Raw genomic sequence first — 51,977 nt, 5'->3', positions numbered from 1 at the left:
CATGCCGGGAGTTGAAGTTCTGGGAGTGGGAAAGGCCTCCCGTTTTGTGTCACGTGGGGGCACTTTTCCCGCTTTGCATGCTGGGAGTTGAAGTTCTGGGAGTGGGAAAGGACTCTCGTTTAGTGTCACGTGGGGCGCTTTTCCCGCTTTGCATGCTGGGAGTTGAAGTTCTGAGAGTGGGAAAGGACTCCCGTTTAGTGTCACGTGGGGGCGCTTTTCCCGCTTTGCATGCTGGGAGTTGGAGTTCTGAGAGTGGGAAAGGACTCTAGTTTAGTGTCACGTGGGGGCGCTTTTCCCGCTTTGCATGCTGGGAGTTGAAGTTCTGAGAGTGGGAAAGGACTCTCGTTTAGTGTCACGTGGGGCCGCTTTGCATGCTGGGAGCTGGAGTTCTGAGAGTGGGAAAGGACTCCCCTTTAGTGTCACGTGGGGCGCTTTTCCCGCTTTGCATGCTGGGAGTTGGAGTTCTGTGAGTGGGAAAGGACTCCCGTTTAGTGTCACGTGGGGCGCTTTTCCCGCTTTGCATGCTGGGAGTTGAAGTTCTGAGAGTGGACTCTCGTTTCGTGTCACGTGGGGGCGCTTTTCCCGCTTTGCATGCTGGGAGTTGGAGTTCTCGGAGTGGGAAAGGACTCCTGTTTAGTGTCACGTGGGGCGCTTTTCCCACTTTGCATGCTGGGAGTTGAAGTTCTGAGAGTGGGAAAGGACTCTCGTTTAGTGTCACGTGGGGCCGCTTTGCATGGTGGGAGTTGAAGTTCTGAGAGTGGGAAAGGACTCTCGTTTAGTGTCACGTGGGGCGCTTTTCCCGCTTTGCATGCTGGGAGTTGAAGTTCTGAGAGTGGACTCTCGTTTCGTGTCACGTGGGGGCGCTTTTCCCGCTTTGCATGCTGGGAGTTGGAGTTCTCGGAGTGGGAAAGGACTCCTGTTTAGTGTCACGTGGGGCGCTTTTCCCGCTTTGCATGCTGGGAGTTGAAGTTCTGAGAGTGGGAAAGGACTCTCGTTTAGTGTCACGTGGGGCCGCTTTGCATGGTGGGAGTTGAAGTTCTGAGAGTGGGAAAGGACTCTCGTTTAGTGTCACGTGGGGCGCTTTTCCCGCTTTGCATGCTGGGAGTTGAAGTTCTGAGAGTGGGAAAGGACTCCCGTTTAGTGTCACGTGGGGGCGCTTTTCCTGCTTTGCATGCTGGGAGTTGGAGTTCTGAGAGTGGGAAAGGACTCTAGTTTAGTGTCACGTGGGGGCGCTTTTCCCGCTTTGCATGCTGGGAGTTGAAGTTCTGAGAGTGGGAAAGGACTCTCGTTTAGTGTCACGTGGGGGCGCTTTGCATGCTGGGAGTTGAAGTTCTGAGAGTGGGAAAGGACTCTCGTTTAGTGTCACGTGGGGCGCTTTTCCCGCTTTGCATGCTGGGAGTTGAAGTTCTGAGAGTGGGAAAGGACTCTCGTTTAGTGTCACGTGGGGCCGCTTTGCATGCTGGGAGTTGAAGTTCTGAGAGTGGGAAAGGACTCTCGTTTAATGTCACGTGGGGGCACTTTTCCCGCTTTGCATGCTGGGAGTTGAAGTTCTGAGAGTGGGAAAGGACTCTCGTTTAGTGTCACGTGGGGGCGCTTTTCCCGCTTTGCATGCTGGGAGTTGAAGTTCTGAGAGTGGGAAAGGACTCTCATTTAGTGTCACGTGGGGCGCTTTTCCCGCTTTGCATGCTGGGAGTTGGAGTTCTCGGAATGGGAAAGGACTCCTGTTTAGTGTCACGTGGGGCGCTTTTCCCGCTTTGCATGCTGGGAGTTGAAGTTCTGAGAGTGGGAAAGGACTCTAGTTTCGTGTCACGTGGGGCCGCTTTGCATGCTGGGAGTTGAAGTTCTGAGAGTGGGAAAGGACTCTCGTTTAGTGTCACGTGGTGGCGCTTTTCCCGCTTTGCATGCTGGGAGTTGAAGTTCTGAGAGTGGGAAAGGACTCTCGTTTAGTGTCACGTGGGGCCGCTTTGCATGCTGGGAGTTGAAGTTCCGAGAGTGGGAAAGGACTCCCGTTTAGTGTCACGTGGGGGCGCTTTTCCCGCTTTGCATGCTGGGAGTTGGAGTTCTGAGATTGGGAAAGGACTCTCGTTTAGTGTCACGTGGGGGCGCTTTTCCCGCTTTGCATGCTGGGAGTTGAAGTTCTGAGAGTGGGAAAGGACTCTTGTTTAGTGTCACGTGGGGCCGCTTTGCATGCTGGGAGTTGGAGTTCTGAGAGTGGGAAAGGACTCTCGTTTAGTGTCACGTGGGGCGCTTTTCCCGCTTTGCATGCTGGGAGTTGGAGTTCTGGGAGTGGGAAAGGATTCCCGTTTAGTGTCACGTGGGCGCTTTTCCCGCTTTGCATGCTGGCAGTTGAAGTCTGGGAGTGGGAAAGGACTCCCATTTAGTGTCACGTGGGGGCGCTTATCGCGCGTTGCGTGCTGGGAGCTGGAGTTCTGGGAGAGGGACAGGACTCCCGTTTAGTGTAACGTGGGGGCGCTTTTCCCGCTTTGCATGCTGGGAGTTGAAGTTCTGAGAGTGGGAAAGGACTCTCGTTTAGTGTCACGTGGGGGCGCTTTTCCCGCTTTGCATGCTGGGAGTTGGAGTTCTCGGAGTGGGAAAGGACTCCTGTTTAGTGTCACGTGGGGCGCTTTTCCCGCTTTGCATGCTGGGAGTTGAAGTTCTGAGAGTGGGAAAGGACTCCCGTTTAGTGTAACGTGGGGGCGCTTTTCCCGCTTTGCATGCTGGGAGTTGGAGTTCTGAGAGTGGGAAAGGACTCTCGTTTAGTGTCACGTGGGGCGCTTTTCCCGCTTTGCATGCTGGGAGTTGAAGTTCTGAGAGTGGGAAAGGACTCTCGTTTAGTGTCACGTGGGGTCGCTTTGCATGCTGGGAGTTGAAGTTCTGAGAGTGGGAAAGGACTCCCGTTTAGTGTCACGTGGGGGCGCTTTTGGCGCTTTTCCCGCTTTGCATGCTGGGAGTTGGAGTTCTCGGAGTGGGAAAGGACTCCTGTTTAGTGTCACGTGGGGCGCTTTTCCCGCTTTGCATGCTGGGAGTTGAAGTTCTGAGAGTGGGAAAGGACTCTCGTTTAGTGTCACGTGGGGGCGCTTTTCCCGCTTTGCATGCTGGGAGTTGGAGTTCTCGGAGTGGGAAAGGACTCCTGTTTAGTGTCACGTGGGGCGCTTTTCCCGCTTTGCATGCTGGGAGTTGAAGTTCTGAGAGTGGGAAAGGACTCCCGTTTAGTGTAACGTGGGGGCGCTTTTCCCGCTTTGCATGCTGGGAGTTGGAGTTCTGAGAGTGGGAAAGGACTCTCGTTTAGTGTCACGTGGGGCGCTTTTCCCGCTTTGCATGCTGGGAGTTGAAGTTCTGAGAGTGGGAAAGGACTCCCGTTTAGTGTCACGTGGGGGCGCTTTTCCCGCTTTGCATGCTGGGAGTTGAAGTTCTGAGAGTGGGAAAGGACTCCCGTTTCGTGTCACGTGGGGGCGCTTTTCCCGCTTTGCATGCTGGGAGTTGGAGTTCTCGGAATGGGAAAGGACTCCTGTTTAGTGTCACGTGGGGCTCTTTTCCCGCTTTGCATGCTGGGAGTTGAAGTTCTGAGAGTGGGAAAGGACTCTAGTTTCGTGTCACGTGGGGCCGCTTTGCATGCTGGGAGTTGAAGTTCTGAGAGTGGGAAAGGACTCTCGTTTAGTGTCACGTGGGGGCGCTTTTCCCGCTTTGCATGCTGGGAGTTGAAGTTCTGAGAGTGGGAAAGGACTCTCGTTTAGTGTCACGTGGGGCCGCTTTGCATGCTGGGAGTTGAAGTTCCGAGAGTGGGAAAGGACTCCCGTTTAGTGTCACGTGGCGGCGCTTTTCCCGCTTTGCATGCTGGGAGTTGGAGTTCTGAGAGTGGGAAAGGACTCTCGTTTAGTGTCACGTGGGGGCGCTTTTCCCGCTTTGCATGCTGGGAGTTGAAGTTCTGAGAGTGGGAAAGGACTCTCGTTTAGTGTCACGTGGGGCCGCTTTGCATGCTGGGAGTTGGAGTTCTGAGAGTGGGAAAGGACTCTCGTTTAGTGTCACGTGGGGCGCTTTTCCCGCTTTGCATGCTGGGAGTTGAAGTTCTGAGAGTGGGAAAGGACTCCCGTTTAGTGTCACGTGGTGGCGCTTTTCCCGCTTTGCATGCTGGGAGTTGGAGTTCTGAGAGTGGGAAAGGACTCCCGTTTAGTGTCACGTGGTGGCGCTTTTCCCGCTTTGCATGCTGGGAGTTGGAGTTCTGAGAGTGGGAAAGGACTCCCGTTTAGTGTCACGTGGGGCGCTTTTCCCGCTTTGCATGCTGGGAGTTGGAGTTCTGAGAGTGGGAAAGGACTCCCGTTTAGTGTCACGTGGTGGCGCTTTTCCCGCTTTGCATGCTGGGAGTTGAAGTTCTGAGAGTGGGAAAGGACTCCCGTTTAGTGTCACGTGGGGCGCTTTTCCCGCTTTGCATGCTGGGAGTTGGAGTTCTGGGAGTGGGAAAGGACTCCTGTTTCGTGTCACGTGGGGGAGCTTTTCCCGCTTTGCATGCTGGGAGTTGGAGTTCTCGGAGTGGGAAAGGACTCTAGTTTCGTGTCACGTGGGGCCGCTTTGCATGCTGTGAGTTGAAGTTCTGAGAGTGGGAAAGGACTCTCGTTCAGTGTCACGTGGTGGCGCTTTTCCCGCTTTGCATGCTGGGAGTTGGAGTTCTGAGAGTGGGAAAGGACTCCCGTTTAGTGTCACGTGGGGGCGTTTTTCCCGCTTTGCATGCTGGGAGTTGGAGTTCTGAGAGTGGGAAAGGACTCCCGTTTCGTGTCACGTGGGGGCGCTTTTCCCGCTTTGCATGCTGGGAGTTGAAGTTCTGAGAGTGGGAAAAGACTCTCGTTTAGTGACACGTGGGGCGCTTTTCCCGCTTTGCATGCTGGGAGTTGAAGTTCTGGGAGTGGGAAAGAACTCCCGTTTAGTGTCACGTGGGGCGCTTTTCTCGCTTTGCATGCTGGGAGTTGAAGTTCTGGGAGTGGGAAAGGACTCTTGTTTCGTGTCACGTGTGGGCGCTTTTCCCGCTTTGCTACTGGGAGTTGGAGTTCTGGGAGAGGAAAAGGACTCCCCTTTAGTGTCACGTGGGGGCGCTTTTCCCGCTTTGCATGCTGGGAGTTGAAGTTCTGGGAGTGGGAAAGGACTCCCGTTTAGTGTCACGTGGGGGCGCTTTTCCCGCTTTGCATGCTGGGAGTTGAAGTTCTGGGAGTGGGAAAAGACTCCCGTTTAGTATCACCTGGGGGCGCTTTTCCCGCTTTGCATGCTGGGAGTTGACGTTCTGGGAGTGGGAAGGGACTCTCGTTTCGTGTCACGTGGGGGCGCTTTTCCCGCTTTGCATGCTGGGAGTTGAAGTTCCGGGAGTGGGAAGGGACTCTCGTTTCGTGTCACGTGGGAGCGCTTTTCCCGCTTTGCATGCTGGGAGTTGAAGTTCCGGCAGTGGGAAGGGACTCTCGTTTCGTGTCACGTGGGGGCGCTTTTCCCGCTTTGCATGCTGGGAGTTGACGTTCTGGGAGTGGGAAAAGACTCCTGTTTAGTATCACCTGGGGGCGCTTTTCCCGGTTTGCATGCTGGGAGTTGAAGTTCTGGGAGTGGGAAAGGACTCCCGTTTAGTGTCACGTGGGGCGCTTTTCTCGCTTTGCATGCTGGGAGTTGAAGTTCTGAGAGTGGGAAAGGACTCCCGTTTCGTGTCACGTGGGGGCGCTTTTCCCGCTTTGCATGCTGGGAGTTGAAGTTCTGGGAGTGGGAAAGGACTCTCGTTTCGTGTCACGTGGGGGCGCTTTTCCCGCTTTGCATGCTGGGAGTTGACGTTCTGGGAGTGGGAAAAGACTCCCGTTTAGTATCACCTGGGGGCGCTTTTCCCGGTTTGCATGCTGGGAATTGAAGTTCTGGGAGTGGGAAAGGACTCCCGTTTAGTGTCATGTGGGGCGCTTTTCTCGCTTTGCATGCTGGGAGTTGAAGTTCTGAGAGTGGGAAAGGACTCCCGTTTCGTGTCACGTGGGGGCGCTTTTCCCGCTTTGCATGCTGGGAGTTGAAGTTCTGGGAGTGGGAAAGGACTCCCGTTTAGTGTCACGTGGGGGCGCTTTTCCTGCTTTGCATGCTGGGAGTTGAAGTTCTGGGAGTGGGAAAAGACTCCCGTTTAGTATCACCTGGGGGCGCTTTTCCCGCTTTGCATGCTGGGAGTTGAAGTTCCGGGAGTGGGAAGGGACTCTCGTTTCGTGTCACGTGGGGGCGCTTTTCCCGCTTTGCATGCTGGGAGTTGAAGTTCTGGGAGTGGGAAAGCACTCCCGTTTAGTGTCACGTGGGGGCGCTTTTCCCGCTTTGCATGCTGGGAGTTGACGTTCTGGGAGTGGGAAAAGACTCCCGTTTAGTATCACCTGGGGGCGCTTTTCCCGGTTTGCATGCTGGGAGTTGAAGTTCTGAGAGTGGGAAAGGCCTCTCGTTTAGTGTCACGTGGGGGCGCTTTTCCCGCTTTGCATGCTGGGAGTTGAAGTTCTGGGAGTGGGAAAAGACTCCCATTTAGTGTCACGTGGGGCGCTTTTCCCGCTTTGCGTCCTAGGAGTTGAAGTTCTGGGAGTGGGAAAGGACTCTCGTTTCGTGTCACGTGGGAGCGCTTTTCCGGCTTTGCATGCTGGGAGTTGAAGTTCCGGGAGTGGGAAGGGACTCTCGTTTCGTGTCACTTGGGGGCACTTTTCCCGCTTTGCATGCTGGGAGTTGAAGTTCTGGGAGTGGGAAAGGACTCCCATTTAGTGTCACGTGGGGCGCTTTTCCCGCTTTGCATGCTTGGAGTTGAAGTTCTGGGAGTGGGAAAGGACTCCCGTTTCGTGTCACGTGGGGGCGCTTTTCCCGCTTTGCGTCCTGGGAGTTGAAGTTCTGGGAGTGGGAAAAGACTCCCATTTAGTGTCACGTGGGGCGCTTTTCCCGCTTTGCATGCTGGGAGTTGAAGTTCTGGGAGTGGGAAAGGACTCCCGTTTAGTGTCACGTGGGGCCTTTTCCCGCTTTCCATGCTGGGAGTTGAAGTTCTGGGAGTGGGAAAGGACTCTAGTTTCGTGTCACGTGGGGTCGCTTTTCCCGCTTTGCATGCTGGGAGTTGAAGTTCTGGGAGTGGCTAAGGACCCCCCCTTTAGTGTCACGTGGGCCTCTTTTCTCGGTTTGCATGCTGGGAGTTGAAGTTCTGGGAGTGGGAAAGGACTGCCGTTTAGTGTCACGTGAGGCCTTTTCCCACTTTGCATGCTGGGAGTTGGAGTTCTGGGAGTGGGAAAGGACTCCCGTTTCGTGTCACGTGGGGGCGCTTTTCCCACTTTGCATGCTGGGAGTTGAAGTTCTGAGAGTGGGAAAGGACTCTCGTTTAGTGTCACCTGGGGGCGCTTTTCTCGGTTTGCATGCTGGGAGTTGAAGTTCTGGGAGTGGGAAAAGACTCCCATTTAGTGACACGTGGGGCGCTTTTCCCGCTTTGCATGCTGGGAGTTGAAGTTCTGGGAGTGGGAAAGGACTCCCGTTTAGTGTCACGTGGGGCGCTTTTCTCGCTTTGCATGCTGGGAGTTGAAGTTCTGGGAGTGGGAAAGGACTCTTGTTTCGTGTCACGTGTGGGCGCTTTTCCCGCTTTGCATGCTGGGAGTTGGAGTTCTGGGAGAGGAAAAGGACTCCCCTTTAGTGTCACGTGGGGCGCTTTTCTCGGTTTGCATGCTGGGAGTTGAAGTTCTGGGAGTGGGAAAAGACTCCCGTTTAGTGTCACGTGGGGCGCTTTTCCCGCTTTGCGTCCTGGGAGTTGAAGTTCCGGGAATGGGAAGGGACTCTCGTTTCGTGTCACGTGGGAGCGCTTTTCCGGCTTTGCATCTGGGAGTTGAAGTTCCGGGAGTGGGAAGGGACTCTCGTTTCGTGTCACGTGGGGGACACCAGTGCGGGAACACCTTTGAGTTTGGCACTTGGTCTCTAAAAGGCTTGCCATCACTGGCCTAAGGATAAATGATTGTTGAGAATTGAGAGATGAAGCATCCATTTCTCAAGTTGTTTCTGAAACAAATTAACAAAAAAGACCAGCTTCTAATCAGACCACATTCAGGCGATAAATCTGCACATAACTCTGCTAAGTTTGATGATTTTAAAACCCTTCATTTTTTTTAGATGGATGAAACAGGACTCTTTCAGGTTATAAGCATCCATCAGGGGAGAGGTTATGTCCTGGCCTTACAAAGACTTCTGGCGTGCATACTTTGCTATGGTAAGAGTGCACAAAGGAAGCATGTTTCTCAGTTCTAACTTTTCTTTAGTTGTATAGCATTGTTAAAATGACTGTATATTCATTTGTAGACAAATGCAACAAAGACTAATCTTGCTTCCACGAGGCAATCTCCTCATCACAGGCTTACATGGGTGCTGCTTTCATACTGGAAAATTCAAGGAAAATAAGCTCTTTTGAGATTGTAAGCACTTTTCCCATTCTTTTTCTTTCTTTTTAGTTGAATCAGATCTTCTGCATATGTTCTTGTTTCTTCCTCCTAAAGTTGGCATTTGGTTGAATAAAGAAACCTCTCATAAAGGCCTTGCTCACATCCCAGTACTACATTCAACTTAGCTCCTTTATTTAAATTATTTTTTTAAAAAAAATCTCTTTCAAGTGTTCCTTGGCTTTCAATACCACTGATTCATTATGTAACAATGATTCATTCAGTCTCCAATTGAACAATCTCTTTTTATTTAACAATGTCAATGAAACTGGATTATAATCAGAAAGAAACTTTGACAAAACATCCACCTTTCTTACCTTATCTCAACATTTTTGAAATTAAAAACATTAACATTTTTTTAAAAAGTATCAATTCTTGAAAATGATTTATGTCTGGGGGGGGGGGAGTATAGTCTCTAGTGTTTCCATATTTAAAACATCTGTTTGAGAACTTAAAGGAACTGCTGCCAGTTGGAATAGATTGTACTAGGCCAAATAAACCGTGAGACACACTTCCTTAAGCTTAAAGGATCAGGAGGTGGCACACACCCAAGTATATGAGTGAAAGAACTACAAGTCATAGAATCATAGTTAAGGAGTTGGAAGGAGCCACAAGGACCAGTTATTTTAATCACCTGCCTTGCAGGTATCCACTGGTTAAAGCACTGCTAGGTAGGATCCATCTCATCTCAATATAAAAACCTCCAAGGAAGAAGACTATACCTGAAATAAACTATCCCGTTGAACAGCTCATGCTGTCAGGACATTCTTCCTAATGTTAACTGGAATCTCTTTTCTTCCCATTTGAATCCATCCCTTTGGGCCCTACACTCTGGAGTATCAGAAAACAAACTTGATCCATCATCTACATGTGTTTCCCAAACTTTAGTCCTGCAGATGTTTTGAACTTCAGCTCCCAGAATTCCTGACTGTTGGCCAAGCTGGCTGGGGCTTCTGAGAACTGAAGTCCAAAACAGTTGGACCAAAGTTTGGGAATCACTGATCTACATGATAACCCTTCTCATATTTAAAGAAATTATGACTTGTTTTTTGAAAAAACCCATGCTACTTCATAGTTATCACAGCATTCTTTTCTGAGTGCTCACAGACTTATTACTGTATCTGCTTTCAATATAGTTCTGTATAGCATCTTCTGTCTTGATAGATGAAATCTAAAGCTGTTCATCAGCAGAGCATAAAAGAAAACGTGCGCACATTTCCACAAAGGCCAGTGTATGTTCCATAGTTTCAAGGGCCCAGGTGAATTCTTTTCCAAACATTTCCAAATGACTGATGCTATGACCTGCTATAAGTGACATGAATATGAAGACAACTGTAGTTTCCTAGTGAAAACTCTGTAAATTGTTTCCCCCCCCCAATTTCCCACCTCTTGAAATGGGAACCATTACATGGCTCATCTCACAGACTTAGGACTAGTGAGTGATAGCGTAATATTTATAAAAAGAAATGCATATTCACAAGAAAAATATGAATGGGGCTGGTTCAAAATATTTTGCTAGCTGAAGTCCAGAAGCAAATACTTCCCTCTATCTCCTGGCAAGGTGCATAGTGCTTATAGAACATAAGGCAAAAATCCCCCTCTCCTTATTGTAGCTCCATTGCTTATCATGAACAACTCCCTCTCCTGTAAGAACTAACATCCAAGAAGGAGCTGTTAAGATTGAATACCTGAACCCACCAAATCATTTTTTTCAATAAATGTTACAGCCTGTTTGTCTTAGTAATGTACTTTGCTGTCTGATATCAAACTAGCGGGAGAAAGCCATCTGAAAATGCAAGTGTGATATTGAGTGGTAATTATGTAGTAAGACTGTCTGCAGCCCTAAACAGACTTACCTGACAATTAAGATCCACTGAACTCAAGAAGACTCACACCTGAGCAGACATTTATAGGAAAGCAGTATGATATTTAAAATTAAGAAGTGCCCCAATAATTTAATTTGGTATTTTAAGTTCTGCAGAGTTTGGTTAGATTGTAAGCCTGAGGGCAGAGAACTGTCTAATTAAAAATAAGAATTGTAAGCCGTTCTGATAGCCTTTAGGGATGAAGGGTGGGGTATAAATACCATAAAATAAATAAATACATAAAAAGAGCAAGGGTAGGGGTATAGGAAGCATCCTGTCTTAATACCAATTTCTCCAAAGTTCACCAAACAGCTACAGAATTAAAGGGTGCCCTGTACCATAGATTATTTTTTTCTTAGAGGAAAGACCCTCTCATCACTAAGACAGTAGAGGAGAACCTTGGGCCATGATCCTAGTTCATGCCATCTCATTGCAGAGCTTCTTCTACTTTTTCTTTCTAAACAGTGATGGAAATGAACTATTTAAAGCCTGGGACATTTTTGCAGTGAAATGTGCTATGTTTTACATGGGGTTTTTACATACTCTTGGAGGTTTTGCATGGGGCAAGAGTTGCACTAGGGCAAATTGCTAAGGCTTACATCTGGACCCCCTCCATGCTCTTATTCCTAGCCACTGCTGGAAGGCAGCAACCTTGCTCTACAATAAGGTGTCATGCATTAAAAAGTCTCAATACATGCTAGAAGTGAGATTCTCACACATCCTGACATTGCAAGTTGGATATACAGCATTGCAAACAGTTGAACACGGAGAAGTGGTTCAAACTCTTTATTTTCTGTATTTGTACAGGAGTTTGTTGCGCTTTTGTTCATGCATATTTAATTTTGCGTTATCATTCTCTCTCAAATCTGTAAAAAAAGTCCATTTGCATAAATATTACCTGTGTAGAATATAACAGTTTTCTTCATGTTTAACACATTTTAATGTGTTCCAAAGAATACCAGGGTTAGAGATTAAATACAATTTCTTCACTCGAACTGCTTTTGCTTGGTAGTTCCTGAAAATGTTACATAAATCATTATATTTTAGCACAGTGGCAGGGCCACTAATATTAGCAATTAATATTGCTAAGAGACTTACTGGTTGCCTTCATAAACTTTATAGTCCATTGTATTTACGTTCTGGAAGCAATTCTTCAAAGAAATTCAGTCCCATAATATTTATCTTTATTACAACTATTTACAATGGATATAAATCAGTGCAACTTTTATTTCCACACCTTGACAATACCATCACGTGATGCAGTAACTATAAATCCTTGAGTTGTCTGGAAAGTAGCTATGTCTGTGATAATGTCATGGTGTCCAACTGGTAAAGATTCTGGGCCTCTTCGAGGGGTTTCGTCTGAAGGACCCACCTTCTGCTTGTTTTGAATTTCCTGTTCAAGAGGGAAAAACATGAAGTATGCACTGCCAAGAATCAGTTTCCAGATGGTTTTGATTTCTGAATCCAATAGATGTACATAGTTTAAATGTGTTTACAGTTGCTCATCAGTCATATCATTACTAATGGTGATACAATTAACATTTGAGCTGACTATTTCATCTTATGACCTTAAAATACACATTTTAGGAAACGAAACCTTAAATGCTTTAGCAAAATGCTGCAACACAAAACTATTTATAACATTGCTGGAAGCCACTTTTTGTCCCATGTTGGAAGAAAGGTGGCATCAAATATATAAAATACAGCCTTCCCTTCCTCCCAGCAGTTTACAGCAGTGTACACATCTCTCATATCATTGTCTCATCACAAGTCTATGAAATAGGTTAAGGTAGAGAGAGTATCTTGTTCAAAGTCACACCACATGGCCAATTAATTCAGTCTCTATGATTCTATGGTCAAGTATAGAGGTACCCTGGTGTTGTAGTAAAAACATACAAGAATCAGCAGTGGAAACTTTTACCTCGTGGATGGTGCAATTTATCACTGAACCAAAACATGAATTAGCATGAATATTTTGCATGATATTTTGATCAACACTGAGGGGCAGGCAAACAAGAATTTTGTGGGCACACTGTAAATGTCAGGCCCCAATTCTTTATGGTCCAGAATAGAACTATAGTTCCACATGTGGAACTATGCTACATCTGGCCATTCACCAATCCCTGGATCTACTGTAGAGTCACTGTGCCCCCACCCTAGCCATTCCATGTGTGGTAAGAGCAGTGTGGGAAAGGAGAAGCATTTGGCTATGTTCTCAAAATCTTTGGGTCATCTAGAGGCATCAGTAGATGATGTGCCACACATTTTATGTGTGGCTGTCCACTCCCCACAAAGTACATAATGACTGGGATGAGTGCACAGTAACTCTGTGCTAGATTTGGGGGAGTTTAGGTCACTGTGGATGGAGGAAAAGAATAAGAAACTCACACTGACCAAAAAGAGATCTATGTAGGCATAATCTTCACTTGCACATTCATATTCCAATAAACAGATTGCTAGCCTCAGGGCGAAAAAACCCCATCTAACTGTATTCTTGAATTCTATCCCTGACAAACACAAGAATACTAAAACCACAACGAGGTACAAGTAAATACAAGGTCATGTGCAAATTATTTAGACAAGTGAAAATTTGAACCAGTATACCTGAACTACTTCAGTGCCTTCAATTATTTTTCGATAATAAGACACAGATGGGGGGCCAGAACCTCCAGCAACAATGTAGGACCTCTCAGGATATGCTAAATCCCAGAATCTGCAAAGAATAAAACAAATGACTAAATGACTAGTATCTTTAGATCCTTTTAGACTTTAAAACAAAATTGTTCACAATTGCTGTCATAGAAATAGTAATACAGATCACAATATGTATCTGTCTAGTCTAGAACCTATTAATCTTTCATAGTCAGATTTCTTTTAGAAAAAAAATAAATTATGAACAGTACATAAAATATTCTTAATTTCCAAGCCTTGAAGCCAGACCTGAAACATGTTTACAAAAAAGCAAGTTGCACAGAGTCACAATTGTGTAAAAGGATAATTTGGTACACAGTCTCCACTATGTAATTCACAAAATTAGTTACACTAAGAAACTTGATTAACATCAAGTACAAAACTTCCAATATACTATAAAGAAAATGTTAGACCAAATGTGATAAGGCTTCAGGAGTGCCTATATCTGTGCTCTATCTACAGAGTGGATGAGCATGTTCTCTCTCAGTACTCTGGGAAAATAGAAAGGTCAAAGTTTCCTTGCCCTTCATAACAGGTGCTATGCTATGGGATTTATGGGAACTATAGGACTTTATGTAGACAAGACTATAACCTGTAAAGTGATGAGATAAAATTATAAACTCCTATTGAATGGTTACCTTATCTTCATGTCTGATCCTGCAGTCAGTAATATAGGATTTCCATCTGCTGGGCTGCAATATATTCCATGAACGCTATGAGGCGAAGGCTAATGGGTGGAAAAGCATGTATTTTAAACATATCTTGATGCTAATGTATTTTAGTGTTTTAAGAAAGTTATCAATTAGCAAATGTGTTTTAAGGTCCTAAAAGTGAAGAGACATACACAACAGGAGCATCCAAAGAAATAGGCAAGACTATAAAATGGAAGTTAACCTGCTGCCACTGCTGTTTTTTAATACATTCACATTTCAAAGTTCTGTACCCAAACTCTTAAATTATTCAGTACATCTTAGATTCTGCCTCATTAAGAAAAAAAGATACAACCTATAAGTAGTTAATAACTACTCATAGGATATAACATGAAGAATATCTTCCTTATATACTTGACTATAAGTAGATGTCGTGTATAAGTCAAGGGCAAGTTTTGGGGTCAAAATTAGAGATTTTGATATGACCCAAGGGTAAGTCGAGGGTATCCCTTCCTCCCCCTTTGCAGCATGGCTGTCTCTTCAGAGAACATCTGGATGACAGCCGGGCTAAGGAAGGTGTAGAAGCAAACATTTCCCTCCCAAGTCCTTCCTCAGGCTGGCTCTCAGCCAGGCTGTGAAAGACGCTTGAGGGGTAAGCCTTATTACCATAATGCCCCATGTATACAGCTACCCAGATTTTTTGGGTCACTTTTGGGCACACATTTCTCAGCTTACAGTTAAATATATACGGTAAGCAAAAGACAAAGTAAAAACAGCAACTGAGTATCTAAGCAAAAAAAAAAAAAATCATAAAACAGTAGCAGAGAAATATCAAGGTTACAATCCTATCCATATTTTATCAGGCACAAACTCCATTGAGTAGAGTGGTGTTAATATCTAAGAAAACTCACAGAGGATCATGCTATAAATCTTCAAACACAGTGGCCAGTAGAAAAACTCTGGGAAAATAAAACTGTTTGTACCAAGCACCTAAAACAGCAGGCTCTAGGCATGTGGAGTTAATACACTCCAGGGGCAGAGTGCCATAATCTAGAAGGTTTGGTTCCTATTAGTCACATTTTTTTAATTTGGCAAAGTGAGGCACTCTCCCAACACTTCAAGTAATCTTTAAAAAAAATACAGCAGGCAGTCTCTGAGAATCCTAGTCCAAGCCATGTAGGACTTCACATATCAACACCAGGACTTTTAATTGTACCCAAAAAGGCACAAAAATACAGCACACTGATTTCAGAAGAACTATTACATTCCCAGACCATCCCTCTGTTCCAATAAAAACATAAGCTTTGGCTGTATATATACATTTAACTATCATGTAAAAAAACTCTACACAGGACAGCAATCTACTGCCCAAAATCAAAAACTGAGAAGGCAAACCTGCATTTCTGAAAGAGGAGGAGCACTGCTGGCCCATAGAGTGAAGCGTCTGTCACCTGTTTCCATATCCCACATGGAGACTTCATTATTGCCTTGGACAGCTACAAAGAAGCCATTGACATAAGTTACAAACTAAAATTGCACTAAACAAGTTACATATATATTTTTGAATTTACTCTTCCATTCTATTTTATTACTGTAAAATAATAATAATAATAATAAATCTTTATTTATATTTCCCACCTCTCCCCATGGATGACGAAGCAGGGAGAGTTGGCTTAGCTGCTTATAGCATTTGTTAGTATCCGTTCATGTAACGATTGTTTCAATAATCTTTTCATATTCTACATTCTCATTCCACCAAACTACAAAGAGTAGAGGGAGATTGTAGCACTCACCTAGGTCCCCCCTCTTATGATAGAAAAGCCATGCCTAACAGTCATCGGCTAGCCTGACAAATGCTCCCCTCTGCCCTAGTCTGATTCAAGAAGTTTTAGAACCTGGTGCAAATGACAAGATGACAACTCCCCGCCCCCCAGGCCACATAAAGAATCTGCTTGAGTACAGGTGCTGGGACAGTCAGGACCCAGGATAAAGGGACAGAGTATAAATTGTGTGGCATGCACAGATCTATCCTCCAACAGAGAGAAGACAGATAGCCAGGAGGCTGCAACTGATGTCCCCGCTCCTGAGGAGCTGCTCTGCTTACAGACCTTCACATGCTACTCTCTTTATCTTTTTATCCCAAGCCACAACCATGCAACTGCCAAGAGCAAATGCTACTAATGTAGAGACCTATTAAAAAGGTTCCGACCATTTTCAAGCAAAGGTAAAAAGCTCATGGAAATGGAATCCCTTTCTGTCATTTCCTCCATGTGCTGCTCCCACCTCTGAGCTGGAAGATCTAAAGGAGAATGGATATGCTATTTTCATTTCTTCCACCTGGCAGATAGAGATTGGGACTGGCAGTGAGCAGCAATGTTTGGGTGAGGCACATGAAGGAAAAGGTTTAACTACCATTTATTAAAGTCTTAAATTCTACAAGGAAAGACTGTAAGTTGTACCTGCAATCACCCATGATTGGGAAAGGGGGTGCATCAGTAGCCGTCTGATCCGTGCCCTAGAAGGATGGGAATGGCTGGAAATGGGTAACTGGAACCTCATATCCCAGCATGCCATAGTTCCACTGCTTGTACCTTGTGATGAAAAATGTAATCACTATCCACAGTTTAATTTACCAGCATTTTAAAGCTTCAACAATCCTAACTGTACATACATCAATATGTCTAATGTCCCAAACCATTGTTCTCCTTTCCTACATTTATCCTTGTTAACAGTTCATAAAGAATTTTAGTCTACTTGTCCCTATACTAGTAACTATGTGTAGCAAATCTCTGTTAATTCTCATCTTACAAATGGGGCATGTTTGAAAAAACATGCTCTGCACACATTAAGTCCATGCTATATGTGAGAATTGAACCCAGCTTTGTTCAGCTCTCCAGGAACTAGACTATGATGGCCTTCCTGAAAGCAAACATGTACGTCATCATTGCCACTGGATATCTGGGCAAATCTAAATACATATCACTATTTAAAACAACAACAATATATTTCTTACCAATGCAGAGCCAGCACTGATGTATGTCAACAGCAAATGAGGTTATAAGTCCCAACCGTAAATCATGCTTTAATGTCCAGGCATTATTAGAGGATCTCAGGTCCCAGCCCACTAAAGAACCGTTCACAGTGGCATATGCCAACACCGATTGTGCTCCTGAATTAAAATGATGCATGTCAACCACACAACCATCATCCTTTTGATTCAAACATCTAGATGGAATAAAGCAAAGAACTGTCAATATATAATTCACTGACATTTTTGTATGGCCTGACCTCTTGATGAGATTTCAGTTTTCTACAGTCTTTCATTATTCCTTTTCTATTATTCTGTTTGGTACAGTTTGCTGGAACTACTAATTCTGCATCATTACATAGAAAGGTGTATCAAACAGCTATAGCTCACTGTCCACACATATAGGAGACTTAGGGGCTGAATGCTGAGGTAATCAAATGGAGTGCATAAATTCAGGCAGTGGATAGGTCATTTCTGAAAACTCCTAACATTAAACCCTAAAAAAATAAATCAAATAAAAATAAGAGTGCTGCTATATCAAAGGGAAAGCTAGTAAGCCCAGAATGTACCCAACAGGATCCCCTCCCCCATATTTTCTTTTCTTTTTACTGCCCCATAGATGGTCACACAAATATTTTCTGGCTGAAATGCATTTGAGAAAAAAAGAGGTCAATCACACATTTTTTTTGAACAAGAGATTCGAATCTCCATGCTGATTCAGAATCGATTCAGTGTTCTCACTAGGTTTACTGTGACCAAATCTCTCCGTGCTATTTTATCCCTGTTGCTGTTCACATTTGCCACCATATTAATTTAAAATAGAGGCGTCTCCATTTTTGGGAACGATGCAGCGCAATCCAAATCAATTCAGTAGTGTGGTCACACTTCCAAAGATGCACGTTGTTGCAACTCTTTAAAAAAGAACTGCTAAGGGGTCTGATGCCAAATGAACCAGTTTAATTGAGCTTTTTAGTCGCCCCTTCCCCTGCAGTCGGGGCGAGTGTGAACTTCACAGAAATAAACCGGTTCAACACTGGTTTATTTCTATAGCGTTAATAAGGCCAAAATCTTCTTTTACACATATTGAGATGCTGCCCTTCTTTTTTACATTAGATTCATTAGCTGATTCTAGTCCCTTCTGCCTTAACTTTCTTCTAGCAAGAAGTGTTTTTGCTTAATATTTTTGTTAACAGAAAGGAGTATGCAAAATATGACTCTACAGTCTGAAATAGTATGGTTCATTCAAGCACTTCAAAATTCCAACAATTTATTCTGTCAGCAGTATGTACCAGACCTGTGTCTTCACCAATGACACTAATGGAGCCTGCTCACAATAATAAACAAAAAATAGATGCATACCTATTTTGAATTGGGTGAATCTTAGGAGACTTGGGTAGTTTTGAAGCTTCAATCCCAAGAAGCTGAATGGCTCCATTATCTGAAGCTATAGCCAAGTAGTGAGAACCCTGGCAAAAAGTAAGAGTTGTCACACGGCCTCCAATCCGAGAATATGTCAGAATTGATCTGTTGTAAAACAAAAAGGGACGCTTCAAAAGACATCTCTAATTATTTTAAAAATCTACTTAAATTCAATAAAAAATAAAAATTCAAATACAAACCCTAGCAAATCTCTCAATTTATCCCAGCCACTTACATAGCAATCTGCACTCCTGTGAGGATGCTGAACATTTTTTGGCATTCTCACACCACATCACATCTACAATTCTCTGCATTTATAAACTGGGTTACATGGTTCAAGACTAGTTGAGCATAGGAAGTGTTTGCATGGATTATGATGTGAGACTGAGGATAATACTTTAGTAAGTCTTCTTCATATGATTAAAAAATACAGGACCACTTTTTTTAATCTGGTGAAGAAATGGGTGCTTGATAGGCTAAGAAATGAAATACAGGCTGGAGAATATTGAGAGTAAAGATAATCCCAGGGCCCAAGAACAAACATCTATCCACACTTGCTTGGCTCTTTATGATGGAGTATGAGCATTCCAATTGATTTAAAAACAGCATTTTTGTTTATGAGGCACATTTTATTTTCATTTGGACTCCTTTATTCAAACTATTTAATTGCCTTAGATTAGAAAGGCCTATTAATATTTAGAAAATGGTTGTAAGACACTCAAAGACCATTGGACACACAGGACAGAAGGATTAAATAAAGATAGAGAAACGAAATATTGTAAAATGATGAACTGGAGTTGTATATTTACAAGAAAAGCTATCTAAGAGCTCTCATATACAGTCATGTACTTATTTCAGCTAGATACAATTACTGGTGCAGAAGGGATATTACCTAGTGGTAGTAGTTTTGCCCTCCATTTTCTGACTGTTCCATATTTTCACTGTTCCATCATTTGAGCATGTAGCAAAAATTGAATGCTCATCAGAGACTCTAATGCGGTTCACTGCAGATTTATGTTCATGGAGATGAGCAACAAGAAGCCCTTTAGGATGCCATCCTAAAGAAAGTAACAAAAAAGTGTTTTCCCCTTTTATCTGACAAAATTACAAAGAAACTGTAATTCTGAACAAATTATGTAAGGGCAAACTGTGCACAAAAGAATACTCTATTCAGAATAATTCAGAACTATTCAAACAAGCAGATATTGTGGCTATGGTGTGTTAGGAAACCATTAATCTCCTAACACATACATCAGGATAAACAGCCATTATTAGGTTATTTAACAGATTCTTATTTAAATAGGATTATAGCTCCACAACTGGCACTCACATTTAGTACACTGCACTACTTGCCGGCCTTGTCTAACAGAACATACTAACTAGAGATTATCCTATCTGTGACGTTGGCCCTAAACCCTCCCCAAAATTCATGTTGTACCCTAAAGGCACCAGATCCCCTCTGATCTTAGAAGCTAAGCAGGGCCCGTCGTGTTTAGTACCTGGATGTCAGACTGCCAACGAATACCAGGTCCTGGAGATTATATTTCATAGGAAAAAACTGGCAGAACTATATCTGTGTATTACTTGCCTCAGAAAATCCAAGGCAGGCAGGTGACTTGAAGGCATATATGTAGATGTACACATGCGCGCGTGCACGCATGCATGCGCACACACACACACACACACACACTCAAGTTTGGTTTATTTAGTTGCTCCCTAGTCAACACTCCTTGCTCCACCCTGCTCTCAAGCTGGCAGACCAAAATTTTTAGACACAGTATGATCCCACCCCCCACATCTGCAGGATCAGTACCGACAGTTTCAGTTATCTGTGCCCAAAAAAATATAGTCTAGGCATGTGGAGGTCCTCTAGTGTGACTCTATGGTATACTTCCGGAAATACAGGGTTCATAATTATCAGCAATTTTCACTATCTGTGAAAAGTCTTAGAATGTACTCCCCATGGATATGGGAATTGTACTATATCTTGCTACCCTGCCTAAAATAACAGACTCATGGGCATGTTACAAGAGGTTCAAAGACATGCTGATTTAGAAATATTGTTGTTTTCTTTTTCAATTACTTTGCAGGCAGTCATGTGTCATCTAATGAAGTTAGGCAATCACTTCTCATTGGTACAAAGCCCTCATAATGCTTTGTACCAATGATCTGGCAATACTCTAGCACAGGACTGATGACACTGTGGTCCTACAGATGTTTTTGGACTGCAAGTTCCAGCCAACACAGTCAATGCTGATGAATGCTGGGAGCTGCAGACCAAAAACACCTAAAGGGCTACGCAGTTCCCACCCTCTGTTCTATTTCACAGTAAGATGCCATAAGCAGCATCCTCCCCTACCCGCACTCCAGATTTTATGCCACCAGACCTTGGCAGCTACAGGGCTAAAAAGTAGAGTAACACAGTACATATAATGCATTACTTTTTTGCATAGTCTACAAGTCCATAACAAAAAGTAGTACACCAACTTTTTTGTATAACGAGTAGCATTTGCTAGTTATTGTTAAATAACATTTTTAGAAGTCGCTGTGGTGGATCCTTAAATGTTTTATGCTATTCTCTTATCACTGGAATTTTATCTTAAAGAATCAGCTAGTGTAATGAGTGTGTCCCGGAAAACTTCATACTAATGAATTATTGGTTGGAAGAGGGGTGTTGTAACAAGTTACACAACTAATTACTTTTTGAAAATAATTGTACAAAGTCTGACAGAAATAGCATTCTGGTGTTACCATGAGAGCAGCATTGCCTTTAAGTATCACCTGGCGGTGGTGGCTTGCTCTCCCATTCTGCATTCTCCATCATCTGCTTAGCAATTCTTTCTGCATTGCACTGTTCACGCTTCTGCTGGATCAGCTGTTGAAGTTCCGTTTTACAAGTAGTGATGCGCAGCTGATAAGTAGAGGGTGAGGCTATATTGCTTAAGACTTGTATAGTTGGTTTCCTGGCTTGGACAACTGTTCCCTCTGCTGCCTGAAATCCAAGGATAATCATGTTTACAAATTATGTGGACAGCATACCCTCCTTCAATGAGGAGGAGGGTGCCTTTTTTGTAATGAATACTTGGATCAAAACTTTCTCTTACATCACACTCCTACTTCGCTAATTAACAAGTAATAAGTAAATGTGGAAGAGCTGCTGCAATTCTGATGCATATTACACACCATAAATGTCCATGATGGTTATCAATGATACAGAACAAATAAAAACACAGTATGCTACCACTTAGGCTAACTCTGTTAACACTGCCAAGCAAGTTGACAAATTGTCATTTGTCATAAATGAAAAGCAAATTAACAACTCATTAATATATAACTGTAATTAAAAACAGCTGATAAAATTATCAGAATTCATTAAAATAAAATAATATACAATGATTACATAGTCAGGTTAGATAATACAGTGATTACATAGTCAAATCCATTAGTCAAGTGCTACACAAAATGGTGATTCCTGGACTGGTGCCAATATGAGAATCATTGGCTGCTGGTCTGCAGAAAATCTCCAGGAAAGAAAGAGTGAACTGTAGTGAATGGGCTAAAATGGGCATAAATATGGCACATTAAAGAACTGCCTGCCATCGGATAGCATATGAAGCACTACATTAGCCAATACAATGAACCAAGGCAGACAAAACATGGTAGAGGGAAATACAACCAATTAACTCGCCTCCAAAACCCAGACAAATAAGACAGACCTTAGCAAACACTAAAAGGATAGCAACATTAACACCAGCCATTTCCTCTTTCTTACAGCCAGAATCCAGAAGGTGATGGCACACAGGGAAAGGCCTCCAGTGTTGATCTCAGCCCCCAGACTGGTCAGGGATTCAAAAAGGCAAAACCAGCAGCTTCAATTCCAATTGGCCCTCCACATTTGCAGGCTAAGAATTCGTACATTTGATTACTATATTTGCTGCTGCCTCCAATGTTGTCTTATATGCCACTGAAAAAAATGTTCTCTTTAGGTTCTCCAGTGTGATTCTATGGCCAACCTCTGCCAGAAGTTGACCATAATCAAGCTGGAGGACCTACACATGATTTCTCTGGTGATGTTGACCATAGGTCCTCCAGCAGAAATTGACTCATTGTGGGGGATCTAAAAATGCCTAGAGAAGTGTTATTTCAAGTTTAAAAAATAGTGGGTCTGTATTTGCAGCTTTCCCACTTCTATGGGGATCCAGCAACCCTAGCCCATGTGAAAGTTGAGAGCAAACTGTATGTGCTGAAGATTCTCAAATATAGGAATAATATGCTCACATCAGTAAGACTCTATTAAATGTCTGTTTGTGAATCAAACTGCCAAAGACATTTTCAAACACTTCCCAAAGACTTTGCAATTTATTACACTCACTTTGCCTGGATGTTACTGAGGCATGGATAACTATGACAAACAATTAGAAGGTAGCCTCCTTTCAAAACTGAGATGCTTCTAAAGAAATGAAGAACTACTGTACTCTATTCTGCACAAGGAACTGCAAAAACAAATTAGCTGCAATTTCAGAAACACCATCAACAGCTACCCCTGTAGAACCAGCTCTCAGCTGTCTTGTAAAGCTGTAAGCTCCACCAATCAGGAATAAGAACACCAATACTGTCCACAGAATGATTTACCCTTAGCCAGCTGAATCAAGAAGGCTGGATCTTGCCACTGGTTGCTAACTCTTCAGTTTTCTCTGTCTATCCAATTTGTACTACACCACCCAGTTTGCAATCTGACCCAAGTTTAGAAGCTATACTTTCAGGATTATTAATCATGTTTAAAAATTCAGGATAATTAATCATGTAAAAACAAAAAGATTTTTTCTTGTTTTATTCAAAGTTTATCTGTGTATGCGCACACATAGACATACACAACACATTTTTGTTACAAAGGAAAATCTCTTAAGTGACTGAGTGCTCATTCAGAAAAAAATCTAGATACTTAAAGCTAGTGGCAGCTCTTCCGATTCTAAAAATCCTGGAAAATGTAAAATAAAAATAAAATCCAAAAATACCTGTGGAGAGGATGACAAAGGAACAGAAATGCCGGCTGAAGACTCAGATCGAAGAGGTTTCCCAGACTGGATGGCTTCTTGATCTGTGGGTTGACTGTGGCCTTTGCTAACTGGCTGAGGTATGTTAGAAGGTTCCAAGGAGCCAAACATGCTCTTCCATTCCTCATTCACATTCGAATCCTGTTTGACATGTTTTCTAGCTGAAATCAGCAAGCCCCACAATGATTATCAAAGAACGAGACATAATTTATGTTAATAAATATGATGAATGGGCAGGACCCTAGTAGTACAGTCGGCCTACTACATTCACAAGGGTTTGGTTCTAGGACCACATGTGGACACCAAAAAGGTAGATGCTGAAGTCCCTTATTTAAAATGGCATAGGCCAGTAGCAGAAGCAGTGTAAGCCCTGATCACCATGAGTGCATTACATACAGAGGGGTTATAAAGGACACAAATCATTCTCACCCAGGGATTCTCCCGCTCACTTCCATAGTTTGGCTGAGCAGAGGTAGCACTAAGCCCCAGTTGCCAGGTGTGCATTCTTCATGCTCCCTCCCCTTTGAGGAGCCCACCATCCACTTGTTTCTGCCTTCAAGGTAGCAGCTGTGTCACTCCTCATTCATTTGCAAGATGGAAGCAGGAAGCCAGAAGTGCGGGATCCCAAAGACGTTGGAAGCCAGGGCTTACCGCCACCTCCGCTGCTGTCCTGGAACTCCTCAGACAGGCTGTGGATGTGAGCAGGAGAGTCACTGTGCTTTCTTTATTAGATCCCTCTGTATGTAAGAGTGTTCGCTTTATTAAATCTCCTGTATTTCTCTCTCTCTCTCTTTCTCTCTGTGTGTGTGTGTGTGTGTGTGTGTGTATTTGGGTCTGTGATTGGTTGAATCTGCATATCTGAAGCCTGCGGATACGGTGGGCCTGCTGTATATGCAGAAAGTTTTAAACCATCACCAGATTAAATAATCTAGGAATATTCATTTTAATTTCCAAAAATGGTTCACATCCTCTAAATTGCTCAAACCACAAAGAAATATTTATATAGAGAAGTGAATAAATAGTGTTGTTTGTGGTTTGGATAAAGCCAGTCTCAGCATTAAGCAAGAAGTGATTATATAGTATGATAAGACATGCAATACCAGGCACTATATATGACTGTATTCCCAATAAGAAGGGAAAACATTACCTTTAGGCTCAAGATTGCCAATACTGGGAGATTGAGTCAGAATTATTTTACAAATTCTTTTCAGGTAATTTAACACATTTAAAAGTTAGAATACAGAAGTGGGTTGTGGTGCAGAGGGAAGAGTGGCACAGAACAGGGGATCCCTTCACATTAGACAGTAGCAACTTTTGTAGTGGAACTTACTCATGAAAGATATTGTTGCTTGATGCTCAGGGAGCCACCCTCCAATTTAAAACTTGCCATATTAAGCAGTAAACTCTGACTCCATGTGTACCATTTTTTAATGGTTCATAATGACAGAAAAGTCCACTTTACAAGGCCAACTGTACATGCTCAAATCTGTATCCAGCCCACAGCACAATGATGACATTTTCCCCATCTAAACATATTTTAAATCTTACAATGCAAGTTATTTAAACAATTAAAAAAATATCCAGATTTCAGCCATCAAGCTATACTAACCACGTTTGTCATCAGACTCCTGTTTAGTTTTGACAAGATCAACTTGTCTCCCAATTGTACCCAAAGCTGCCAAGTCAATCACCCCTTTCTGAGTGCTGTCATGAAGATGGCTCTGATCCACTATATTGGCTTTGGCTTTGTTGGATTTTAACATGAAGTCTCTTAAGGCTAACAGCTTGTCTTCCTCTTCTTCAGTCATCCCCTATCCAAAAACAAACAGTAGATTGTTAAACTTGTACTTTTCCCAAGGCAGAGGAAACCCAGATGAGAACTTCAGATGTCACATAACAAGTGGCAACTGGGGTCAAGAGAGGTTGGAGTGTAAAATGCTATATTTACACAGTTACTCAAGAACTGTTTTTCTATTACGAAAGCAGATAATCAACTACCATTGTAAAAATGATTACACTGGGGTGGTCTGTTGTGAAATCATCCAAAAATATACATCTTTGGGAGATCAAGCTGATCTGAATTTTATGTTGAAAGAGTACTTTCAACAAAAGCAAAGGGCATGACAGTAATTTATCAGAATAACCTGAGCCCAGCAGAATGCACAGCAATGATCCAATTTCAAATTCTTGTGCAACCATTTCATGTACTACACAGCTACTCAAAAATCACTTTCTTATGGGTCCACTGCCCCACCTCACAGGCCTTTAAGAAAGATTAACAGATCAAAAAATAAGCAAAGCAAAAACTAAGCATCCAGTGGTAAGCAGTAAAATAATAATATACCTGATTTGCAGAAGCTGGACATTAGTACAATTTATATATCTGCAAATGGAAAGTTCACACAACTATTTGGGGAATGGTGTTCAGATAGGAGTGCTAACTGAGCATCTTAGAATGGAAAATGTGTATGACTCTTTGTTGACATAAAAGTGCAACCTCTTGTTGAAATAAAATCAGCACCATATTTTAATTAATGAGAATGACTGAAATGTGGATGTAAATATATGCTGGATTTTGGATTCTTTGAAAAAGCCATCTTTGCACATGTCATCTCTTTACCATGTTGTCATGTGCCTGCAAGCCATTTTTGACTTATGGTGATCCTAAGACATGGTGTTTTCTTGGCAAGATGGGAGGTTGTCTTTGCCTCCCTCTAAAGCTGTGAGAATGCGACTTGCCCAAGGTCACTCAATTTCCGTGGCTGAGTTTCCATGGCTAAACAGGGATTTGAACCATGTTTTCCAGAGTCATAGTTCAAGACTCAACCCACTACACTACGCTGGTTCTCCTTCTATATTACAAGGAATAACAGATTTTCAAAATGCCAAACTGCCCTTTTACTCTACATCTGCTTCTATGGTGGCAAGATCCTCTTTATCACCTGGAAGTATGAGACATAAACTCAAACAAGACAGCTGATGTCACAGCAATTTCTGTCAATTTGGATACCTTCACCCTTTGCCTGCAAGCCTTGTCCAGTTCTTGTGCTATCCCAATTCCTTTTCCATAAAATAATAATGTAATACTACATGAAAACACAATTATTAATCAGACACCAAGAGAAAGTAATAAGATGAATACTCAGAGACCAAAATAATAAAACTATATGATGGCATGCCAATTCATAAAGTGTTCCATTTTTTTAAATAACTCAAATGTTGAACAACTGTGCTTTTTGTTAAGCTGCTTTACTGTTTTATGGCAATGTAAATGTCAGGGTGCTTCATGGATGAGAGCAGTATAGAAATATTATACTTAAATAAATATAATCATCTTTATGGGGATCATAGACTCAATCCATTTGAAATTCCCCAGCAAAAGACCCACAATAAAAGTACAGTGGAAATCTCTGACACCTCAGATTCATTTTAATAGGGACTGTGAAAGAAGAGGAACCCATGTCATGGCTACATGACCACAATACTTTTTTCCTACTTGATCATGAATCTTCAGCACTATCATTATACTGGCAATTAATTACTTGGGAAAGCAGCTTCTTCAACAGCTGTGCAATTGCTGGATCTTCAGGGGGTGGACAATCAGGAAGAGTCCCATTCCTTTTCTTCTGACGAAGCTGCAGTGTTCTGAAAAGGCTTCCTATGTCCTTTGATCGTAGAGCATAATCAAATATAGAACGGCTTACAGGCTCTTTGAGGACACTCAAGAGCACTATTTCTTTATCTATCTGCAATTCAAAAAGGGGAACAAAAAATCAGTCAGATCAACACAGAAACATAGGTCCAAAACACATTGCAGAAATACTCCAGTTTGAGGCTGCTTTAGCTACCCTAGCTCAGTGCTAGGGAATCCTGGAAATTGTAGTTTATTATGGCATCAGAGCTCTCTGACAGAGGCGGCTAAATGTCTCACAAAACTACAGTTCCCAGTATTCCCTAGCATTGAGCCAGGGCAGTTAAAGCAGTCTCAAACTGGATAATTTTTGCAGTGTGTTTTGGACCATAGTTAAGGAATCTTAAGGGAAAAGATAAGTTAACCTTGCTCATGGATGTTTAGCTGCTGACTTTAGTGTTAGGTTCTGAAAGAGGAAGGTTTTGAATAGAAAGGGAAACAGCAGTTTTTAATCAGATCTCCCCAAGGTTGTTTGAACCATCTGGGCTGTTTTATGAAAATGGTCTTCAAACTAAAATTCTGACTTAAGAATGCCTTGATAAAGAATTATTTGTTTCTGTTACCAACTTGTTAAATGACAGAAGCCACGTTAAGATGGTTTGTAAACAAGAACACTGGAGTGTAGTTGAAGAGGGGTTACAAAGTACATATGGCCACAGAGAGGTTAGAAAGCAACACTCCCATGGCAAGGCTGCCCTCCTCTCTCTACAGCAGGGGTTTCCAACCTTTTTGATTCAGGGAGCCCTAAAGGCTCCATGGAGCACAGGTTAGGAACTACTGCTCTACAATAATACTCAAGAGCAGTTATCATGCACTATATATGATCATGCTTCAAGTGTTACCACCCCCACCAGTAGCCAATGGCAAGAATGGGGATAGGGAAATTACTAATATGTTGCTGCTGCATTACATAATAAGCACTGCTATTCACTAGAGCAGTGGTGGCGGCACCTAGCTGTTGGTTCTAGCAGCACCTTCTTGGCTCACTTAGCATGTACAATCAGCCTCTGTTTTGAAAGAGTAGCCATCCATGGATAGCCCCTACCCATTATTGTCAATAGTCATGTGCATGTGGCAACGTCAATGAGGTCTTACACAGCCACACATCCTTGCACAATAATGAGACTTCAGTTCCTACATTTTTTAGTATCTGCTGGGGGGGGGGGGAACCGAACCCCCACTGAAACAAAGGGCCGCCTGTAATTTTACTTTCACAGTTAAGGCACGAAGATGTTAAGCTAAATCATTTCAAGGACTCTTATGTTCTACAACTCTGAAGTATTATCTGCACATGAAGCTGATTCATTACCTGTATTATTGGCTGAGTGATAAAAGGATGCAGGTAAGGCATAAGTTTGCAATAAACATCAGCAATATTCAAATGCTGTGCTACAACAGTTATAAATCCTACTGCTCCATAGCGTATCCAGAGATTAGGATGGCAGAGAAATGGTGCTGGGGGAAAGAATGCATAAAAATAAAAGCAGATTTCAAATAGATATTCAGTCACCTCAAGTTCAAGATAGGACCAAAACACAGACACACATGCACATGCATACACACACCAATTTCAGATCAAACTCAAAATGGAATCAAGGCTGATATTTTATTCTTCTGTCTAGAATCCCTTTGCAATATGATCTTGCATTATAACTATGATATGAAAGATGTTTGAGCCATTCTATTCTGCAATTTATTGGTTTGCTCTAATAAGCTAGCCATGACAGCTCAGACAAACCATCCTTGCAAACATATAGGGCAGTCACTGTCTTTTGGTCCTTCTTGCCTGGGCCCACACTCTTGCTTCTTTGCTGGCTGCTGGTGCTACTGCCTCCATATATATAAAAGATAATTTTCTCCCTCTTTCCCACCAAAAAGAGAGATGAATTTCCATCAGCAGCCAGATATTCCTGCTTGTTCTGCTCAACAAGGGATACGTATAATGGATCTGTTGTTGTTGTGTGCCTTCAAGTCATTTCAGACATATGGCAATGCTAAAACAACACTATCATTAGGGGGTTTTAGCAAGATTTTTCATAGGAAGTTTGCCATTGCCTTCCCCTGAGGTTGAGAGCATGTTTCTTGCCCAAGGTCACCCAGTGGGTTTTATGGATAAATGAGGAACTGAAGCCTGGACTCCCTGAGTCTCAATCCAACACTTAAACCACTATGCCACACTGGTTTTCTAGATAGGATTTACACTGTGGAAATAATGTAATTTTACACAACTTTAAGTGCTGTAGTTCTTCCTATGAAATCCTGGGGTTTGTTGTTTTACAAGGTCTTTAGGCTTTTCTACAAGAGAATGCTAATGCCTCACAAAACTACAAATCTTAGAATTCTGTAGGATGTAGCCATGGAAGTTAAAGTAGTGTCAAGCTGCATTATTTCGACAGTGTAGATGCACCCATAGTAGGGCTTTCTTGCTGATGGTGCTTTCGTTCCCTCCCAAAAGTAAAAAGAGAGGAAGAAACAAAGTCAGCAACTGCCATTTTGGCTAAGGTTGCAGTACGAAGCATAGTTACTACAAAAATAACTCCTATTATCTCTGAACAATCATGGGACAGGGTCATTTTAATCAGTTCTTCATTAATCCTTATCTACTTAAAGCTATTCTGAACATGATCTATATGGTGTAACAGGCTGGCTATCTGTAGTAACAATGAAACTACATGCCACACAAAGAGATTAAAACAGAAAACTCTTTTGAAGGAAGATGGCTTACCAATATCATAGGCAAATTCATATATATGTGGTTTCTGCAGAAGCCCTAACTGACACATACAAGTAAGGGCATTGAGGGCCTTATAGATGACAAATTCTTCAGCATCACTGAGTCCTTGCTGAAGCAGAGGCTTCAAGATTGATGAGCTTTGCCAGCCAACATAAGCAGCAACACCTGCAATCCAGGCAGAACAAAAATGCAAGTAAGCATTCCTAAAAGTCACTAACCCTCAAAGAAATCAACAGACAAGGAGAGGTAACCTATTTATTCCCCTCAAAAAATCTTAATGAGGAGCATTTAATGTGAGCTATGTGTCAGTCCCATGCCAGAAGAAAGGCTGGATATAAATCAATAAAATAAAAATAAATTTTCAACCCCAGCACTCATTTTATATAGGTATCCATAATTAAGTTATGGAATTTACTATCATGAAATAACATAATACCACACAACTGTTTTAAGATTACCATACATTCACAGAACACAATTATTAGTTGCTATAAAGGATGAGGAACAGAAATTTAATGGTGCTCCAACCACCACATGCTGGAGACAAAAATGAGATGCTTTATGGCCATGTGATGATGGGCAATTGTGGCGTTCTCTATGTATTTGTTGCCTATAGCTCTGATCAATCCTAGCCAAGACAACTAATGGTGTGGGATTACATAATTTGCATTTAAAATAGCTGTTAGGAGCAGCACTGCCCAACCTAATGTATGTCTATATTGTCATCCTTCACTTGTGTAGCCAAGGGTCCGTTTAGGGGAATTTTATTATTATTGTTATTAGCTCAAATATTGCAAGAGGGGGCCTGCTACGACGGCCCTTGCAGAATCGTCTCCCGATATGTATACGGAGTAGACCAGGGGATCCCACTAAATGGAGCTGAGACAGACTTCTAGAATTAATAACCAATTTATTTATAAGGGGAAAAACACATACGATTCACTAGCATACACACACATATACAAGGCTCAGGAAAAGCATAGGTTAGCATGGAATAGGATTTTAGGCATCACTGGGGTGATACGTACCAGAATGTAGACTCCCTCCAGGAATCCAAATGGAATATGATGAGGATGGCATGAGGCTCAGCCATGGAATGACTGGCCAGGAATCAGGGGCCAGGAGCCAGGTCAGGGTTCAAGGGGACAGAGGTTCCCCCTGAAGTCCAGACTGGCCCAGTGAACAGGCAAATCTGAGAGTATTTATAGGCAAAATCTTGCCTCTGGCAAAGGTGCTTGATGGTGAGAACAAAGGTGTTTAATTACTTGCTTTTCACCTGGATGTCCCTGTCTGATTGTCTTAGTGGTCTTAAGCTGCTCGGACAACAGACCCTGGGGAGGGGGTAAGAGCCTCAGGCAAGGCAAACATTTGCTCTTCCTGGTCATATGATAATCCTCTTATGCGACTCTCTAGATATGATGATGTGGGTGCCCCTCAGGGGTGTATGTACATGTCCTCATGCCTTGCTGGCAATGGTGGACAGGCTATTAGAGTTCATCTAGGGGTCATTAAGGGTTATCATTTATACCAAAATATATATGGGGCAGCATGGGTAACACTTGTATATTTATTGGGAGCATCTATCTTCCCGCTGTATTGTACCATTGGACAGCTCCATGAGGACAATTCTTACGTATGTAATATTGTCACCTGGAATGCTTCCAGAGGATCTTAATGTTTAGAATTAAAAGGCACCATGAACAATTCCATGTTCTTCCTTAATAATATTCTCTCATGAGAAAAAAAGAATGTGTAAGAAACAAAGAAAACCATGGTATGCCTACAAACAGAAGACAACAATGTCAAGACTTCATATAAAATCCTAGCATAAGCATACCTTTACATATTTAGATCTAAGTTGTTTCATCTGCTGTCACAATAACTTTAAAAAAGAGGCACTGTTTAGCTACTCAAATGTAGGGAATTATTCATACATACAGATTAAACCCCTCAATTCTCCAATTGAAAGTCATATCAACCAACACACATTTAATACAAAGATGCACACATACCCACTATACTGTCAAAAAAAGCTCCCCGTAGATGCCAATCATTTTTATCATTAAGGAAGGTGATCATATGGGACAGGAGTACATCATTGGCTTTTTGACGTCCAAAAAAGACACACAAGCGAGTGATTCCATTTTCCATCAATGTCTGCTTCACAATGTTTTCTGGGTCGCTCAACAATGTGACAACTTTCTGCTGGACCATTTCATGCAAGGCTTGAAGCTCTGCAAGAAAATAACAGAAATGAAGTCAGGGAACCCTGTATGTTTATCCATGCCTGAGAGAAATCTTCCATGTGATGTATTGTTTGCACTCATCAGTCCTCTTTGGGTTATTGTTATTTCTGAATTCTGTAACATTCATAACACTTTAACAAAAATACATCTTGAAACACACTGTTGCACTTAAACTGCATGCCCCAGTGTCGCTCCACTTGTTTGGAGTTATATCCAAATAATGTGACTTAACTATAGCACAGGTATTACAAGTGACATTTTCAGAAAGAGCATTCAGGCTGCCTCAACAGGACCATTATTTATCAAAGGACTGTATACAGCTAAAATCAATTTAAACAGTTTAAAATTCAGAACAATAAATCAGCAAACTAAAAGCAAACTAAACAATGCAGATGTTTAAACACATGTGCATGGACAGATTTGGACAAAATCATTAGACTCCATGGGCTTTAATAAAAAGCCATGTTCTAACTTGGGGCCAAAATGAAGACAAAATCAGTGCCAATCAGAGTATGGCGCTCAAAAAAAGGCTTAGCAATGGAAATGAAAAAACAATTAGAAGTTTGGACATACCTCCAAAGAATGCAACATGCACAAGTCTTTTGCAAAAACTGCTTTTCTTGTTCACTTTATTACTGAGGAGTCCTATGTATATTTATGCCTACTGCACATGTTAGAGATGACCACTGAAGAGAATGTGGAAAGTCCTGGATTGTTACTATATTGCAAACTCTTGTGACCACTCGGAACTTACAAATGTCAAATAACAGTTCAGATCTAGTTTTCTTGGAATTATTAATAACTAGATTTCTGGAAATAAAAGGATAACCCTACTAGATTGTGGGCCCGAACAGACAGGGCAAAATAAAGCTGCTTCGGATCACTTTGGAGGTATGCTGATTAAATGATGCATGCATCCTAAGAGACTGGAAGCCATGCCAAAGCTATGCTCCAGTCCTAAGGACTGAAGCGCAGCTTCTGGCCTCTTAAGATGCATGTATCATTTAAACAGCATACCTCCAAAGTGACCCGAAGCAGCTTTATTTTGGCCTGTCTGTTTGGGCCCTATATCACTATGTGTTCTGCCTTTTGTGATTCACCTCTTATGTTCAGTACCCAAAGAGTACATCTTCCTTCACTGCCAAATAATGGAAATTCTCAATATTCTCCTGGAATCTAAACTATCAACAGCTCATTAAAAAAAACAGCAGTCCATTAGAAATAAATGCCATTATATCTTAAGGGGTTTATGCACAAGAAGTGTCCATATGACCATGCTCATAGTAATTCAAAAAATACATTACCAGTGTCATAATTTTCACTAGGGTGTGTTGCATCATCTGTTTCTTCACTGTTGGGTTCATTTTCCATGTTCAGATTTTTCAGCTGGACTAGTTCCAAGAATCTCAGAGCAGTTTCAGCCAATAGTGCTATGTTCTCTACAAAGATTAAAATAATTTTCAAAACAAGATTTAACCTTTTGAAAAGTAGCTTAAGGTTGACTTATGGATAGGCCATAGCTAAGAACAGTGGTTCTGACAATGCAAAGTGTAACAGAATAAATATATCTTATACTGGCTGAATACACCATATGCACTCGACTATAAGTTGACCTCATGTATAAGTAGAGAGAAGGTTTTGGAGCCTTTTTGAATCCTGATACTCTAGACTTGCATGGCTATATGTCTGAATTCTTCTAGGCTTGGACTTTCTAGAATTCTTTCACTTAGAAAGTACAGTAACATCCAAAATCCACAAAACAGTGATACCTTTGTCGGACCCATCAAAGTGCATAAAATATATGTTGTGAGGTTTCAAAGCTCCATTGAGCATCAGGCAAAGTTGTTAAAAAATAATAGAGGAGGGATGACGATGTTAGTCTCCAGCCATGTGACCAGGATGTGGAGAGGCCTACTTGCATAGATATCCCTCCATACTCTGAATGCCACCATCATCACCATCTTGACAAAATGCAGGGTTGTGACTAACACCATCACTTTTTTTCTCTTGTATTATTTTTAATTCCTTTGCTTGGTGAAAAAGCCAGGGAAGCTTCAAAAGCTTGTGACGTGTATTTTATGCGTTTTGGTTGGCCCCATAAAGATACTAGTGTTTTGTGGATTTTGGATGTTGTACTTCACCATATGGCCAACACAGCTATTTCTGGGTATGTTTCCTTTAGAAATGTACTGGTGTATGTATGTGTACATAAGACAATTTCTGTACAACAGTGCCATATGACCACCATCATATCCTGCATGTGAGTTCTGAAATTCACTTTGGTGACCACTAGCAGAAACAGAATGCTGGACTAGACAGGTTTCATTCAGATACAGCTACATCCCCATGCATAGGTCTGACAAAGCCACACCTCACCTTTGCAGCTTCCCCTTGCCCTGCCCCAATCAAAGTATTTCCAAGTCACTGCAAATCCAGCAGCTGTGCTCTCCTGGTTGTGTCTGCTGTGCAGTCTTGATTGTGTGTATATCATGAACAGGCACTGGAGAGAACACTCAAGGTCTGCCAGAACTGCTTGTTCTAAGGCACCCAGCAACCAGGAGAGCCAGCACCTCAAACTCCAGCACCCCAGAAAACTGCTTCCATCGGGGCTATGCAAGGCTGCAAAAGGTTTTGGGGGTCATGTTTGGTCATTCACAATCATAAATGTGGATGCCCAGTGGTTATGGGATTGAAAATCCAGTTTACAATCTCATCACTCCTGAGAGGATACCAACCTATGTTTTTTGTGTTACAAATGCAAGTAACAGGGCACATTTACCCTGTTGTTTTAGATAGCAATGAGATACAGGAAAAAGTGCAACGCAAAACCCAAACACGTTCTTGCTGATGAAACTCTGTCCAAATTGTGTTGTTGTTGCTTTTTTTTTTTAAATGTGAATTCTAACACATGGAAAATCAAATTTACTACCTAATAAAAGTCTAAATTTGTGAAATCTTTAATTGTTTGATAGTTTCTGAACAGGAATATCAAAAACATTCAACTGATTCTCTCTCTTTACCACCCTCACTTCTTACCAGCATAAGCCAATCGGACTATTGTAGCTTCATCTTGGGCCAAGTGAGCAATACCTGGCAAGATGTACTCTGGGTAGATATTGATATCATTACGTGGCACTTCTTTTACAAGAGCAAGAACTTTAGTGAGTGTCTTAACAGCTTCTGCCCTCACTCTGGGCACAGTATCATTGCTGAAATGCAGCAGATAGGGTGTGATACGATCCAGCAGTATTTCCACACTTAACCTAGGTGCTAGCTGGAGAATCAGCTCCAAAGCAGCTAGCTTTGAATCACAGTACTTGAGAGTCTGTAGGCAGGAAGTTATCACGGACACCAAAATGACCAGTCCATTTTCCTTTGTTTCTGCCTCGGCTTTTTCTGTTTGGTCATGGCCACAGAGGTTATGAATGATATTGTCCAAATCTTTACGTATAACAAGGATGCGTTCATCTGCAGATACAAATGTTTCCTTTGCAAACTGTGCCATATAGGGCTGGAGAAAAGTGTAAAATATTTCAGGAAATGCATTGTTACGTTGTTGTTTCAAGTAGTCTTCAGCTGCTAAACGTTTTTCTGGATCACACTGGATCATTTGAGTAACCTTCGGATAGAAAAGGGCAAGAAGAACAGAGCAAAGGAGGAGGGGAAGAAATGAAAAAAATCATGATTATTGTTAAGTAAATACAAAAAACATAATAAACTGCTATAAAAAATGCAAAATGATTTACCAGTTCTCTTATACTCCGGTCTTCAATTTTATTCAGGACTTGCTCAGGGGCAAAGAGGCCATTTCTGTAAGCCAAAAGCTGTGACAAGTCAAATAGAGGAACACCTTCTGTAAAGAGCTCAGCTATCACACAGCCTGGAAAACACAAAACAAGTACCTGAGAAGTATGAATCTCTTGCCTGCTGCGTCATAACCAAACCCAGCTGTAATGAACAATTATTAGCAGCACTGTAGAAGTTTGGTATCTACAGCTGTGTTCAACATGTGTACAAAACTGTTAGCATACCCATAATCAGTTCTTCAGATACCTGTTTTAAAAGGAACAAAACATTTTGTTTCATGGAAAATTTTCCATCATGCTTTATTTTCTTTCTCTGTTAAGTTTTGATGCATCTTTGTTTTTAATGCCTTGCTCTTGGGCAAGTCATATGCTCACTGCCTCAGGGAAAGACAATGGCAAACCTCCTCTGAACAAATCTTGCCAAAAAACCCTTATGATAGATTCACCTTAGGGTTGCCATAAGTTGGAAAGGAGTTGAAGGCACACCACTACCACCATCATCATCACCACAACTATTTAAGTCACTTCCATCTCTGAGTAAAACAAGGGAATCATATTCTGCAGATTGTACTATACAGTGTCCTTTTAAACTATAGGTGGGAATATTACAATTTTGAATTTCCCTATAATGAAAATTCATGTTGCATTCCTTGCTTATGAAATTCATCAAGTCACCATAAATCAACAGGTGACTTGAAGACACAGGTAGGTATACACACACAGAAAGAGAGAATTTCTGTTGTTTTACAAGCAAATTTTCAAACACCTGGTCTCTCCTAACTGCAAGGAATACATTCCACCATGTTAATCTCTGGTCTTGTGAATATGGCTCTTGAGGTGTCACCTTCTGATAGACCATACATTCTTCTGAAAACCTCAGAGAGATGGAGAGATGATCCTTCCCATAATCATAATTTAGTTTCAGATCTTCAGTAGTCCAGTTACTAATAGAGAAGCGTAAATGATGACAAGAGATCTGGGGGTTTATGAAGACTAGTCCAAAACACAGTAGACATTCTTCTGCTTAATCTTGTATCTTTCAAAAGGAATGGAAATAGTATACAGTGATGGTGAGGTGTGAGGAAAGGTTGATATAAGATATAATATTGCTTCTTTGGTATTCTAAGGGCTTAAGAAACCATCACATCAAGCCAACCTGAAGAAATACATACAAGTATTCTGATCAAAGGGACAAACATGTGTATCCTATATACACACAGCTCAAGAAATTACTAATGTTTCACAACATTTTAACCAGTAACAAAAAAAATCTCAGTTTGTAGACTGAACATTTAAGCCTGGAGGAAAAGTGCACATAACATCTAACAGCATCTTCTCCTAATGTATAGGTGCAAGAGTAGTAAAGATACCAGTAATCTTGCTTTAAATTAATTGTCAGCTGACAATAGAGCCAAATGAAGAAAAATATGTCACAGTATCCTTCTGAAAAGAAAGCCATTAAATAAAACTGCTCTCAAGGCATAGATATAGAGTGTTTCTTTATCCTTGTGCTAGTTTAAGGATATTTTAACTATAGCAAGTGCTGCTGTTGACTGATACAGAAGCAATCAAAGACTACTGTAGTAAACTGAGTGTCTGCCACTAGGCAGATGGGCTTTGAAGTCCTTGTTAGAACTATGGTCAAGTGTTAGCAGCTGTTTACTAGTAGAAAAGGGATAATTTTATTAGTGATTTTGATATTATATATGTATAGAGAGAGGGGGGTATTATTTTGGCAGTTGAGGGTGGGAAAAGATAAAAAGAATGAGAGTGAAATGGTGAAGTAAAACTTCTTCTTTAGAAACCTACTTGTAGAGTTCTAATAGTGGAGGGGAAGGCACTTTGATATCCTTTGTTTATTTCTACACTGTACCACCCTTGGGAGTTCATCTCCCATCTCTCATCAGCCTCATCCCAGTCAAGGGGCTCCCCGTTTAGCCAACCATGGGGAACTGGACTGCTGACCTGGGTAAAATGAGTTGTTTAGAAGTCCACACTTATCATTGGCTATGAGTGGATGTTGGACTCCATCAATGAAAGGGCTAAAATGCTTATCTGCTGTATGCCATCTGCTGAATCACTTATCACTGTTAAAGCTTATCTTACAGCATTAGTGCGTGTAAGTGTTCTGCACCAAATGAAGTCTTGGAGAGGCCCAGAATTACTGCCAGTACTGGAACAGAAAGATCAACTATGATCTACTCAGAAAGATCAATGTAAAAAGTGCAAAGACGGGGGCTTCCTGCTCAACACAAACAAAACTGCTGTATAAACTCATGTATAAGTCTAAAAATTTTAGTCAAAAAATTGACACAAAATCGATTTATCCAAGGGTCAGCGTCAGCACTTGTATGTTAACTCTTATCAAAAAAGAAACTATTCCCTCATGAAAGGCAAGTGTGTAATCTGTCCTGGAAGCATTGTCCCCCGCTACACTCTCATCCATCCAGTTATGCTTGCTAGGATTTGCAAGTTCTTTGGCATTTGCTTCATCCTTTAGGTCAGTGATTCCCAAGCATTGGTTGTCCAGATATTTTGGACTTCAGCTCCAAGAATCCCTGACTTTTGGCTAAGTAGGCTGAGGCTTCTAGGAGTTGAAGTCCCAAATTCCTGGAGGACTAAAGTTTGGGAATCGCTGCTTTAGATCCTTTGTTGCCTATCCCTAAGTATTACTCTCAAATCATCCATAATTTTGGCCCCAAAACCTGCCCTTGATTTACACATGAAGTTGACTTATGGTTGAGTGTATATGGTAATGTCCATGGAAGATCTACACAGATTGAAACTAGACGAGAAGAAAATTGAAATAGTAAAAGTGTTCCCGTACCTTAGTTCAAACACTGATCAGAATGGGGACTGCAGTCGAGAAGATGACTAGGAATAGGGGAGGGCAGCTTTGAAAGAATTAGAAAAGATCCTAAAATGTAAAGATATACAGCTGAGCAGTAATTGAGAGCTAGACAGTAAGGAAAGCAGATAGGAGTAAAATCAGTTAATTTGAGATGTGCTGGAAAAGTGCTGAGGATACCATGGACAGCCAAAATGACAAACAAATCTAGAATAGATCAAGCCTGAAACCACCTTGGAAGCCAAGATGATAAAGTTGAGGGTGTTGTACTTTGGTCATGTCATAAGAAGGAATGAGTCACTGGAAAAGACAATAATGTTAGGAAAGGTGGAGGGATGTAGAAAGAGAGGAAGACCACATGCTAGATGGACGGACTCTATTAAGGAGCTCATGGACATGCATTTACAAGACCTAAGCAGAGCAGTGGAAGATATGGAGTCATGTCTCATCCACAGGATCATCATGTCGGGATTGATTTGAGAGTGGCTAACAACTACAATAAAAATCAGAACAGAACAACTACCCAGTAACCAACACTAATACCATAATTTAAGCCCAAATCTGCAAATAGATCAATATAAACAAAAACCCAGAAATACAAATAAGTCCCACACTCTCCCTGGGAAGCTATTTTATCTCTAACAAGATTAACAGAAACAAAAGCTACAACCCCAGCAAAAACCTTTCATGGACCAAAGATAACTGAATGCCAGTGACAACCTTAAATTCTAGTGCTTGTGGTCTGAATCTAGGTTGAGCCATGCTTCAAACAGAACCATGGACATCTATGGGACAGACAAGTTACCATCAGAATCAGTGGGACTAACTTAAGCTCCATTGTTTTCAGTGGATCCAACCCAGGATTGACTCACATGACCAATCATCACACTATGGCCTGTGATCAACAACTACTACAACTATTGCCATATGTGAAATAAATGTGTAAAAGACCCCATTGAAAGATCAGGACCTATATGGAGCCAAACAAACGTTGTGAAGTCATTTCTGGGACTGAGAGAAAAAATATGAATAATCATGAAAATAGATACATGTTATTCTTATTCAACACTTTACAACTCTAGATTAACAACATGCTCAGAAATCTCAAACTACTTTTCTAGAACTGTTTCATGCTGTTTCAAAATACATATGGTGGAAAGAGATGTTTGGTGGTTTCCCCCATAAAAGAACTGTAATTTGTAATTTTTATGTATGTATTTAATTTATAGGAGCTCTCAGAGACATATTCCTCCAGTGGCATTCTGAAGTGTTGTATTTGCAGAGCAGTGTGATATATTTTATTTGAAGGAGTTATATTATCGATTTATTTGTGGTTTTAACATAAGGATAACAGTTATATGGCCCAAAAGTTATATGAATCCTCACAGTCTCCACCAATGTTGTCTACTTTAAAAAATGGGGATTGGACTTTCTGGAAGCTTCCAGGAGTGATAATTCTCCTTAAAAACAGGGTGCCTTGTTTTGCATTTCTTTTCACCACAAGTGCTTTTACAAAATGGGAAATGGACATCAAACCACTTTACATTTGTATCTGAGGATTGCATGGCCTATAGTAGGTTTCCCAGGAGTAAAAACTGACACACATGCACAACTTTGCCCAGCCCAGGGCCTAAGATTTAGCTGTGCACAGGTACCTCCACCTTTTGCAATTAGAAATTTTAAGACTAAGGCTGCATTCACATTGCAGAAATAATCCAGGTTGACACCACTTTAACTGCCATGGCTCAGTGTTATGGAATTCTAGGAATATATGTTGTGGCACCAGGGCTCTCTGACAGAGAAAGTAAAATGTCTCACAAAACTGCAGTTCCCAGAATTCCATAGCATTGAGCTATGGCAGTTAAAGTGGTTTCAACCTGGATTATTTCCGAAGTGTGGATGCAGCCTCAGTTTCAGAAGTACCAGCCATTTCCCACAAAAACACAGCAAAAATCATGCAGGATCTTTATATTATGACTTCAAAGTACCTGCAGAAAAGATATCCATTGCACGTTTTAACTCCCCCCTGCTACGTTGATTACTGTTGGCCAGGTCCACAAGGGGAGTGGATGGATCTCTCATATTCTCCAGTTCAGTGGCAAACATGCTACCATCAACAAAGCGCTCTGGTGCAATATAACACGTCCTCCTTCGTGATGTATCAAAGAAATAATTGAAATCTGCAGGGTTGTCTTCTGGGAGGTAGGTTGGTTTAAAACTTGCAAAATCTGTTAGAAGAACCCAGTTCCAGCTGGTCACCATGACATTTTCAGTTTTGATATCCCCGTGACGGACCCCAGATCTGTGTGCCTGGTCCACTGCAGTCAAGATCTGGAAGGCTATCCATCTCTTCTCAATGTTATTTAGGAACGGCCGAGTACTAATACGGTCATAGAGATTGTCTCGAACATATTGCCTGAAGAGCATGGCTGCTTTCTCAGACAATGTGGCTTTCTGAAAGGGAAGACAGTTTTGTGCCGAGTGCAATCTTATTTTCAATTCCTCCAGCTCTTGTTTATAACTAGTTAAGGGCAAGGTTGGATCTTGAATGGCAAATACCTTGACAACCACCAGACCTTCTCGATGCTTGGCCCGGGCAACTTTAAAAAACCGAGTACTCCCCAAGCTTTTGTCATATTCAAAGTCATGGATGTCTGAGAAATAGCTGTCAACAGAAAGGATCTGGGAAGGGGCAATACCAGCCAGCTGGTTTCCCATGGCAGCACTTTTCCTTCAATGTCACAACTCCACCTAAAGAAGAAGAAAAGTTATTTGTATGTCTTGGTTGCAGTATTCCCTTTAAAATATCTAGATATTCTTTACAAACAACACACAATATAAACATTTTATTCTGAAACATTAAAAAAAATACCTTTTGTCGGGTGGCTGCATTTTAAATAATTCATGGAAGTTTAACCCATTGATTAAATCCTTCTTGTTTTATTAATATGACCCAACCATGTAAACCCACTGGGTGACCTTGGGCAGGCCATACTCTCTCAGCCTCAGCAGATGGCAATGACAATCTATCTCTAGACAAATCTTGCCTAGAAAACCCTATTATACTTTTGCCTTAGAGTCACCATAAGTCTGAAATGGCTTGAAGGGACACAACAACAAAAAGATCATATTTATAACGTAATTTAAAAGTAACATAAAAGGAGTAAAATTTGGCCCTAAGGTAGTCCTAAGCTGCACACAAAATTGATTTTGTGTACAGTTCTGGTTATGGCCCACTGCATTAGTCTCTAGGAAGGAGTGGTAACCTAAAGAGGTTACTGAACTACAATTCTGATGGGAGAGTAAGTTCTGCAAGACTAAATTCTTGCAACAATTTCTGCAAGACTAAATTCTGCCAGCCCGTACTTTAGCACTCTTCATGACAACTAAGAATTACATACCTATGATAATGATAGAAGGCCCATATAACAAGTGTCCCTTTAAGAATGAACCTGATACAAATGTGTTTGTTTTACTGTATATACTCATGTTCAAGTCTAGAAATTTTAGTTTAAAAATTGACTCAAAAAAACTGGGTCAACTTATCCACAGTTCAGTGCAAGTACTATTTGTTGTTGTGTACCTTCAAATTATTGGAAGGGCTCCTCCATAAGCCTTCAGATTTCTGCGATGTTCTTCCTCATTCAAAAGACCATTGTTACTGTGTGCACTTTGATGGCTGCCTGTCCTGGAATCGAACCCTATGTCATTAGATGCATCTGATTTTAAAAGTGCATTCTCCCTAATAACTAAGCAACCCAAATTATCACTATTCCCACTATTTTTTTCCATTTTCACTGGTGCAATCGAACTATTATCAGCAGGGCTTTGTGCTTTGTGTTTACAGAGGCAAAGCTCATGACTGCTGCAATCTAAATACCATTAATATTGCAAGACAAAGGAAAGAAGGGACATCTGAACAAGCCTCATAAAGCCATCCTTCAGACATTGAAATGACTCCATCATATTAGACAACAAAACTATTACGTGAATTCTCACCCAACAACTTTCAAGGATTCTCCCATTTTGAAGCAGTATCACCCCAAACACTGAAAGTCTCTCTCCCAACATTATTGCCTTCTCAGCCAATTTCCACTATACTGAAGAACTGCACAGCTCTTCCCAATTTCTTTCTGGGGTTTATTTATCCATACCGACACATTTTTTTTTTCAGCAGAAGTATCTGTCTACCTTTAGCAGTTCTGCATAGCTTCTACCTGGGCATGTAACCTTACTGGGAAAAAAGAAGGGGTGAAAGGTGGTGCACTGTCAGCTGCACTATGTTTTTCCTTCTTTCCCTCCCTCTCAAACATACCCTGACATCCCTCTTCTTTTGCAGTGTGTGCTTGTATGTGCCTTCAAGTTAGCTATTGACTTATGGCGACCCCATTAATTTCATAGGGTTTTATTAGGAAAGGAATACTGAGAGTGGTTTTGCCAGTTCCTTCCTCTGAAATATAGCCTATAGCACCTGGGATTCCTCAGTGGTCTCCCATCCAAGCACTCACTCTGCTTAGCTTCCAAGAGCAGACAGTATCTGGTGTCTTTAGGATCACATCCAAATCTGGAAATTAGGGCAAATGTGGTATCTCTTTGAATCAGTGACCTTGGGCAAGTTACACTCTCTCAGCTTCAGAGGGTGGCAGTGACAAACCACATCTGAGAGAGACCTACTTGGTCATGAATCTCCTTTGCAAAGTCAGAGTCTCTCAGCTTCAGAGGATGGCAATGGCAAACCCCCTCTGAAAAACGTGCCAAGAAAATCTTGTGATAGGGTTGCCTTAGGGTCATCATAAGTCAGAAAGGACTTGAAGGCACACAACAACAACAACAACAAGCTTGCAACATTCTGGTGCCTTTAGGACAGAGTGACCAGACGTCTTCCTTTTCCAGGACATTTCATCCTTCTTCCCAGGAAGAATTCCAAAATGTCCTCCATTTTAAGCATGACTAAGAAGTACAGTATGAATTTATTAGTGTTGTTAGCTTTTATTTTGCGATGCCCTCCATTTTTCTTGAATGTTTACACGTTTGCAGTGCCTTGTCCTTTTTTGCAGTTAGGACAACTGATCACCCTGCTTTCGGGTCACCCTGCTTTAGTATCCCTTTGCGTAAGTCATCCTGGGCAAGTGACATTCTCTCAGCCTCAGAGGATGGCCAGGGGAAACCCCTTCTGAAGGGAAAGGATTTGAAGGCGCACAACAACCACAATAAGCTTCCAACATATCAGAAAAGGACTCTGGTGCCTTTAGGGTCCCATCCCAAGTCTGGAGATTTGGGATAGCATGGTGTGCCTTTGGGCACCCTGGGCAGGTGACACTCTCTCAGCCTCAGAGGATGGCCACCTCTGAAGAAAGGGGCCAACAACAACCACAACAGGAATGAATAAAGGGTGAGGAGGGGAGGGAGACACACAAGCTTGAGAGGCCCTTCTGTCAAAGGGAGGCTGCATCCACACTGGAGAGATAACCCGGTTTGGAAGCGCTTTCAGTCTTTGTCTCACTCTTTGCTATGGAATTCCAACTCCCAGAATTCCATAGCCTTGAGCCAGAAAGAGTCAAAGCAGTGCCAAACCGGGTTATTTCTCCAGTGTGGATGCAACCCACATACCCCTTCGCAAAGTCCCCCCCCCCCCCAATGAGGAGCTTCATCCTTCCTTCCTTCCTTCCTTCCTTCCTTCCTTCCTTCCTTCTCTCCTTCCTTGCCTGGGCTCGACTCACCAGCTCTGGCCCCTCAGCTCCAGGGACCCAGCCTGGGAGCCTCGGCTGGCTCTGGGACGCGGAACCGGTTCTCTTTGCACAAGAGAGAGGAGGGATGGAGGGAAGGAGGCGGCCTTGTGAGCTCACATCCTGGCGAGGAGGGATAGGGAAGAAAACAAGCCAGAGGAGGAGGAGGAGGAGGAGGAGGGCCTCAGCAGGCCTTTCACCGCCCTTCCTGCCTCTCTGGCCTTGGCTGAAGGGAAGCCCACGACAAAACACACTGCAGAAATAACCCAGTTTGAGACTGCTTTAGCTGCCCTGGCTCAGTGCTAGGGAATACTGGGAACTGTAGTTTATTGTGGCACCAGAGCTCTCTCTGACAGGGAAGGCTAAATCTCTCACAAAACTACAGTTCCCAGGATTCCCTAGTATCGAGCCAGGGCAGTTAAAGCGGTCTCAGACTGGATTGTTTCTGCAGTGTGTTTTGGAACGTGACAACCAGGAATGGCCCCGCTGTTGTAGGGACCAAAGTAGCCGGATTCCAGCCTAAGGGGGCCTCTACATTGTAGAAATAATGGCGTGGCTCCATTCTAGAGAATCCTGGGATTTGTAGTTTTGTGAGGCACCAGCACTCTTTGGCAGAGGAGGCTAAAGGCCTTGTAAAACTATAGTCCCAAGATTCCATAAGATGGAGCTATGGCACCTAAAGTAGTGTCAAACTGCATTATTTCTGCAGATGCAGCCCAAGTCTCTTTGGTCTCAGGTCCAGCAGACTTTCAGCTCTAGGCTACACTGGCCCGCCTTGGCATTGCACCAAAAAGCCCTGTGGCATCTTAAAAACTGACAAATATATACAAGCTTCCACAAACTCTTGCCACTTCATCAGCTTCCTGGCATTTGTGATATACAGCCAGATTGGGCCCACGGCAACCACACACCGTGGCCCCAATGAGGCAGGTTCCTAATTAGACTATCCATAAAAAGGGGAATCAACACACACACAAGAACTAAGATACAGTGGGCCCTTCTCTTATGCAGGGGATCTGTTCCAGATACACCCCCCCCCCATGTAAGGGAAATTCTGCATATGCTGGAGCCCCATTAGAAGTAATGGGGCTCGCGCCAGGGTTTTTTTCCAGCATGACTTTCAGTGTATGCTGAAAGCAGCGTATGGCATGCCCACGTATGATGCGGGCGCACCGTACATAAAAAGGTGGCAGTGGATGGCTAATTAAAGGATTGCTGGGGAAGAGATGAAAAGTGGATTGGACTCAGATCACTACCTGGGACTAGTGGGGCTTGCAATCTGAGGAGTTTCAGCTGGAATCTGACAGCATGTTTGCCTGATTCTAACTGATGCCCTGTATACACCGGGTTAGGGGCAGAGTCAGGGCGTAGCGTCTACACAACGCATGTCCTGGCTCTGCCCCCATGGTGGCATGATGCTGTGCACCACACCACACAGCGCATGGCGTCACAGCACTCCTCCACCGCTGCGTCCGCACAATGCAGTGCCAAAGGAGTGCCATAAAGCCTCAGTGCCACAGCTGTCACACCCTTTGCGGGGCACAAAAAGAAATCACTTTTTGTAGCTGCTTTTTGTGCCCTAGAAAGGCCAGATTGGGGCCATGGTGTGTGGTTGCCGCTGCCCCGATTTGGCTGTAAAAGGGGCGGCTGGAGGTAACCCCTTTGGGGCTGTCTGTACAACCCCTGAGACTAAAGTGGGAATGCCCAATCAGAGCTATTTATGGGTCAAATGTTACTTGAGGCAGTTGGAGATGATTTTCCAGGAATCCCAGAAACATTGGGATTCCCATCTGGATGAGGGTTTTAACTTAGAGCTACAAAACGAATATTTTCAGTTGATATCAGTGACATTCAATCAACCAGGAGTAAGATCAGGACAATCCCAAGGACTTGGGGATAGGATAGGGAGTGAGAAAATACCACAGAGACTAGCAGAAAAATTGGCTTAATGCTTTAGGCTAACACACAGTGCACCCGTGTCATAAGTGGACACGCTTTACACGGCTTTCAGCATACACTGAAAGCCACATGGGGAGAAGGGGCAGTGCGTCCCATAGGAAATAATGGGACATGCGCCCATGGCAGCATGCACTGACGCGCCGCCACACCACCGCATGCACAAGCCCCATTCATTTAAATGGGGATCAAGCATAGACACAATTCACTTTACATAGGGGAGTCCAGAACGGATCCCCCACATAAAGAAAGGGTGTACTGTATTTGACTGTGACCTTCAAAAGGAAATGAACATGGCTGGCAGTCAAGAAGCCACAATATTCACAGCACATGGAGCCTTTACACATGCCCTGAGGTCTATGTGACTAGTTATCAGAAGTTCACTCAAATTATGGAATGGCCTGCAGGAAGAGATCCGACATATCACCAACCTTGGCGGCTTCAAAAAAGCTGTCAAGACAGATCTCTTCTGGCAGACTTTCCCTGATTGATCGACCCAGCTCCATGGATATGGATTTCCTAATGTCTGCCCCAAAATGTCTCGCCCCAGTTGTAACTATTTTAATCGGATTTTAACTGTTTTATAATGTTGGGTGTTTTTTTTTTTGGAATTATGTGAATTAGTTTAAGGATGGGGGATAAGGAGATTTATGTATTGATTTCTGTATTTTATTTCTGTATTTTATGTTGTAACCCGCCTCGATTCTTTTGGAGAGGTGGGATATAAATTAAACTTGTTGTTGTTGTTATCATCCTCACCTTTCCAGGTTCATGCTTTTTGGCCTCTCTTTAACGGCTATTATAACAAAATATTTGTACTCCAAATAATGCAGGGTGTGATAACACATTTTCTTCAGAAGATTAAGTTGGCTGCTTCACAATACTGCCCCATTTTGTATCTTCATGTTTTCAACCCAATGTTGCAGCAACATTTCAGCTTAATTCTTAAGGCGATATTCAAAGATGGAAACAAATTAGAAAAAAACCCTATTTTGCTTCTATTGTCTTGCCTATCTACATTCAGATGGTAATATATCACCTTCTGGTCAATCAGTATACTAACTAGCAGTGGCATCACAAGGTGTGTGGACTGCACTGGTTGACACCCCAGAAGAGGAGTGACACCCGGTCAAGTGTACCCCTCTCCCTGCCATGTGCCGGTTTTAGGGTTGCCATATCCCGCCGGGGGGCGGGACAATCCCGGTTTGGGAGGGGCCAACCCGGTCCCGGTCCGGTTTGGCGCCCAAACCGGGACGGCCCCGCCCACCGCGGCCACCTCAGCCCCCACGGCGGCTCCAAGGCCTTGCTGAGGCCTGGGAAGGCTCTCCGCGGTTGGAGCTCCAGCCGCGGAGACGCTCCCTCCTGGGCCCCAGCGAGGCCTTCGAGGCAGCTTCGCGGTCGGAACTCCGGCCGCGGGGTCCTCCAAGGCCTCCGCAAGGCCAGGGAGGAGGAGGAGGCCGCTTCCCACCGCGGCGATTGCCGCGATGAGGAGCGGCCCCTGCCTCTTTCCCGGCCTGGGAGCCTGCTGAGGCTTCCTCCCAGGCCGGGAGGAGGAGCAGGCCGCTTCCCCTTGCGGCGATCGCCGCGATGAGGAGCAGCCTCCGCCTCTTAACCGGCCTGGGAGCCGGCCTAGGCTTCCTCTCAGGCCGGGAGGAGGAGGAGGAAGCCTGGCACCGCGGCGATCGCCGCGATGCCAGGCTTCCCCCCGCCCTTCTCGGCCTGGGAGCCGGCCTAGGCTCCCTCCCAGGCCGGGAGGAGGAGGAGGAAGCCTGGCACCGCGGCTATCGCCGCGATGCCAGGCTTCCCCCCGCCCTTCTCGGCCTGGGAGCCGGCCTAGGCTCCCTCCCAGGCCGGGAGGAGGAGGAGGAAGCCTGGCACTGCGGCGATCGCCACGATGCCAGGCTTCCCCTCGCCCTTCTCGGCCTGGGAGCCGGCCTAGGCTCCCTCCCAGGCCGGGAGAAGGAGGAGGAGGACAAGGTTTAAAAATCTAGGACTTTTTTTTTAAATTTCCTAGCCAGGAAATTAAAAAAAAATGTCCTACATTTTCAAACCTTGTCCTACATTTGTCCCGGTTTCAAGGTCCTCCATTATGGCAACCCTAGCCGGTTTACTCATGGGTTAAAGGGCATACATCAGGGAGGGAGAGTGCCCAGAGTATCCTCCCTGCTTGCCACATGCCATTTTTCTCCCAAATAAACTGGAGTGCAGCAGGGAGGGAGGATGTTGTGGGCATCCTCCTTGACTGCTGTGTGCTGCTTTACTCCAGAGTAAAATGGTATGTAGCAGTAAGAGGTGCATGCCCTTTTGGCTCCATCTCCACAAGGCCCACCCCTTACACTGGGTGATAACTGGTGCAGGTACACCATTGCTAACTAATATGATTACATGTAGGGGAGGATCCTGTCTTCATGCACTTCATATTATAGACTAGTCCACAAAAGCTTATTCCATAATAAATCTGTTCATAATCAATGTGCTTCATTTTCCCCCAACATCATATGTCAAAAAGGAACCTGAACATTAGAAGCTGAGGCTATCCAAGTGTTTGATCTCCATTTGCATTGAGTCTTATCCAACAGTAGAGAATGTTGAAGTTGCCTGGGAGTTTTAGATCAACCACTTTTTGAGGGTGACAGGCTTCCCCATTTTTGGGGCACTATTCACACTACACAGTTATAGCACAATATTCCACTTTAATTTCTATGGCTAGATTATGTGGGGTCCTGGAGTTGGTAATTTGGTGAGGCATTTGAACTTTGTGGCTGATACATCTACATGACACCCGCTAAAATTCAAAACCCGGGATCCCATAGGATATTGCCTTGGTAGTTAAGGTGGAATTGGAGGGGCCCCAGCTGTTAGTACAGTGGGCCCTTGGTATCCACCAGACACCAAAATATGTGGATGCTTACATCCAATTCAGTACAGCAGAGAGTAAAATGGCAAACTCAAGGTTTGCTTTTTGGAATGTGTGTGTGTGTATTTTATATAAAGGACACCATTTTGCTGTGCCATTGTATTTAAAGGGACTTGTACATCCACGGATTTTGTTATCCATGGGGGGGGGGTGTTGTTCCTGGAACCAAACCCCAGAGTGTAACAAGGACTGACTGTATATTCAACCCGTGGATGCTTGAATCAGTAAATAAAGAATCTGTGGATATGGAGAGTTGACTGTATATGATGTACAGAATGGGGGGAAATGGAACTATTTTTTTTAGTAAACTGACATGTTTCACAGACAGATTGGACAGCACCAATGCTACCTGAATTGACCAACCTTTAACCTGAACTTGTCTATCATCCATGCTCCATTATAACATTAGTGGAAATCATGCAACTCTCCAGATGTTAAACTGCGACCTACAGCAGTGCTAACCAACATAGCCAACACATTTCCAGTCTAAGTCAATGTATTTTTAATTTTGGCCACATGATGGCGCTATTTTCCTAAATTGACAAAAACACTTGACATATTGAGCTTGTATAATACGTGAGTTGCTAGTAACTTGTTCAGTGACATTGTGCAGACATACAGTACTTAGCAGTACTGTTTAGGGGTAGGGGCAGTCACATCTGATATCAAAATCAAAAATCAAAATAAATTCATGACTCTTTCCAAATGTTATCATGCGTGTTTCTAAACCAGGGTGGTAAATGGCTGGCAGTGTGTGTGTATGATAAGCTGTTTTGTATAGGTGGCTCCATGACTAATAAAAAAATAACCTGAGCATCTAACCTGAGCATCTGATTACTTAAGGTTCCAGGAAAATGCATTTCTATACATACACACAGAGAAAGAGAGCATAATGTGTATTTTCTCATGCTTTGTGTGCTAGATAGTATATCCTGTGCATGTGTGTGCACACCTTCCTGACAATTTATGTTGATCCCAGGAATTTCATAAGGTTTTCTTTATCAGAGAGTACTGAGTAGTGGTTTTGCCAGTTCCTTCTTCTGAAATTTAGACTACAGTACCTAGGATTCCTTGGCAGTCTCCCATCCAAGTACTATCCACAGCTGACCCTGCATTGCTTCCAAGATCAAATGAGATCTGGTGCCTAGGTTATCCAGGTGTGTACAGGAGACAGCTATTTTGGCCTCATCATACATTGCCTAGTAAGTATTTAGTTCCATAGTTACAGCAAACCATCCTGGGGTAAATAAAATCTTCAGATTTATTCTATAACTTAGACAAAGTAGTGAAAGAGAGCATTACTAACTGGGGAAGAAAGGAATGGCAAGTTGAAGGCAGAAAGGAATGGTAAGATGAGATTAAAAGGGGTAGGAAAAAAAAATCAAGCCCTCCAGACCAGAAGATAAAATGGCTATAAAGGGAGCAAGGCTGAAGAGAGGAGATCTGCTGACAAATCAGACTTGACATACAGCGTCTGATTTAATCAGTGCCTCACACACAGATCTCTACAAAAAGCAACACAATTACTGTTACAAACCTAAGGTAATAGAACGTATAACACAATGAGCAGCTAGGAGCAGAAAAAATACCTATTAATATAGATAATATGTAGTACATATCCTGATACTGGTAAGGGAGTTTTCAATAGCTGTGTTATTACAGTTTCTCTCCTAATGGTGGAAAAAAAAACCCTCTGGTTTCTAATTTCTTTATCTTGTCTTAGGTCATGAAGAATCAGTCCAGACAGTATCATGGTCAAATTGTTGTATCCCATTGCCTGTTCACGTTGGCCTAGTAATCCTAGTTTGTTTTCTAGTTGCACTGTGTTTACATGCCTTGCAGTATCTTTCCCCTATTACTTTTCATCAGCTGAATTACATTTAGTTTTGACTTCGTTATGCAAATAACAGCAGTAAAATGTTTTGCTTTCATTTCTGTTTTTCAACTATATCCCCAGACTCAAGCGATTTGCAATACTCTTCCTAAACTACCAACTTTGGCAGTAGAAGATCCAGTGCCCCCAAGGGTACCTTCCAATTACACTCATCTGTAGTACTGGGTTTGATGCCAATGCAACTGGATCCAGTTCAAGGACAGTCACAGCAACAGCATGAGTGAAACTGCATTTGCGATTCCAACACTATATTTCAGATACCTTGAAAATTAAAGTAGGTGTGGTGGCAGTTTTGGAGAGTCTGGCACATCTTTGCAGTTGGGGTCCAGCCTACTAGCTGTAATACATTCCCCTTCTCTCTTGATAGTTGTACTGTTTCACAAATCTTTTGCCCTCATTTAATCATCTTACAAGTATACCCCTGCTTTTATTCTGTAAATACATTTAAACATATGTTTTAGTTTTGGATATCTGTTAATAAAAGATTTGTTTAAAGGATAAAGGAGCCAGGCTGTGAGTTCAGTAAACAAATACTAATTCATAGATGAAGTGCCAGTGATTAGGAGAAAACATCTTAAGGGAATTATGCAAGAGAGAATTTCAATAATGCAGTGAGCAGCAGGAACTGTTTTAAACCAAAACAAACGGGGAAGACTTCACTGTATGGGATTTCTCTTGCCTTACAGCTGCACCACTAGGTTAAAAATGCATCATCACCATTTACTTTTGCTATAAGGGTTGACACTGTGGGACTGTAATAGCGAATAAAGTGCTATATTAAGTACTACTTGCAACCACAGCAGTCTGTGAAAGATTCATGACTCGTCGGCACCAAAGGACCCTCATACTGAAAGGACTTCCCTGATATTGTTTTTGTTCCATAAAGTTGAGGCTGCTTGTTGAGACTGCAAACTGGAGGAACACATTGGTTTACAGCTTACTTTCTATTGCAATATATACACATGTACTCGAAATAAGTCGCACCTATTTCTGTGCATTAAGTCTCATTAGAAA

General features: G+C 42.7%; 1 protein-coding gene across 3 annotated transcripts; it reads right to left on the bottom strand.

Annotated features, from left to right (window-relative positions):
* Positions 1–11,119: 11,119 nt before the first annotated feature.
* LOC149309674 (phosphoinositide 3-kinase regulatory subunit 4) lies at positions 11,120–44,308 on the bottom strand. 3 transcript variants are annotated; one of them, XM_089532826.1, is made up of 21 exons: positions 44,191–44,308; positions 42,054–42,158; positions 40,459–41,221; positions 35,563–35,696; positions 34,853–35,435; positions 33,121–33,255; positions 31,583–31,804; positions 29,562–29,735; positions 28,146–28,291; positions 26,688–26,891; positions 24,755–24,956; positions 23,107–23,306; positions 20,873–21,083; positions 18,984–19,149; positions 18,032–18,196; positions 16,658–16,869; positions 16,104–16,235; positions 15,040–15,140; positions 13,633–13,721; positions 12,908–13,016; positions 11,120–11,696 (listed from the first exon to the last, which is right to left on the bottom strand). In XM_089532826.1, the coding sequence occupies exons 3-21, from the start codon at positions 41,186–41,188 to the stop codon at positions 11,526–11,528; spliced, it is 4,086 nt and encodes a 1,361-aa protein (XP_089388952.1). In that variant the 5' UTR covers positions 41,189–41,221; positions 42,054–42,158; positions 44,191–44,308; the 3' UTR covers positions 11,120–11,525. The 3 variants fall into 3 exon arrangements, with proteins under 3 accessions (XP_089388952.1, XP_089388951.1, XP_089388953.1); XM_089532825.1 differs by lacking the exon at positions 42,054–42,158; XM_089532827.1 differs by lacking the exons at positions 11,120–11,696; positions 12,908–13,016; positions 13,633–13,721; positions 42,054–42,158 and having other exon boundaries at positions 15,053–15,140; positions 16,104–16,159.
* Between the last annotated feature and the right edge of the window lie 7,669 nt (positions 44,309–51,977).

The sequence above is a fragment of the Sceloporus occidentalis genome, unplaced genomic scaffold (genome assembly GCF_023333645.1).
Source record: "Sceloporus occidentalis isolate IW3139 unplaced genomic scaffold, rSceOcc1.0.p SCAF_7, whole genome shotgun sequence".
Classification (NCBI taxonomy): domain Eukaryota; kingdom Metazoa; phylum Chordata; class Lepidosauria; order Squamata; family Phrynosomatidae; genus Sceloporus; species Sceloporus occidentalis.
Note: the sequence above shows the minus strand (reverse complement) of the source record. Positions and strands in the feature narration are given on the sequence as shown.

Bases quoted from the DNA above. Each gene is read 5' to 3' on its own strand.
- LOC149309674 (XM_089532826.1), bottom strand. From the start codon at position 41,188: ATGGGAAACCAGCTGGCTGGTATTGCCCCTTCCCAGATCCTTTCTGTT. The intron at 35,436-35,562 runs GTAAATCATTTT...TTCTATCCGAAG, and splicing joins ACCGGAGTATAAGAGAACTG to GTTACTCAAATGATCCAGTG. The intron at 18,197-18,983 runs GTAATATCCCTT...GTTTTACAACAG, and splicing joins GGCAAAACTACTACCACTAG to ATCAATTCTGACATATTCTC.